The sequence below is a fragment of the Pimephales promelas genome, chromosome 16 (assembly GCF_988280905.1).
Source record: "Pimephales promelas chromosome 16, fPimPro1.hap1.1, whole genome shotgun sequence".
NCBI lineage: Eukaryota > Metazoa > Chordata > Actinopteri > Cypriniformes > Leuciscidae > Pimephales > Pimephales promelas.
The window spans coordinates 33,663,023-33,735,111 of NC_142784.1; the positions used below are offsets into that span (position 1 = coordinate 33,663,023).

At 37.0% G+C, this 72,089-nt stretch overlaps 3 protein-coding genes across 7 annotated transcripts in view; all 3 read right to left on the reverse strand.

Moving 5' to 3' along the window:
- Positions 1 to 15,091: 15,091 nt before the first annotated feature.
- Positions 15,092 to 20,191, reverse strand: hspb12 (heat shock protein, alpha-crystallin-related, b12). The gene is made up of 4 exons (XM_039660487.2): positions 19,711 to 20,191; positions 19,528 to 19,635; positions 17,556 to 17,689; positions 15,092 to 16,368 (listed from the first exon to the last, which is right to left on the reverse strand). The coding sequence occupies exons 1-4, from the start codon at positions 19,922 to 19,924 to the stop codon at positions 16,204 to 16,206; spliced, it is 621 nt and encodes a 206-aa protein (XP_039516421.1). The 5' UTR covers positions 19,925 to 20,191; the 3' UTR covers positions 15,092 to 16,203.
- A 1,145-nt stretch (positions 20,192 to 21,336) lies between these two features.
- On the reverse strand, positions 21,337 to 54,798 carry fam131ab (family with sequence similarity 131 member Ab). 5 transcript variants are annotated; one of them, XM_089121563.1, is made up of 6 exons: positions 54,621 to 54,798; positions 44,783 to 44,916; positions 38,103 to 38,196; positions 36,914 to 37,096; positions 29,559 to 29,690; positions 21,337 to 27,744 (listed from the first exon to the last, which is right to left on the reverse strand). In XM_089121563.1, the coding sequence occupies exons 1-6, from the start codon at positions 54,703 to 54,705 to the stop codon at positions 27,239 to 27,241; spliced, it is 1,134 nt and encodes a 377-aa protein (XP_088977689.1). In that variant the 5' UTR covers positions 54,706 to 54,798; the 3' UTR covers positions 21,337 to 27,238. The 5 variants fall into 5 exon arrangements, with proteins under 5 accessions (XP_088977689.1, XP_039516219.2, XP_039516222.2 ...); XM_039660285.2 differs by lacking the exon at positions 54,621 to 54,798 and adding an exon at positions 53,201 to 53,339; XM_039660288.2 differs by lacking the exon at positions 44,783 to 44,916 and having other exon boundaries at positions 54,621 to 54,796.
- A 4,293-nt stretch (positions 54,799 to 59,091) lies between these two features.
- The window catches only part of alp3 (alkaline phosphatase 3), a 13,184-nt gene continuing 186 nt past the window's right edge, over positions 59,092 to 72,089 (reverse strand). The window contains exons 2-11 of the mRNA XM_039660284.2: positions 70,433 to 70,549; positions 69,362 to 69,477; positions 68,153 to 68,327; positions 66,065 to 66,237; positions 65,817 to 65,957; positions 64,345 to 64,414; positions 63,940 to 64,074; positions 62,837 to 63,028; positions 60,786 to 60,902; positions 59,092 to 59,588 (exon numbers count right to left, since the gene is read on the reverse strand). Coding sequence (XP_039516218.2) covers positions 59,278 to 59,588; positions 60,786 to 60,902; positions 62,837 to 63,028; positions 63,940 to 64,074; positions 64,345 to 64,414; positions 65,817 to 65,957; positions 66,065 to 66,237; positions 68,153 to 68,327; positions 69,362 to 69,477; positions 70,433 to 70,549 — 1,547 coding nt within the window. The 3' untranslated portion in view covers positions 59,092 to 59,277. The remainder of the gene's footprint in view (positions 59,589 to 60,785; positions 60,903 to 62,836; positions 63,029 to 63,939; positions 64,075 to 64,344; positions 64,415 to 65,816; positions 65,958 to 66,064; positions 66,238 to 68,152; positions 68,328 to 69,361; positions 69,478 to 70,432; positions 70,550 to 72,089) is intronic.

A 72,089-nucleotide genomic window follows, 5' to 3' on the forward strand; every position in this document is an offset into this window, starting at 1 on the left:
GGCAAAAAAATTAAGTTTCTCCAATCTTCTCAAAACTTTGGATTCTGATAGAGGGCCACGAGACTTTGACCTGAGTGCAAAAATGGAGGTTCTAGACCCTTCCAGAGCTGAGATATCAAAATTCAAAATTTCGACCCGAAAAAAAAAACGACAGTGTTACCCCTTTCGTTTTTTTCCGTTTTTGGGCGAAAAATTAAGTTTCTCCAATCTTCTCAAAACTCTGGATTATGATAGAGGGCCACGAGACTTTGACCTGAGTGTAAAAATGGACGCTCTAGACCGTTCCAGAGCTGAGATATCAAAACTCAAAATTTTGACCCCAAAAAAAAACGACAGTGTTACCCCTTTCGTTTTTTTCAGTTTTTGGGCAAAAAATTATGTTTCTCCAATCTTCTCAAAACTCTGGATTATGATAGAGGGCCACGAGACTTTGACCTGAGTGTAAAAATGGAGGCTCTAGACCCTTCCAGAGCTGAGATATCAAAATTCAAAATTTCGACCCGAAAAAAAAACGACAGTGTTACCCCTTTCGTTTTTTTTTTCGTTTTTGGGCGAAAAATTAAGTTTCTCCAATCTTCTCAAAACTCTGGATTATGATAGAGGGCTGTGAGACTTTGACCTGAGTGCAAAAATGGAGGTTCTAGACCCTTCCAGAGCTGAGATATCAAAACTCAAAATTTCGACCCGAAAAAAAAAACGACAGTGTTACCCCTTTCGTTTTTTTCAGTTTTTGGGCAAAAATTAAGTTTCTCCAATCTTCTCAAAACTCTGGATTCTAATAGAGGGCCACGAGACTTTGACCTGAGTGCAAAAATGGAGGCTCTAGACCCTTCCAGAGCTGAGATATCAAAATTCAAAATTTCGACCCGAAAAAAAAACGACAGTGTTACCCCTTTCGTTTTTTTTCAGTTTTTGGGCAAAAAATTAAGTTTCTCCAATCTTCTCAAAACTCTGGATTCTGATAGAGGGCCACGAGACTTTGACCTGAGTGCAAAAATGGAGGCTCTAGACCCTTCCAGAGCTGAGATATCAAAATTCAAAATTTCGACCCGAAAAAAAAACGACAGTGTTACCCCTTTCGTTTTTTTCAGTTTTTGGGCAAAAAATTAAGTTTCTCCAATCTTCTCAAAACTCTGGATTCTGATAGAGGGCCAAGAGACTTTGACCTGAGTGCAAAAATGGAGGCTCTAGACCCTTCCAGAGCTGAGATATCAAAACTCAAAATTTCGACCCGAAAAAAAAACGACAGTGTTACCCCTTTTGTTTTTTTCCGTTTTTGGGCGAAAAATTAAGTTTCTCCAATCTTCTCAAAACTCTGGATTCTGATAGAGGGCCACGAGACTTTGACCTGAGTGCAAAAATGGAGGCTCTAGACCCTTCCAGAGCTGAGATATCAAAACTCAAAATTTCGACCCGAAAAAAAAAAAACGACAGTGTTACCCCTTTCGTTTTTTTCCGTTTTTGGGCGAAAAATTAAGTTTCTCCAATCTTCTCAAAACTCTGGATTCTGATAGAGGGCTGTGAGACTTTGACCTGAGTGCAAAAATGGAGGTTCTAGACCCTTCCAGAGCTGAGATATCAAAACTCAAAATTTCGACCCGAAAAAAAAACGACAGTGTTACCCCTTTCGTTTTTTTTCAGTTTTTGGGCAAAAAATTAAGTTTCTCCAATCTTCTCAAAACTCTGGATTCTGATAGAGGACCACGAGACTTTGACCTGAGTGCAAAAATGGAGGCTCTAGACCCTTCCAGAGCTGAGATATCAAAATTCAAAATTTCGACCCGGAAAAAAAACGACAGTGTTACCCCTTTCGTTTTTTTCAGTTTTTGGGCAAAAAATTAAGTTTCTCCAATCTTCTCAAAACTCTGGATTCTGATAGAGGGCCACGAGACTTTGACCTGAGTGCAAAAATGGAGGCTCTAGACCCTTCCAGAGCTGAGATATCAAAATTCAAAATTTCGACCCGGAAAAAAAACGACAGTGTTACCCCTTTCGTTTTTTTCAGTTTTTGGGCAAAAAATTAAGTTTCTCCAATCTTCTCAAAACTCTGGATTCTGATAGAGGGCCACGAGACTTTGACCTGAGTGCAAAAATGGAGGCTCTAGACCCTTCCAGAGCTGAGATTTCAAAATTCATAATTTCGACCCGAAAAAAAAAACAACAGTGTTACCCCTTTCGTTTTTTTCCGTTTTTGGGCGAAAAATTAAGTTTCTCCAATCTTCTCAAAACTCTGGATTCTGATAGAGCAGCCTTTCTCAAAGTGGGTGCCGCGGCACACTGGGGTGCCCCCTGACTGTGTCAGGGGTGCCGCCAAAAAATTACGTAGGCTAAAAAAAAAAAAAAAAAAAACAACTGACATTTCATATATAATTATATTTGAATTTACATATTTACATTCTTCTTTTTAAACATATGAACGTATTAATAAAATTGTAAATTCATTTTAGATAAATATATAAAATTAATCAGAAAAATCCGTCTCGCAAGACACGAAACGTGACGGAAGTGACGCAATCCATAGCAACGCGTTATAGCAACAACACCTCAGACTGACAGAAACGTAAAAATAAACGTAAATTTAGGTCACTTTAGTTACAGCATCATGGATCTTTTTTTTTTTTTTTTTTTTGAAAAGAAAATCCCCCCAAGAACCGGAAAGTTTTTCTGTGAAATGGAGCCTCAGCCTACTTCCTCAGTACTGGGGATGCAACATGCCCTCTCCCGTTGTGTCTAATATATGGGATGAAACTATCAAACCAAGGGATGATTCCGCAAACTTAAAAGACACCTGACCACCTCTCATCCAACCCTGCCAGGATAGGGCGGCTGTGTGCGTCGCACCAGGCTCACGTCTCGATTGTGGTCACCCCCACCCCCGGCTTGTGTGAGCGCGTATACGCGCTGCATGCACGCATGTAGATCTTTCTCCCTCTCTTGTTGTGGATTATTGTTTGTGTGTGTGGGTGTATGTGGGTGTGTGTGTGTGTGTGTGTGTGTGTGCATGTGCATGGCATGGATAAAAAAACAAGCACTATATGGAAAAACATTCCTGCTTATCTCTGGTGCATTTTTTAACGTGCATCTTTTTCTTATTGCATTGTGTATATATATATATATATATATATTAATGTCTTCCCCTTTTTATTTTATTTTAACTGCATCCTGCACTTCATTTGAGTTCTCCTGGTCTGGATTTGTTATTGGGTTCTTGTATTGGGCGGTCCATCTCTTACGGTTTTATGGCATTTGTGTCTCTGATTAATTATTTTGTGAATTACTTTGCAAACCTTTGTTTTTAAAGGTACTATACAGTTTTTATTATTATTGTTATTTACAGTTCATATTATGCTATGTTCATTACTGTTCTGTCTAACTAAACAAGACATTTGCATTTACATTTGGATTATGCAGTGTTTTTAAATTATATTTTACACTGGGGTGCCTTGAGATTTTATGCACTTTTGAAAGGTGCCCTGACTGAAAAAAGTTTGAGAAAGGCTGTGATAGAGGGCCACGAGACTTTGACCTGAGTGCAAAAATGGACGCTCTAGACCCTTCCAGAGCTGAGATATCAAAATTCAAAATTTCGACCCGAAAAAAAAACGACAGTGTTACCCCTTTCGGTTTTTTTTTTCGTTTTTGGGCGAAAAATTAAGTTTCTCCAATCTTCTCAAAACTCTGGATTCTGATAGAGGGCCACGAGACTTTGACCTGAGTGCAAAAATGGAGGCTCTAGACCCTTCCAGAGCTGAGATATCAAAATTCAAAATTTTGACCCGAAAAAAAAACGACAGTGTTACCCCTTTCGTTTTTTTCCGTTTTTGGGCGAAAAATCAAGTTTCTCCAATCTTCTCAAAAGTCTGGATTCTGATAGAGGGCCACGAGACGAGACTTTGACCTGAGTGCAAAAATGGAGGCTCTAGACCCTTCCAGAGCTGAGATATCAAAACTCAAAATTTCGACCCGAAAAAAAAAACGACAGTGTTACCCCTTTCGTTTTTTTCAGTTTTTGGGCAAAAAATTAAGTTTCTCCAATCTTCTCAAAACTCTGGATTCTGATAGAGGGCCACGAGACTTTGACCTGAGTGCAAAAATGGAGGCTCTAGACCCTTCCAGAGCTGAGATATCAAAATTCAAAATTTCGACCCGAAAAAAAAACGACAGTGTTACCCCTTTCGTTTTTTTCCGTTTTTGGGCAAAAAATTAAGTTTCTCCAATCTTCTCAAAACTCTGGATTCTGATAGAGGGCCACGAGACTTTGACCTGAGTGCAAAAATGGAGGTTCTAGACCCTTCCAGAGCTGAGATATCAAAACTCAAAATTTCGACCCGAAAAAAAAACGACAGTGTTACCCCTTTCGTTTTTTTCAGTTTTTGGGCAAAAAATTAAGTTTCTCCAATCTTCTCAAAACTCTGGATTCTAATAGAGGGCCACGAGACTTTGACCTGAGTGCAAAAATGGAGGCTCTAGACCCTTCCAGAGCTGAGATATCAAAATTCAAAATTTCGACCCGAAAAAAAAACGACAGTGTTACCCCTTTCGTTTTTTTCAGTTTTTGGGCAAAAAATTAAGTTTCTCCAATCTTCTCAAAACTCTGGATTCTGATAGAGGGCCACGAGACTTTGACCTGAGTGCAAAAATAGAGGCTCTAGACCCTTCCAGAGCTGAGATATCAAAATTCAAAATTTCGACCCGAAAAAAAAAACGACAGTGTTACCCCTTTCGTTTTTTTCAGTTTTTGGGCGAAAAATTAAGTTTCTCCAATCTTCTCAAAACTTTGGATTCTGATAGAGGGCCACGAGACTTTGACCTGAGTGCAAAAATGGAGGTTCTAGACCCTTCCAGAGCTGAGATATCAAAATTCAAAATTTCGACCCGAAAAAAAAACGACAGTGTTACCCCTTTCGTTTTTTTCCGTTTTTGGGCGAAAAATTAAGTTTCTCCAATCTTCTCAAAACTCTGGATTATGATAGAGGGCCACGAGACTTTGACCTGAGTGTAAAAATGGACGCTCTAGACCGTTCCAGAGCTGAGATATCAAAACTCAAAATTTTGACCCCAAAAAAAACGACAGTGTTACCCCTTTCGTTTTTTTCAGTTTTTGGGCAAAAAATTATGTTTCTCCAATCTTCTCAAAACTCTGGATTATGATAGAGGGCCACGAGACTTTGACCTGAGTGTAAAAATGGAGGCTCTAGACCCTTCCAGAGCTGAGATATCAAAATTCAAAATTTCGACCCGAAAAAAAAACGACAGTGTTACCCCCTTCGTTTTTTTTCGTTTTTGGGCGAAAAATTAAGTTTCTCCAATCTTCTCAAAACTCTGGATTATGATAGAGGGCTGTGAGACTTTGACCTGAGTGCAAAAATGGAGGTTCTAGACCCTTCCAGAGCTGAGATATCAAAACTCAAAATTTCGACCCGAAAAAAAAAACGACAGTGTTACCCCTTTCGTTTTTTTCAGTTTTTGGGCAAAAATTAAGTTTCTCCAATCTTCTCAAAACTCTGGATTCTAATAGAGGGCCACGAGACTTTGACCTGAGTGCAAAAATGGAGGCTCTAGACCCTTCCAGAGCTGAGATATCAAAATTCAAAATTTCGACCCGAAAAAAAACGACAGTGTTACCCCTTTCGTTTTTTTTCAGTTTTTGGGCAAAAAATTAAGTTTCTCCAATCTTCTCAAAACTCTGGATTCTGATAGAGGGCCACAAGACTTTGACCTGAGTGCAAAAATGGAGGCTCTAGACCCTTCCAGAGCTGAGATATCAAAATTCAAAATTTCGACCCGAAAAAAAAAACGACAGTGTTACCCCTTTCGTTTTTTTCAGTTTTTGGGCAAAAAATTAAGTTTCTCCAATCTTCTCAAAACTCTGGATTCTGATAGAGGGCCAAGAGACTTTGACCTGAGTGCAAAAATGGAGGCTCTAGACCCTTCCAGAGCTGAGATATCAAAACTCAAAATTTCGACCCGAAAAAAAAACGACAGTGTTACCCCTTTTGTTTTTTTCCGTTTTTGGGCGAAAAATTAAGTTTCTCCAATCTTCTCAAAACTCTGGATTCCGATAGAGGGCCACGAGACTTTGACCTGAGTGCAAAAATGGAGGCTCTAGACCCTTCCAGAGCTGAGATATCAAAACTCAAAATTTCGACCCGAAAAAAAAAAAACGACAGTGTTACCCCTTTCGTTTTTTTCCGTTTTTGGGCGAAAAATTAAGTTTCTCCAATCTTCTCAAAACTCTGGATTCTGATAGAGGGCTGTGAGACTTTGACCTGAGTGCAAAAATGGAGGTTCTAGACCCTTCCAGAGCTGAGATATCAAAACTCAAAATTTCGACCCGAAAAAAAAACGACAGTGTTACCCCTTTCGTTTTTTTCAGTTTTTGGGCAAAAAATTAAGTTTCTCCAATCTTCTCAAAACTCTGGATTCTGATAGAGGACCACGAGACTTTGACCTGAGTGCAAAAATGGAGGCTCTAGACCCTTCCAGAGCTGAGATATCAAAATTCAAAATTTCGACCCGGAAAAAAAACGACAGTGTTACCCCTTTCGTTTTTTTCAGTTTTTGGGCAAAAAATTAAGTTTCTCCAATCTTCTCAAAACTCTGGATTCTGATAGAGGGCCACGAGACTTTGACCTGAGTGCAAAAATGGAGGCTCTAGACCCTTCCAGAGCTGAGATATCAAAATTCAAAATTTCGACCCGGAAAAAAAACGACAGTGTTACCCCTTTCGTTTTTTTCAGTTTTTGGGCAAAAAATTAAGTTTCTCCAATCTTCTCAAAACTCTGGATTCTGATAGAGGGCCACGAGACTTTGACCTGAGTGCAAAAATGGAGGCTCTAGACCCTTCCAGAGCTGAGATTTCAAAATTCATAATTTCGACCCGAAAAAAAAAACAACAGTGTTACCCCTTTCGTTTTTTTCCGTTTTTGGGCGAAAAATTAAGTTTCTCCAATCTTCTCAAAACTCTGGATTCTGATAGAGCAGCCTTTCTCAAAGTGGGTGCCGCGGCACACTGGGGTGCCCCCTGACTGTGTCAGGGGTGCCGCCAAAAAATTACGTAGGCTAAAAAAAAAAAAATAAAAAAACAACTGACATTTCATATATAATTATATTTGAATTTACATATTTACATTCTTCTTTTTAAACATATGAACGTATTAATAAAATTGTAAATTCATTTTAGATAAATATATAAAATTAATCAGAAAAATCCGTCTCGCAAGACACGAAACGTGACGGAAGTGACGCAATCCATAGCAACGCGTTATAGCAACAACACCTCAGACTGACAGAAACGTAAAAATAAACGTAAATTTAGGTCACTTTAGTTACAGCATCATGGATCTTTTTTTTTTTTTTTTTTTTGAAAAGAAAATCCCCCCAAGAACCGGAAAGTTTTTCTGTGAAATGGAGCCTCAGCCTACTTCCTCAGTACTGGGGATGCAACATGCCCTCTCCCGTTGTGTCTAATATATGGGATGAAACTATCAAACCAAGGGATGATTCCGCAAACTTAAAAGACACCTGACCACCTCTCATCCAACCCTGCCAGGATAGGGCGGCTGTGTGCGTCGCACCAGGCTCACGTCTCGATTGTGGTCACCCCCACCCCCGGCTTGTGTGAGCGCGTATACGCGCTGCATGCACGCATGTAGATCTTTCTCCCTCTCTTGTTGTGGATTATTGTTTGTGTGTGTGGGTGTATGTGGGTGTGTGTGTGTGTGTGTGTGTGTGTGCATGTGCATGGCATGGATAAAAAAACAAGCACTATATGGAAAAACATTCCTGCTTATCTCTGGTGCATTTTTTAACGTGCGTCTTTTTCTTATTGCATTGTGTATATATATATATATATATATATATTAATGTCTTCCCCTTTTTATTTTATTTTAACTGCATCCTGCACTTCATTTGAGTTCTCCTGGTCTGGATTTGTTATTGGGTTCTTGTATTGGGCGGTCCATCTCTTACGGTTTTATGGCATTTGTGTCTCTGATTAATTATTTTGTGAATTACTTTGCAAACCTTTGTTTTTAAAGGTACTATACAGTTTTTATTATTATTGTTATTTACAGTTCATATTATGCTATGTTCATTACTGTTCTGTCTAACTAAACAAGACATTTGCATTTACATTTGGATTATGCAGTGTTTTTAAATTATATTTTACACTGGGGTGCCTTGAGATTTTATGCACTTTTGAAAGGTGCCCTGACTGAAAAAAGTTTGAGAAAGGCTGTGATAGAGGGCCACGAGACTTTGACCTGAGTGCAAAAATGGACGCTCTAGACCCTTCCAGAGCTGAGATATCAAAATTCAAAATTTCGACCCGAAAAAAAAACGACAGTGTTACCCCTTTCGGTTTTTTTTTCGTTTTTGGGCGAAAAATTAAGTTTCTCCAATCTTCTCAAAACTCTGGATTCTGATAGAGGGCCACGAGACTTTGACCTGAGTGCAAAAATGGAGGCTCTAGACCCTTCCAGAGCTGAGATATCAAAATTCAAAATTTTGACCCGAAAAAAAAACGACAGTGTTACCCCTTTCGTTTTTTTCCGTTTTTGGGCGAAAAATCAAGTTTCTCCAATCTTCTCAAAAGTCTGGATTCTGATAGAGGGCCACGAGACGAGACTTTGACCTGAGTGCAAAAATGGAGGCTCTAGACCCTTCCAGAGCTGAGATATCAACATTCAAAATTTCGACCCGAAAAAAAAAAACGACAGTGTTACCCCTTTCGTTTTTTTCCGTTTTTGGGCGAAAAAATAAGTTTCTCCAATCTTCTCAAAACTCTGGATTCTGATAGAGGGCTGTGAGACTTTGACCTGAGTGCAAAAATGGAGGTTCTAGACCCTTCCAGAGCTGAGATATCAAAACTCAAAATTTCGACCCGAAAAAAAAACGACAGTGTTACCCCTTTCGTTTTTTTTCATTTTCGGGTGAAAAATTAAGTTTCTCCAATCTTCTCAAAACTCTGGATTCTGATAAGAGGGCCACGAGACTTTGACCTGAGTGCAAAAATGGAGGCTCTAGACCCTTCCAGAGCTGAGATATCAAAATTAAAAATTTCGACCCGAAAAAAAAACGACAGTGTTACCCCTTTCGTTTTTTTCCGTTTTTGGGCAAAAAATTAAGTTTCTCCAATCTTCTCAAAACTCTGGATTCTGATAGAGGGCCACGAGACTTTGACCTGAGTGCAAAAATGGAGGTTCTAGACCCTTCCAGAGCTGAGATATCAAAACTCAAAATTTCGACCCGAAAAAAAAACGACAGTGTTACCCCTTTCGTTTTTTTCAGTTTTTGGGCAAAAAATTATGTTTCTCCAATCTTCTCAAAACTCTGGATTCTAATAGAGGGCCACGAGACTTTGACCTGAGTGCAAAAATGGAGGCTCTAGACCCTTCCAGAGCTGAGATATCAAAATTCAAAATTTCGACCCGAAAAAAAAACGACAGTGTTACCCCTTTCGTTTTTTTCAGTTTTTGGGCAAAAAATTAAGTTTCTCCAATCTTCTCAAAACTCTGGATTCTGATAGAGGGCCACGAGACTTTGACCTGAGTGCAAAAATAGAGGCTCTAGACCCTTCCAGAGCTGAGATATCAAAATTCAAAATTTCGACCCGAAAAAAAAACGACAGTGTTACCCCTTTCGTTTTTTTCAGTTTTTGGGCAAAAAATTAAGTTTCTCCAATCTTCTCAAAACTTTGGATTCTGATAGAGGGCCACGAGACTTTGACCTGAGTGCAAAAATGGAGGTTCTAGACCCTTCCAGAGCTGAGATATCAAAATTCAAAATTTCGACCCGAAAAAAAACCGACAGTGTTACCCCTTTCGTTTTTTTCCGTTTTTGGGCGAAAAATTAAGTTTCTCCAATCTTCTCAAAACTCTGGATTATGATAGAGGGCCACGAGACTTTGACCTGAGTGTAAAAATGGACGCTCTAGACCGTTCCAGAGCTGAGATATCAAAACTCAAAATTTTGACCCCAAAAAAAAACGACAGTGTTACCCCTTTCGTTTTTTTCAGTTTTTGGGCAAAAAATTATGTTTCTCCAATCTTCTCAAAACTCTGGATTATGATAGAGGGCCACGAGACTTTGACCTGAGTGTAAAAATGGAGGCTCTAGACCCTTCCAGAGCTGAGATATCAAAATTCAAAATTTCGACCCGAAAAAAAAACGACAGTGTTACCCCTTTCGTTTTTTTTTCGTTTTTGGGCGAAAAATTAAGTTTCTCCAATCTTCTCAAAACTCTGGATTGTGATAGAGGGCTGTGAGACTTTGACCTGAGTGCAAAAATGGAGGTTCTAGACCCTTCCAGAGCTGAGATATCAAAACTCAAAATTTCGACCCGAAAAAAAAAACGACAGTGTTACCCCTTTCGTTTTTTTCAGTTTTTGGGCAAAAATTAAGTTTCTCCAATCTTCTCAAAACTCTGGATTCTAATAGAGGGCCACGAGACTTTGACCTGAGTGCAAAAATGGAGGCTCTAGACCCTTCCAGAGCTGAGATATCAAAATTCAAAATTTCGACCCGAAAAAAAAACGACAGTGTTACCCCTTTCGTTTTTTTTTCAGTTTTTGGGCAAAAAATTAAGTTTCTCCAATCTTCTCAAAACTCTGGATTCTGATAGAGGGCCACGAGACTTTGACCTGAGTGCAAAAATGGAGGCTCTAGACCCTTCCAGAGCTGAGATATCAAAATTCAAAATTTCGACCCGAAAAAAAAACGACAGTGTTACCCCTTTCGTTTTTTTCAGTTTTTGGGCAAAAAATTAAGTTTCTCCAATCTTCTCAAAACTCTGGATTCTGATAGAGGGCCAAGAGACTTTGACCTGAGTGCAAAAATGGAGGCTCTAGACCCTTCCAGAGCTGAGATATCAAAACTCAAAATTTCGACCCGAAAAAAAAACGACAGTGTTACCCCTTTTGTTTTGTTCCGTTTTTGGGCGAAAAATTAAGTTTCTCCAATCTTCTCAAAACTCTGGATTCTGATAGAGGGCCACGAGACTTTGACCTGAGTGCAAAAATGGAGGTTCTAGACCCTTCCAGAGCTGAGATATCAAAACTCAAAATTTCGACCCGAAAAAAAAAACGACAGTGTTACCCCTTTCGTTTTTTTTCAGTTTTTGGGCAAAAATTAAGTTTCTCCAATCTTCTCAAAACTCTGGATTCTAATAGAGGGCCACGAGACTTTGACCTGAGTGCAAAAATGGAGGCTCTAGACCCTTCCAGAGCTGAGATATCAAAATTCAAAATTTCGACCCGAAAAAAAAACGACAGTGTTACCCCTTTCGTTTTTTTTCAGTTTTTGGGCAAAAAATTAAGTTTCTCCAATCTTCTCAAAACTCTGGATTCTGATAGAGGGCCACGAGACTTTGACCTGAGTGCAAAAATGGAGGCTCTAGACCCTTCCAGAGCTGAGATATCAAAATTCAAAATTTCGACCCGAAAAAAAAACGACAGTGTTACCCCTTTCGTTTTTTTCAGTTTTTGGGCAAAAAATTAAGTTTCTCCAATCTTCTCAAAACTCTGGATTCTGATAGAGGGCCAAGAGACTTTGACCTGAGTGCAAAAATGGAGGCTCTAGACCCTTCCAGAGCTGAGATATCAAAACTCAAAATTTCGACCCGAAAAAAAAACGACAGTGTTACCCCTTTTGTTTTTTTCCGTTTTTGGGCGAAAAATTAAGTTTCTCCAATCTTCTCAAAACTCTGGATTCTGATAGAGGGCCACGAGACTTTGACCTGAGTGCAAAAATGGAGGTTCTAGACCCTTCCAGAGCTGAGATATCAAAACTCAAAATTTCGACCCGAAAAAAAAACGACAGTGTTACCCCTTTCGTTTTTTTCAGTTTTTGGGCAAAAAATTAAGTTTCTCCAATCTTCTCAAAACTCTGGATTCTGATAGAGGACCACGAGACTTTGACCTGAGTGCAAAAATGGAGGCTCTAGACCCTTCCAGAGCTGAGATATCAAAATTCAAAATTTCGACCCGGAAAAAAAACGACAGTGTTACCCCTTTCGTTTTTTTCAGTTTTTGGGCAAAAAACTAAGTTTCTCCAATCTTCTCAAAACTCTGGATTCTGATAGAGGGCCACGAGACTTTGACCTGAGTGCAAAAATGGAGGCTCTAGACCCTTCCAGAGCTGAGATTTCAAAATTCATAATTTCGACCCGAAAAAAAAAACGACAGTGTTACCCCTTTCGTTTTTTTCCGTTTTTGGGCGAAAAATTAAGTTTCTCCAATCTTCTCAAAACTCTGGATTCTGATAGAGCAGCCTTTCTCAAAGTGGGTGCCGCGGCACACTGGGGTGCCCCCTGACTGTGTCAGGGGTGCCGCCAAAAAATTACGTAGGCTAAAAAAAAATAAATAAAAAAACAACTGACATTTCATATATAATTATATTTGAATTTACATATTTACATTCTTCTTTTTAAACATATGAACGTATTAATAAAATTGTAAATTCATTTTAGATAAATATATAAAATTAATCAGAAAAATCCGTCTCGCAAGACACGAAACGTGACGGAAGTGACGCAATCCATAGCAACGCGTTATAGCAACAACACCTCAGACTGACAGAAACGTAAAAATAAACGTAAATTTAGGTCACTTTAGTTACAGCATCATGGATCTTTTTTTTTTTTTTTTTTTGAAAAGAAAATCCCCCCAAGAACCGGAAAGTTTTTCTGTGAAATGGAGCCTCAGCCTACTTCCTCAGTACTGGGGATGCAACATGCCCTCTCCCGTTGTGTCTAATATATGGGATGAAACTATCAAACCAAGGGATGATTCCGCAAACTTAAAAGACACCTGACCACCTCTCATCCAACCCTGCCAGGATAGGGCGGCTGTGTGCGTCGCACCAGGCTCACGTCTCGATTGTGGTCACCCCCACCCCCGGCTTGTGTGAGCGCGTATACGCGCTGCATGCACGCATGTAGATCTTTCTCCCTCTCTTGTTGTGGATTATTGTTTGTGTGTGTGGGTGTATGTGGGTGTGTGTGTGTGTGTGTGTGTGCATGTGCATGGCATGGATAAAAAAACAAGCACTATATGGAAAAACATTCCTGCTTATCTCTGGTGCATTTTTTAACGTGCATCTTTTTCTTATTGCATTGTGTATATATATATATATATATATATATATATATATATATATATATATATATATATATATATATATTAATGTCTTCCCCTTTTTATTTTATTTTAACTGCATCCTGCACTTCATTTGAGTTCTCCTGGTCTGGATTTGTTATTGGGTTCTTGTATTGGGCGGTCCATCTCTTACGGTTTTATGGCATTTGTGTCTCTGATTAATTATTTTGTGAATTACTTTGCAAACCTTTGTTTTTAAAGGTACTATACAGTTTTTATTATTATTGTTATTTACAGTTCATATTATGCTATGTTCATTACTGTTCTGTCTAACTAAACAAGACATTTGCATTTACATTTGGATTATGCAGTGTTTTTAAATTATATTTTACACTGGGGTGCCTTGAGATTTTATGCACTTTTGAAAGGTGCCCTGACTGAAAAAAGTTTGAGAAAGGCTGTGATAGAGGGCCACGAGACTTTGACCTGAGTGCAAAAATGGACGCTCTAGACCCTTCCAGAGCTGAGATATCAAAATTCAAAATTTCGACCCGAAAAAAAAACGACAGTGTTACCCCTTTCGGTTTTTTTTTCGTTTTTGGGCGAAAAATTAAGTTTCTCCAATCTTCTCAAAACTCTGGATTCTGATAGAGGGCCACGAGACTTTGACCTGAGTGCAAAAATGGAGGCTCTAGACCCTTCCAGAGCTGAGATATCAAAATTCAAAATTTTGACCCGAAAAAAAAACGACAGTGTTACCCCTTTCGTTTTTTTCCGTTTTTGGGCGAAAAATCAAGTTTCTCCAATCTTCTCAAAAGTCTGGATTCTGATAAGAGGGCCACGAGACTTTGACCTGAGTGCAAAAATGGAGGCTCTAGACCCTTCCAGAGCTGAGATATCAAAATTCAAAATTTCGACCCGAAAAAAAAAACGACAGTGTTACCCCTTTCGTTTTTTGCCGTTTTTGGGCGAAAAATTAAGTTTCTCCAATCTTCTCAAAACTCTGGATTCTGATAGAGGGCCACGAAACTTTGACCTGAGTGCAAAAATGGAGGCTCTAGACCCTTCCAGAGCTGAGATATCAAAATTCTAAATTTCGACCCGAAAAAAAAAAACGACAGTGTTACCCCTTTCGTTTTTTTTCGTTTTTGGGTGAAAAATTAAGTTTCTCCAATCTTCTCAAAACTCTGGATTATGATAGAGGGCTATGAGACTTTGACCTGAGTGCAAAAATGGAGGTTCTAGACCCTTCCAGAGCTGAGATGTCAAAATTCAAAATTTCGACCCGAAAAAAAAACGACAGTGTTACCCCTTTCGTTTTTTTTCGTTTTTGGGCGACAAATTAAGTTTCTCCAATCTTCTCAAAACTCTGGATTATTATAGAGGGCCACGAGACTTTGACCTGAGTGCAAAGATGGAGGCTCTAGACCCTTCCAGAGCTGAGATATCGAAATTCAAAAATTCGACCCGAAAAAAACCCAAAAGGGGTACCACTGTCGTTTTTTTTTTTCGGGTCGAAATTTTGAGTTTCTCTGATCCTCTTGAAACTCTAGATTCTGATAGAGGGCCCTGAGAATTAGACCTGAGTGCAAAAATGGAGCCTCTAGACCCTTCCAGAGCTGAGATATCGAAACTCAAAATTTTGACCCGAAAAAAAAAAACGAAAGGAAAGGGGTACCACTGTCGTTTTTTTTTTTTTTTTTGGGTCGAAATTTTAAGTTTCTTTGATCTTCTTGAAACTCCGGATTCTGATAGAGGGCCCTGAGAATTAGACCTGAGTGCAAAAATGGAGTCTCTAGACCCTTCCAGAGCTGAGATATCAAAACTCAAAATTTCGACCCAAAAAAAACCCGAAAGGGGTACCACTGTCATTTTTTTTTCGGCTCAAAATTTTGAGTTTCTCTGATCTTCTTGAAACTCTGGATTCTGATACTTTAAACTTCTTCAAACTTTCTATTACAAACTTTCACAAGCCAACTTAAAGTTCTGTCTCGATGAACTTTTTCTATTTTTTTTTTTAAGCACATTATCACTAAACCCATACAGATTGTCCCTCTATATTCACATTTATCATAATCTTCTACATGGAGAGACTTCTTAATTGGCACAACTCTGAGCATTTAAAGAGTTGAAATATACAATACAGAAAATAGATGAATAAAAAATTGGAAATTGTAAAAACTAAAATACAAAGACAGTAAAAACAAACCAAAAAATGAATAAATCAAGCAAGAGGCTGATTAACATACAAGCTCACTTAGGAAAAGATGATTTATGATTTCATGTTAGAAAAAGAGAATGGTCTAAATATAGATTTTGCATTGACAAAGACACTGTATATGCAACTCACACTGAAAAGAAAAAGAAACGACAATGGAACATGGAATTATTAAACATTACATTTTGAAGTATGGTATTTTCTTGTAAAACAACACACTTTTCCAGTGTGTGTATCTCAAGGATTAGATTATAAAAGTGTTACTGTGACATTTTGACAACATCAAACTCAAGAGAGATCAAATTCACATCATCAATCCACTCATTCCAATGTTCATTTTCTGCAAACCAAAACAACATATTTCATTTTTTGGGTGCCAACTAAAGACTTGTTGAGATGATGTTTGTGATATGTGAATATACAGTAATGTCATCTGACTGATGAAATAGATCATAGCTTACTGAAACACTGAAGCTTAGTCCGAACAGAGGAATCAGAGTCGCTCTTAGAGAACTCTAGGGTTCTTGACTCAATTTTAAAGAACTCTTTATACCAAAACGGTTCTATACAAGGAGAAATGTGTTACATGATCACCTAACACTTTCATGTTTAATGAGTTATATTGATTTCTCTATAAAGTGATAAAGTATGTTTACAAGCTGCTTGATCATAAAATGTAATTAAAATTAATTAAATAAAACTAAATCCTGAAAATGATCCAGAACCCCTAAAGGTTCTAAATATGAAGCGTTTGAAGATTCTATATAGAACCTTGTCTATTTCTACTCATATCTGAGATTTGGTGTACATCCTCCCTGAGCTTGTGTTTTGTGGTTTCGGTGGAGTTTGAGTTTGACGGGTTCTCCTCTCTGAAGTGAAGGTCAGAGGTCAAAGGTGAGTTTGAGGCTGGACGACCGGGTCACGGATGCGTTCGATGCTGATAATCAACATCTTCTCGGCGGTCAGTTCACTGCTCACAGATAAAGGGTTCATGTCTGCTGGAAGCACGGACTTATGGGTAAACTTTCCTGCAACGCTCCCGTCTGCTCCGATCTGAAACCAGACGAGACAAGTTTAAGGTCGCTAAGATTTTAAAATATTTTTGAAAGTTTCTTCTGCTTACCGAGGATGCATTTATTGATCAAAAATACGGTAAATATTATCTAAATAGCTCTTTCTATGTGAATATATGTTAAAGTGTAATTTATTCAACATCATTACTCCAGTCTTCAGTGTCACATGATCCTTCAGAAATCAGTATAATATATTTCAAGAAATATTTTTTATGAAATATATCAATGTATCAGATTTAGTGGAAACTGCGATACATTTTATTTTTCAAATTCGATTAATAAAAAGTTGAAAAGAACAGCATTTATTTGAAATATGATTTTTTGTAACATTATAAATGTCTTCACTGTCACCGTTAATCAATTTAATGTGTCCTTGTTCAATAAAAGTATCAATTTTGCAAAATAAAAATCTTACAGTATTTAAAACTAATAAACTAGTATTCTACACTTATTCAGTGATCATTTGAGAAATAAATACAGCTACTTCATATTTTAATCTAATATTATGTAAAGAAAATCCTTAATTCAAGTCAGTCTGTTCAAATAATGAGTTAAAAAAGAAGTACACTGTGGCATACTTTTAAAAACACAACTTATTACAGAAGAAAAATAGGCCTTAAGATAGACCACACTTAAGATTTGAAGTGCACATTAAGCATACTTCGTTATCGCAAGGAGTGTGTTTCACACATATACTTGTATAATGTACACTGCATACTGTGAATATATACTGCATACTACAACAGGTGAAACCCAAAAAATATGAATATCGTGCAAAACTTCATTTATTTCAATAATTCTCAACAAAGTGAAACTAATATATTGTATAGACTCATTACATGCAAAGTGAGATATTTCAAGCCTTTATTTGTTATACTTTTGATGATTATGGATTACAGATATGAAAACCTTTTCACAATATTCTAATTTTGAATTTGGGGTTTTCATAAGCTGTAAGCCATAATCATCAAAATCATAACAAAAAAAGGCTTGAAATATCTCACTTTGCATGTAATGAGTCTATATAATATATTAGTTTCACCTTTTAAGTTGAATTACTGAAATTGTGCACAATATATAAATTTTTTTAGATTCACCTGTAAATTCCTGAGACAATCGTTAGCATGCTATTCTGAATATTTCCCATGAGATCACACACACACACACCTTCTCCGCATGAATAACCACATGCTGATTATACGCCACCACAACCACTTCATGAGGCTCGAACCCGCTGACGTCTGCAGACAGAAAGTAGCGGTTTCCCCGCGCTCGGACCGCGCTCACACCGGAGCCGCGCGCTGAAACCACAAACACTGATGAGAATAAAGGTGAGCAGTAGCCTATGGGGATGTTAACACGACAACGATATGCTTAAAACAGAGACGTTTGTTTTCCACGTACATACGACACCATTGTCAAAACGATCCCCATTCACACGGATCCGCGAGAACGACTAATAACGCTGTATTCTGCTGCCAGGCCACTAGATGGCGATGAAACACTGTAGACTGAACACGTGATACGCATGAGCATGACGTCATTATTTTCAGAGGTTCACGTTTTTGTTGTTCACACGGAGACCGTTTTCAAAATCTTGCATTTTCAGGCCCCCAAAACGCTTTTATTGTGTTCAATTAAACGAACGGCCAAAACGCATAAAAAGTTTTACGTTCATTTACACAACAACAGGTTTGCCTTTACCGTCTCCATGTAAACAACAAAAACGTGAATTTGTGAAAACGGTGACGTCAAGCTCATGTGTATTACGTATTCATGAGGTGTTTCTTGACAAAGTGACATCGCCATCTACGGGCCTGGCTGAATGAATGAGGCATTTATATAGCGCTTTCATATGTACTACGGATCTGTGAAAATGGCAATCTCGATTCAAAAACACGCGCGATCTTATTCCTAAATGACAGCGATTCTTCTCTATGAAACCTTTGACAAGTGCGATCACAGCGAACATTCAGATCTGTGTTCTGATCCAGAGAGAGTTGTAGCACAAAAAGCACCGCTTCAAATAAATGTTTTATCAATTGCATCGTTATACCAGTAGGTGGCGACAAGTGGTAAAATGTATCCCTCATCGAATCATTCACTCGTGAGATTAGGATGAAAAAACGCAGATTCATCCAGTCATGAAACATTTATGAGTAAGTCATTGAATCATTCACTCAAACCGATTTTTTAAATAGATAATTAAATTACATATGTTTTAAATAGACTGCAGCAATTACTAATTTGTTTTTTTTAGTTGGCTGTGCAGAATCATGATCTCTATTTGAAACAAAAAAAATGAAGAAATGAATAGTCATGAAAGTGCACTTGCTTTAAGTGTACTCAATTGGCCTTTTACACACACATACATACATATATATATATATATATATATATATATATATATATATATATTAGGGCTGTGCAAAGATTAATTGTGATTAATCGAAACCAAAATAAAAGTTTGTGTTTACATAATATATGTGGGTGCACTGTGTATAATTATTTTATATATATATATATATATATATATATGAAGAGTTCAGATGCATAAGTGCCATTTGAAATTTTCTTCTAAAATTATTATCAAATTTTTATCAAGCTTGTATATTTAAGTTCAGTAATTTCACTTAAATGGCAACGAAGATTATGGAAGTGATTAATCGTTGCACAGCCCTAACATCTATATATATACTTTTGAAGTCCAAAAGAAGGTAGATTTAAAACACAAAAGTTTGCAACAACAGTAAAAAGTGTTTTAAGTGTTCACAGGTGTAATTTGAACTATGCATTGTGATTTAGGGTTAAAGGAAATGTCTGTAAATGTCCTAGCCGAAAATGAGCTGCACCTTCTCTCCATTCTTCTACAGGTTTTGTTTCTGTGTTTAGTCAGTCTGCGGAGGTCTCGCAGCAGCTGTACATCACACTTTCACACCGGTTCTCTGGTTAGTGTGTGCTCTCTGGGGGGTTTTCTTACTCACTCCACTCCCAACCCATCGGCAAGAACATTAAAATGAAACATGAAGTACTTTTATGAAAGTACCTTCACAAAAATATCCACAAGCAAAGCGGAATAAATCTTGGACCTGCCTGGTGAACTTTACATTTTACATTAAAAGGTGTTCTCCTCACTCACCCTGTACTTCGTCTCCGAGGATCCAGTCGCCCTGGTTTCCTCCTTGGGGTGTGTGGTACTGTTGGTCCCCATGGTAACCTCCAAACGACTCCCGGTCACCTTGGTAACCTATAAAACACTTGTTTACCTTGGTAACCCATAAAAGACTCTTGATCACTGTGGTATTACGAACAGTCGATTAACCTCCAAAGGACTCGGCCCACGATGACTCATCCTGTACATCACCATGGCAACGGCTGAAGGACTCGGGTTCGAACCCGTTTGTGATGGAGCTGATGGATGTTTCTTCTCCAAACTCACTGTGAAGTCTCGGGTGGAGGCAGTCGGTGTTGAAGGACCGGACGGTGCTGGTGCTGTAACGTGACGAGCGCTGGAACGACGAGGCTGAAGAAGCCATGGCCTCACGGGTGGAGGAGAGAAGCGGCGTCTCTGCGGTGAACGGGTCTCATATAGCGAGCAGACGCAGTGCATTGTGGGTCAGCTGGACACCCTAACCACTCCATAAAAGGCCTTGGCTCTGGAATCCACTCCTGGAATAACGGTCAGCGAGATAAGACATGGAAAACTTCTCCAGACAGAGGGATCAGACAGACCCAACTGATCGAAAAACCGAAAATAAAATTTGAATAAAAGCAACAAACAAAAATTGATCAATTAAAAGTAAACCCAGTCAAAAAAAACATTAAATAAACGTTATTCTTAAACACAAGTGTGTGTTTATCAATTACAAGTAAACCTAATCAGTGTCAGGATGCTTGATGCATGTTTTGAACCCTTTCATGCATGAAATATGACAACCTGTTTAGTATTTTTCCCCCTGTTTTCTTTTATCTTAGGGCATGAATAACAAGATCTGAACTTTTTTTTTTCCTTTACGCATTTTACAAAGATTTTTTAGACGTCCATTTCAATGGACAGTGTGCGCTTTTGGTTTTATAATCAGATTACTTTTTAATGTTACGAGTAAAGTAATGTATTGCGAGTAACATGCATTACGTAATCAGATTACTTTTTTGATGTTACAAGTAACACATTACAAGTTACATGCATTACATAATCAGATTACTTTTTTATGTTACGAGTAAAGTAATGTATTGCGAGTAACATGCATTACGTAATCAGATTACTTTTTTGATGTTACAAGTAACACTTTACAAGTTACATGCATTACATAATCAGATTACTTTTTAACTACGAGTAAAGTAATGTATTGCGAGTAACATGCATTACGTAATCAGATTACTTTTTAAGTAAATAATCTTTAAATTAATCTTTAAATAATCTTATTTACTTAATAAGATTACTATTTTGATGTCACAAGTAAAGTGATGGATTACAAGAAACATGCAATACAGAATCGGATTACTATTTTAATATTACGACTTACGAGTAGAGTAACTCATAACAAGTTACATGTGTTACATAATTAGATTACTTTTTGATATTACAAATGATGCAGTACAAAAAATCATTATGTAATCAGATTACTTTTTTAAGTCACGAGTAAAGTAATGCATTATAAACATTAAACATACATTACACAATCAGATTACTTTTTGATGTTACGAGTAACGTATCGCATAACAAGTAACATGCATTACATAATCAATTACTTTTTTGACGTAACTGCAAATTACATTTTAATAACCCAAATACATTTAAAACCCCAAAAAAGTTACTGCAGATGAAGTATTTTCAAGTACAGCAGTTACGGTAATCTTATGAGTTGTAGCTAATAATATGTCTTTAATATACAGTTTCAGATGTGATGTTTTGTAAGATTATTTTTGAGCAGTAAATATACACAGAAACTTTAATAGATTTTATTTAGAACCCAAGCAAGATGCAAAAACAAACACTTTGATTTTAAAATAAGCAGCAGTCTGATTTTCATTTGATAGAAAGGCATACAAAAGAAAATGAAAGCGTAAGGTTAGACCTGTAATGTGTCTGTGCTGTGCGCCCACACACACACACTTCATTATCATGGGAATGAACAGTCTAATTAAACGCTGAATGACACTTCACGTCCCCAGCGAGTGTCATTTCCAGAACCGAACCCTTCGGAGCCCATGAACCTCTTTAATTAAGAGAGTAACAGCAGAGAGACAAATGCATGTTTAACACACTTCGACCCCAGAATAAACACGAACACACACACAGAGAGAGAGAGAGAGAGAGAGAGAGAGAGAGAGAGAGAGAGAGAGAGAGAGAGAATCTCGTGCGTAATGACGTGCTGACTGCTGGTTTCAGACAGGAGGTCAATGTCTATTTATATGGGCTACGCTCTCTCTCTTTCACACACTCACTCACTCACACACACACACTTCAAAGTCGTCTCTGACCGCGGGAAACGGGGAAAGTGACCGCAGAGAAGGTTAAACGAAGGCCTGAAACACAATGGGAAGCATCCGGCCAATCAGAGCGTGGTGTGTGTGACCGAAACTTAAGACGCGTTTTATAACATTTAACCTTAAAAAAGTTGCAGAGAGAGAGAGAGAGAGAGAGAGAGAGAGAGAGAGAGAGAGAGAGAGAGAGAGAGAGAGAGAGAGATAGAGAGAGAGAGAGAAGGACGACGAACAGTGAAACAGTGAGATTAAAGAGTTTGAAGTTGAAACGCTGAGGAGGAATTCAGCGAATGGAGGATGAAACAGAAAAACAGAGACACTTGTTGTGTTAATTTAAAATGGATTCATAATCAGACTGTAAGAGCCTGTACTGTAGGCTGAATGAGTGCGTTACATAACTGTAGTGAGAGGGAGATGTCGATCATCACATCGGTTTGGAAGCCATAGACTACATCATCCCATAAAAGACCAGAGCAAACCTCGTCAGTATAATCATAACAGTTTTGAGTCCGTTGCTATGCGGTTGCTGTGCCTGTCGCGCTGGTTCCAAGTATTTCAGATTTCAAAAATGTCTTCATTAAAGACTTATAAGCCATGGATCAAGCCAATCAGATATGAGGTGAATCATAAAAAGTAGGGGAGACCATGGACAGTTGTAACAAGGGACGGTTGTAACACTTTGAATTCCTCCAATCAGAAACAACCTAGAGTGATGAGACTCACTCTGCTCATGCTCAGGTAGTTTCCCACCATTTTTTTCCAAAAGGGAGCTACAATTGAAACTTTCTGGCAGAGTTATCAATAAAAGGTTGTTTTTGAGGTAAAAAAAAATACTTTTCTTTCTGATGTACTTTTTTGGATGCTGTTATAAAATAAAAATTTTATCAATTCAAACAAGTATTATTGGAATCACTGTTTTTTCAGCTAAAAATAGAAATGGCTAACAAGTGTCAAACTAGCAGTCAAGCTAGCTCACATGAGATGAAAACATGGTTGGTGATACTGGGACGGTTGTAACGCCCCGTTACAACTTTCCCTGTATCACCAACCAAGTTTCGTTTATATTTTAAAAACTAATTAAGTTTAAAAAAAACTGCATAGTTTCCATTTAATGTGCAAATTAAAAGTAAAATGTGCATTGTGCATAGCAAATTAAATGTAAAATGTCATCATATGGCATTTGCCATGTGACCCTGCACCGATTCCACAAGAAGAGGAGTCAGGGATCAAAGACACTTCCCAGAGTTGGATACTGGATAAATTAATAGTCACAATAACATGACTGATACATAATATTTTCCATTTTGAGTAGGTTATATCATTTAATTCATTATGTAGCCTATATTTTAGACATGTTACAACCGTCCCTGACATATGTTACAACCGTCCCTGTACACTGGGACGGTTGTAACAGTGGAGATACTATATTGAAATTAATTTTGCAACCTATACATATTTCATAAAACCACTTTAATACATTGTTTCAGCAGTAGACTGATTGAAGTTTATAATATAACAAATTGGATATTCCAGTATAAATGGTTTTTGATGTATTGCTAAAAATTGCAAAAAGTGTTACAACTGTCCCTGGTCTCCCCTATGTAAAAAATCAAGACAGAAATACAAAGGTAGGCCTACCCAACAATAATCCAGCGTTCAAGTCCTCCTGGGAAGTTAGTAACGTTACAGTCGTGTTTACGGCCTGAGCGTTCATGTCATCGGAGCAAAATGGCGGTGTACCTTCTTTTAATGGCGCAGTGCACTCTGGGTAGCGGCGGACATATTTAGGACACGGTTGTCGTAACTAAGGTAAACAAACACACATGGACCGTGCGAAGATCAAGCGCAAGGTTATCTACCGAGATAAACTAAACAAGGAAGCAAAGGAGCGCTACTCAGAGAAAATAAAGGCAATTAACGGGCTCGATCCGTACGAACACAAAGAGTGGTCGACTGATCTGAACAAGCTACCGCAACAACAACAATACTGCAAGTTAAACTCTGCGTCGTATATATATATATTTTTACTTAGGAAACATTTTAGTTAATTTGTTTACTTTTATTAAATGTAACTTCTAGGCAAAACGCTGTTGTTTTTGTTGTTTCTGCAATGTTCTAGATTAGTTTCTGTAATAAATCAGAATCCAGTTTATTTCCAGGTTTTCACATACGAGGAGTTTACCTTGGTATATTGGTACTTAACCGTACACATAAACATAAATAAAGAACTAGTAAATAGATCAAAAGTACATATCTACAAAAAAATATACTGCGGTGTCCTAAAATCCCACAATGCCTTGCGTTACTGGGATCCACTGACGGATCCCAGTTCCTATTCTCTATATACAGTATATATTGAGAGAGTGAGATCGACTTGCTCACGTCATCTGCTTCATGGCAGTGGGCGGGGCTAAAAAAGCTATTTTGGCGACTTTTGCTTGTTTCGACTCTGATTGGTGGGATCTTGTACAGCATTATGGGTAATGAAGTTTTTCACCACAAATTCCACTGATAAACGACAATTTTAAAACGAAGTTTAAATAAGCGAAATAAGGAGTTTTTACTTACGGAACCGACCGTTGCGCTCTATGTTGTTCTAACAACCCTTAGCAACCGCATAGCAACTTTGACGTTTTCTTGACATATCAATATTGAATAATAATAATTATTATTATTGTTTCAAAATATGAATTCAAACTATAGTGGAAACACTTTGTAGTAAGGTCCCATTAGTTAATGCATTAACATTAACATAATCATTGATCTTTGTTAATGTTAAGTAATGAAAACAACACAGCTGTTCATTGTCAGTTAATGTTAATTATCTGAGGAATCATCATTCATGTCTGGAGCACAAAAACACTGCACATGCTCAATTTAAGACTCTGAACTATCCGCTATAATCATTTCAAGCCACTGAAATGTGGTAAAATATTTCAGCATTAAAACAAACGTGCACGTCCGTCTTGCCCGGTACTATTCTTGTCTGCAAAATGAGCAGCTGTGTCCTCTGCTGTTGCTATGGAAACACTCCATGTGGCATTAGACAGGAAGTGGCTGGGCCGTGGGGTGGGGGGAAGTGATGTCATGAGTTTTAGATGGTGCATTTCATTTGAACATCACTTACAGCAACTGTAAAAGATATATTCAGTGAGAGAGGATTGATGCCAGATCTTTGATTGTCACTCGCCCATCTTTCTAAGAATGGATTTAAATCAAAGGAATAATTTCCCTCAAAAAAAAAAAAAAAAAAAAAAAAATTCTCACCCTTATGTCGTTGTAAACTTGCATGATCTTCTCTGTTCAGTGGATAATGCACATACACACACGCATGCACACAAACACATACAAGAGACATGCATCTTTGCTTTGATACTGTGTATGAGAGCGTGTATGTGTGTGTAAGAGAGTGTGTGTGTGTCTGTGTGTGTGACTGGGCTAATTAGATTGTCAGAATTGTCTGATTGACTATAGCCATAATTTCTTTGTGAATCATGCATCTCCATGGTAACAAGCGAACGTCTGAGAATAAAAGTGGCCCTTATAGAAAAAGAGAGCGTGCTTGACATTTACTGAACACAAAGAGGACGAACGACGGTAACAAAATTATAAAGCACACAAGCTCCCTCTCCAGAGACAAATAAAGAAAAAGGGCCATTTGTTTCTTTTTCACATTAGTATTATTTTTTTTTTCCTGATGTAGACAATATCACACAGTGATAATTCAGAGATGGAAAGAGAAAGAAAGAAAGTAAGAAAGAAAGCAATCAACAAGCATCTTGTGAACAAACCACAGCATTACTCACTTAGTCCAAATAGGCAATTCACCGCAAAAACCACAGTACAAAAATAGAGCAACTCTCAGAAAGTCCTTCAAACGGCCAAACTCAACAACACTGGATCGACTCCTAAACATTCATTGTGTTCGTTTTAAGATAATTAATGCTTTTAAAAATAAAACCAAACGGTGAAAAAGCAAACATTCCATTCAAGAATATGAATCAAATTTAATATAATAATAATAATAATAATAATAGATTGCACTTTATTTGAAGGTGTCCTTGTTACAGTTGATTAATTAAATTAAGTACTGATTATTAATTAATGACATGCACTTACTATAGGATTAGGGTTTGGTTGAGGATTAGTTGCATGTAATTATGCATAATTTACTGTTATTGCTATAGTAAGTACATGTAACAAGGATACTGTAAAATAAAGGGTTACACTTCATTTTAAGGTGTCATTGTTACAGGGTAATTATATATTTAAGTACTGAGTAATATTAATTAACTACATATACAGGGTTAGGTTTTAATTATGCATAATTTACTGTTATTACTATAGCAACTAGATGTAACATACATAACAATGACACTCTACAATAAAGTGTTACCAAATAATAATAATAATACAAAAAAAGTAGGGCTGTCAAACGATTAATCGCATCCAAAATAAGTTTGTGTTTACATGATATATGTGGGTGCACTGTGTATAATTATTTTGTATATATATATATATAAATACACACATGCTTGTATATATTTAAGAAATATTTCATGTATATACTGTATAGATTTATATATAATTTATATTATATATAAATATTTTATATATGAATCTTTTTTTTCTTAAATATACATGCATGCGTGTGTATTTATATATATATACAAAATAATTATACACAGTGCACTCACATATATTATGTAAACACAAACTTTTATTATGGATGCGATTAATCGCGATTAATTGTTTGACAGCCTTAAAAAAAAAGCATAACTTGATCGTCAATATTCGTACGCATTCTATGTTGTGAAATACATCTTTCTGTCACGGTATAAACATTCTGCATTCGTGCGTCGCTTCATAAGCGACAGTGACAGACCAGATAGTGAGTTTGACGTAATCAGCAAGCCATGCCCAAAAGATGCAACTGGGGACCAGGGAACAGGCGTCATGTGATCAAGACCCAGAATGCAATGGGGCCTGACGTCACATAAGGAGCAGGTTACACAACAGCCAAATCCACAAACCGTGCTAAACAACTGGACGTCCAGATCCAAACATTTACGATTTTAAGTTCAGTTCCGCACTTGCAATACATGCAGCGATAATTAGTTTGACGTCAGTCTTATGTTCCTCCTTTTTTTTTTTGCGAAACCTCGTAAGATTTTATTTTAAGTTCGTCAAGATGCATTTTTTTTTCCCGTGAGCCTGAGAACCAAAGATTCAGTCTCGCGTTCAAAGTCGATAACGAAGAAACACGAGTTCAAACAACGAGAGCAAGTGACGCCCGGAGCAAAATGCAAATTAGTGGGCGGAGTCCGAATATAAACATGCACGTCACGTCAGGCCGAGAGACGTCACTGTTCCTCTCGCTCTTCTTCCTCCACGTCTTCCTCGTCGAGAGACACGATGCCAGACGAAACCACGTCTGACGGTTTTCTGCGAACGGAATATTCCGGCGGAAGACAGACTCCGCCTCCACAGTCCTTACAAGGCGTGTCTTCGAACGTCTCGGAATCTGTTTCCAAGCAACAGGGGGAGTGGCCTAATCGATGCCCCGCCCTGTGTAGGCGGGCCAACAGTAGCTCCTCCCCTCCCTGAAGAACGCTGAGGATCTTGGCGGTGAGTTCTGCGGCGGGCGAGTCCACGTGACGCCCGAGGTCCCGAAGCAACGGGTGTCTCTCGTCCAAGCTGTACGTGCTGGAGCAGAGCGTGTCTGACGGTGACCCCGGTGACCCCACAGGAGGTGAAAGGTCAGCTCCCACCCCGCTCTCGGCCTCACACAGACCTCGACCCCGCAGGTGAGCCTGACACACCTGAGTGTGTAAGAGATCCCGCAGGTAATGAGGGTACGAGGACAGATCTGAGGAGACAACAGGTGTGTTAGAATCAAACCACTGCGCGTATTTTAAACAGTATTTTTGTTTTAAAGAATGTTTTAATTGGGAAGCAACACATGTCTCTGTCCTGCTTATTTGGTTACAGACGGATGGATGGATGGATGGATGGATGGATGGATGGATGGATGGATGGATGGATGGATGGATGGATGGATGGATGGATGGATGGATGGATGGATGGATGGATGGATGGATGGATGGATGGATGGATGGATGGATGGATGGATGGATGGATGGATGGATGGATGGATGGATGGATGGATGGATGGATGGATGGATGGATGGATAGATAGATAGATAGATACTTTATTCATCCGTTAAGGAAATTCAAGTTTCCAGTAGCAACAATTAATTAAAAATAAATAAACAGGACAAAAAACAACAACTTTTTTTACACTTTATTTTAAGGTGTCATTGTTAGTGCATGTTAGTGTACAGATTTCATTCAAAATATCTTCATTTGTGTTTCGAAGATGAACGGGTTTATGGGTTTGGAACGACGCGAGGAAGAGTAATTGATGACAGATTTTTCATTTCTGGGTGAATTAACACTTTAATTGGCAGTGGAAACGTGTCGTACAGCGAGCAAGGTATAAACCTGCAAGCTGTAGCCGAATAAAGAGACAAGCTGCACTGTAAAAAATAACCGTGATTTTAACGGTAAAATACTGTAAAAATGCTACAGTGCAAAACTGTTAATTGGTAAACAGAACGTTTCCGTACTATACACAGTAAATAACTGTGATTAAATTTAACGGTATTTTACTGTAAAATTATCAGTTTTTGAAAGTGAAAAAGAACAAATCATTGTATAATTTACAGTGAAAAAACGTAAATTGACATTCCCACAATTCCCTGTGTGACACTTCACATTTTTTGTATTTTTGTTGAAATAACTATGGTTCCTCATAGTTTTATTGTTTTTTTTTTCTAATCAGTTATGTACATTAGGGTTATATGTTACATTTAATGTTGTTAAATTAATGTTTATTGCATTTTTTTAATTTCATGTGTGTTACCATGATGTTTGTGTGAATGACATTGTGCCGCTTCTTGAATTAAGTATTGCTTTATACAAGTATTCACTTGTGATGAGCTCATGTAACTGCTGTGATGATTGTTGGTTGTCAGCGTATTACAATGGTCTAAAACAGATATCAATACATCAATAAGTTGGTAAATCCACATTTTATCAGAAAATAAATTACGGTTTATTACTGTAAATTTTAAGTTAAGTCTGTAAAACCATTAACGTTCCTACCGTATTTTTAACGGTAAAGTTCTGGCAACCACAGCTGCCGTTTTTTTACCGTAAAATGTATGGTTTATTTTGTACAGTGTGGATGTGGTACAACTTTATCTCTCTCTCTCTCTCTCTCTCTCTCTCTCTCTCTCTCTCTCTCTCTCTCTCTCTCTCTACGGTCTGCTGTAGCAGAACACATTCAACTTGCAGGAGACATGAATGCTGGGATATCAAATAGCACCAGAGAGCAAAACTAATGAGAGGGGGAGAATGGGGAATAGATGTTTTCTGAATGAAAGTAGGGCACTAGGACAATAATGTCTGCGCTTCGTTTCAGCGTTTAGTTTGAGGGGGAGAGAAAAAGAAAAACAGAGAAAATTGGTCATCATTAGCCTTAATAATAAAAAAAAACCTCAAGATGATATTATTAGATGCTATAAACAATCAATAGATCATTATTGAAATAGCAACTTGGTGCGCATGTGTTTTGCACTGACTCTGATTTGTGTGTGTTTTATGATTGTGTGTGTGTACCTGTGCTCTGTGTAACGGGCTCGTTTGCAGGTAGAAAATCTTCATCGTAAGAATCATCGTTAGACTCGTCACCGTCCACTGAAGACCAGGCCCGAAGCTTTGCCTCCGCGATGGCAAACTGCTCTGCCACCCCTGATAAAAAAAAACACACACAATTCATAAAATTACATGCATCATTACGTAATCATGTCAGTTACAATTGCCTGAAGATTACTGGAATACATAGAGACAGAGATACTTTATTAATCCCGAAGGAAATTAAGGTGTCCAATAGCTTATACACAGAGACATCTGCAAGAAAAAAACAAAATAAATAAATTAAATAAGAAAAAAGTGCAAAAAAAAGAATACTTAATTAAAGTAATTAGTGAAAGATTTATTCACCAAATAGTTCAATTAAACATGTATATTGCGTCGCACCCACCATCTGCCCCACTTCCTCCTATAAACCTTGTTTTTTTTCCCCAGTAAACTGTATGCCATTCCTTCATAATACACACACCATATTTAAAATAGATCCCACATATCGGTTGCTAGGCACTGCAGTCACTTTAACAAATGTAGCAGAGAGTGTGATGTGTCGCCGTGGAGACGGGCTGATAGATTCTTCTTTGATTGCCACATAGAACCCATATTTGATTGACAGGCCATTCTAAATGGAACACTGCCTATATTTGAAATTCTTATGACATCATAGCAGTGTCCTCAGGGAGACGGTTCATATCACACACAGCTCTGTCCAGACATGCTCACACATATGTGCAGTGCTTGGGTTATAAAAGCAATTAGCTAATTAACGCTCTCGCTGTGTCTCTGGTTTAATCGACAGGGCAAAGAATATATTTGACCACAGAAGTACTTGCGGCATATCTGCATAGAACTTACAAAATAAGAATAATACAGTAAAATAACAAGAGAGTGCAAGCAAATGAAGTCTCAATTAAAAAGCTAAATAATTAAAATGTCAATAGGTATAAAATAAAAGCTAAATATAATAATAGTATATATATATATATATATATATATTTAATTTCAATAGGCATAATATGCACAAAAATAAAGCAAAATAAATATTATCGTAATGGATGCCAAATAAAATGAAAATAAAAAAAGCAAAATAAATCTACATGCGCGAAACAATAAAATACATTTCAATAAAAGTTAAATAAAATAAAACAAAATAACTAGGGCTGTCAAACGATTAATCGTGACTAATCACATCTAAAATAAAAGTTTGTGTTTACATAAAACATGTGGGTCCACTGTGTATAATTATTTTGTATATATAAATACACACACATGCATGTATATTTAAGAAAAAATATATAATTTACTTGTATATAAAATATTTATATATAATATACATTATATGTAAATCTATATACAGTATATACATGAAAATATTTCTCAAATATATACAAGCATGTGTGTGTATTTATATATAATAATTATACACAGTGCACCCACACATTTTATGTAAACACAAACTTTTATTTTAGATGCGATTAATCGTTTTACAGCCCTAAAAATAACAATTATAATTCCAAAAGGTGCTATATAAAATAAAATAAACCAGCACTAACAAGCATTAACAAGTATGGATAATGCCATCAAGTCAGAAGTCTCTCTCTCTCTCTCTCTCTCTCTCTCTCTCTCTCTCTCCTTAGCTTGTGTTAATTCAGAGATTCATCCTTCCATTCATCTTTCACCCTTCGTCAGCAAACACTCACACAGCAAGTTTTGTTGAGGTTTGGCAATTTTCCTAGAGTTCAATTTGACCCACCGTGTCACTATGTGTGTGTGTGTGTGTGTGTGTGCAGTGATGGGCAGTAAATGCGTGTGGGCAAAAAACACACATGTTGACGAGGACATATAGCGCATGCACAAACAAAATTACATTAATAATTTTTCCATTTATGAAAAGGGAAATCCCACGACACTGACAGAGAGAGAGAGAGAGAGAGAGAGAGAGAGAGAGAGAGAGAGAGAGAGAGAGAGAGAGAGAGCTGTGAATGACTCTCTCAAGTTCAGCCCATAAATCGTCCTGCCGTCGCTGAGGAAAAAGCTTTGTCACACCAGCCTCATCCTGGGAAAGTTCGGATGGGAAATGTGAGGATATTAATGAATTGTTAAGGAAGCAGAATTAAGCGCACATAAACTGATAACTCGATTGGCTCGTCTGATTACTTCATTATCCTGTTAACAGTCACCGTCCCAGCAGCAGAAGCCGTGGCTCGCTTGACGTATTGCCTTTCTTCCCGTTCTGCAATAATCTAAAGAGTCCTCTTTAAAAAGGCATCAAAGAGATCAAGAGTGATTTCTCCATTAATCAGATGCTTTGCATGCAACGAATGAGTTCAGTGGTGTCCAGTCCTTCTCTCCCATCATGCATTTGGCAGATGTTTTTATGCATTTGCATTTGATCAGTGCATGCATTGATCCCTGGGAAATCAAACCGATGACACGCTGTGGTGTTTGAAAAAGCATTAGCAGACCTAATCGACATCAACATCAATTCAAATAGACATGTGGTGATGCATTATATTACATGCACTGCACTATTATAGCGAGCACTTTCAAATCATTATAGATACTTTTCTATCAATTTAGATTTTTAGAAAGCTTTTTTCCAGTCAACCGGTTAAATTGAACAACTTTGCATCTGTGCTGCATGAAAGAGGCATGTAAAACACACACAAACACACACACACACATGCTGGAGGTGGAAATCTCCTTCCTCTCTACACAATCTCAGGATTGGATGAACACGATATTTCGCCTATTTTTAAGAAGAGAGCGGACAACAGAAACATCATCAGTGCTTGAAGACTCAATTTTGTATTGTTTAGCAGATTTTTCCGCTACAGATTGATACGCATCGGACTGGAAGTTTTTTTGACGAATACGAAAAAACTAACGCATATGTAAATTTCGTACTTAAAAGGGATAGTTCACCCCAAAAAAAGTTACATTTTGAAGCTTATTTAAAGTTTTAAAAAAAAAACACAAGCAGGTTATAACTGTGTGTTCTATGTCATAGATCAAAACGTGAAAATATTTAGAGGATTTGTTCACCACAGACCTTATTTCAGGTGATTTAGCAAAAACCCATTCAAAAACCCATTGACTTTAGAGCAAGGGAACCGTAATGCTAAAATGCTAACTCACTTCCCCGATTTGGCCTACAGAGTGACGTCGTAACTTCGGCACTCTATAGACTGAGCCATTGATCAACTGAACCCTGGTCTGAAGTCAGTGATGCAGTATTAGTCGTTAGTAATGTGCGGGTTCACAACGCTTATTACACACAGGGACACAAAAATAAAAGGATTACAATGTAAAATATTAATATTGTGTACACAAAGATATGGTGGAATCCGGCTTGTCCCGTAGATGGTCTGCTAGCGCTTTAACCTCGAGCGCTCACAAACAGACACAGCTTTAACCTCGCGCACGAGCAGATCGGGTTCCTCGCTAGAGAAGCGTTCAGTCTTTCCACTTGCAAATCCCGTCTGGTTAAAGGAGTAGTTCACTTTTCAAAAAGCTTTTGCTGATAATTTACTCGCCCCCGTGTCATCCAAGATGTCCATGTCTTTCTTTCTTCAGTCGAAAAGAAATTAAGGTTTTTAATGAAAACGTTCCAGGATTTTTCTCCATATAATGGACTTCAATGGGGTCCAAACGGTCCAAAAATGAAACTTTCAGTACAAACTGCAAACTTGTTCAAAGGGCTTTAAACAATTCCAGACGATGAATAAGGGTCTTATCAAGCGAAACGATCGCTCATTTAATAAATAAATAACAAAGTTTCTTTCGCCGAATGAACCAAATGACTCAGAAAAAGATTTGTTCATTTTGATGAACGAGTTCGAACAGGAGTGCGTTACAGAACAGAGCAAGGCGAGCGTTTGAGCTTATAAAACTTAAACTTTGTTATTTATTTATAAAACGAGTGATCGTTTGGCTTGATAAGACCCTTATTTATCGCCTGGAATCATTTAAAGCACTTTGAAGCTTCACTGAAACTCTCATTTGGACCTTGAACCGTTTGGACCCCATTGAAGTCCATTATATGGAGAAAATCCTGGAATGTTTTCATCAAAAACCTTAATTTCTTTTCGACTGAAGAAAGAAAGACATGGACATCTTGGATGACATGGGGGTGAGTAAATTATCAGCAAAAGTGTTTTCAAAAGTGAACTACTCCTTTAATAGCGAATCCGCCACGGCTCGAGCACAACTGGCTTTTGAAGGCAACGGGAGATGCAGGGGCGGCTCGCCCATAGAGGGCGCTGGGGCGCCGCCCTCCCTCCGACCTGTTTGTCTGTTTTTTTAATATATATTAAAATTTATCATTTTGAAAAATAATCTGTGTTAATTATATGCTAATAATGGTTTTACTTTTAAAAGTGTTTTGAACTCACCAGAATGATATTTGCATTCACTTTCGTTACTTTTATCATGTTGGTGTAGTAGTATAGCCAATAGGCTGTCTTCTCAGGGCGCCAGTTCGCTCAGCCCCACAGTGCTGGAATTTAAGCCAATGGTTCCCCGGTTGCTATGCAAAAAAGTTTATATTTCGCCAATCAGCGCCGTCAAATTTTATGGTTTGGGGGCGCTGAAAATATCGCCCACAGTATCAGATTAGGCGGGGAGTGCACTGTGCACGCGCACCACGGGACATTTTTTTACCTCAGATGAGAGCAGAATGGCAGCGCCAGTGACGTCGAGTGGAAATAATGTAAAGTTAGCCGTGGGAATTGACCTGTCTGTCTCTGTCACTCACTCACTCACACACACATAAACACTGTTTCACACACATTTGATAAATAGTTATAGGAATATTAATACCTGTGTGTTTGCTTTGTTTTTGATGTTTTTAAGTTCTGAGCTAGATTACGGTGTTTAATACTAGTTAAAATCAACTTTCTTCTCATACTTGGGTGTTACAATCAAGAACGTTGTCCCACCCTCTTTTTCAGAGCCTTTTCTCTCTCTCTTTCTCTAGTATCAACACATTGTTATCCATTATCCAATTGTCAAAAATATATAGTCTACAGCTGGGGATTGATTAAACTAGATTGTTGTATTACCTATTATTTTTTGTATTACCTATATTATAATTTATCAATATTATGCATTTGCACTTTTTCTGTCAGCACACAGAGCATAATAAACATTCAACTTGTTCATTATCATTAACTGTCAAACTGTTATTATTATGTATTATTTGACCATTGGTATTGACTGGTTTAAGTTATTTTATTGGTATAGGTAAGGGCATGGCCTAAGGTCTAAAATGCACCAGAATGCAGGAAATCACATCTACTAAATTCAAAATTTTATGGGGGGGAACCCCAGACCCCCCTCTTATTCAGCCCCCCCTACTATAATTTTCACCAGCCGCCACTGGGGAGATGAGACTCTGATTGGTCGCTACGCCACATTTTAGACCAGCGCCGGGAGCGCCGAGCATTTTTCCCGTCATTAAACAAGCAGAAGTGGATTCAGGCACGCAGAAACTAAGGTTGCACCGTGAGCTTTAGACCAGCACTTAAGGCGGGCATACACTGTGCGATGTCTGTGCGATTTCAGCAAGGTACCTACTCACACTCAACGAGTAAATCGCATGCGATGCAAAGCCAAAGTTCAGGATTTATGTGCTCACACTGTACGGTCCGATCGTCGAGCTGCGACTTCACTGTTCACACTATACGTGTAATATCTGCGATAACCCCCTGGATTGCGCCTATCCACAAGTTTCCGAGGGGCGCTCCTGTAAAAAATAAAGTGGGTGAAACTTCCGGTGACGCGGCGGAAGTAGCATTCCAATGGTATTTTGTGTGTTAGTTAGCGAAGAGGCTAGCTGTGTTTCGGAGAATTATTTTACTATTTAAAGACGCAAATCTTTATGAGAGATGTCGTTACCGAGGCCAGGGACAACATGCGCTGTTCGCGGTTGTATGTATAACCGGACTAAACTAATTCAGTGGCTTAACGTGATTGTTTTGAACATAAGCTGAAAACTAAATGATCCTGCCAACGACTGAAGTTTCCATCAACCTCCCAAAAGACAACGAATCATCCTGTGTACATTTGTTTAAAATCTTAATATTCTATAAACTCTATCAGCATGTGTTTGGCTGTTCGCTACTGATGTTACACCTAAACTCAGGATCAAAGCCTGAGGTGACAGAATACCAAATGTGCCAGTTAATGTATTCAAGCAGCACATTCATTTATAATTTTGAATAAACTCCAAAGCACAATGACTAAGTGTGTATTTTTTATTTTAATTGTTTGTCAGCTCGCACAACTGTCTGTCACCATGCCTTGATGAGTATTGATTATTAATAATGTTATTATAATACTCCCAACCAACTACTGCGGAGGGTAAAGGTACTGTTATTTCACCCTTTTTAATTTCGCTGAGGTTGTGTTCCCACATCGTTAGCTAGTTTGGATCGCTATAACTTGAATGACTGTCAACTGTTGAATGAACGAGTGTCAAGCATGTCAAGTAGCGCTTTGTTTACTTCAAACCGGAAGTCGCGCCCACTTTTGACGCAAGGCCTCATGGGGCGTAGGAAACTTGTGGATAGACGTGTAGATATTGTCAAAACAAGCATCTGCTATCCATATCAAGATGATTTAGCATTTTCAGTTTATGCATTTAATTATTATTAGTATTATTGTATTAATTATTAGGGGAGGCCTATAGGCTAATTTTATTATTAAATTGATCCGCTATTATAATTAATTTGCCACGCAATATTTTCACAGCAGGATAATAAAATATTACACAATCTTACTCCTCATTAAAAATTGTCTAAAACATTTAGGTCGATTACAATTAATTATAGGCATATTAAATAACTATTAGCAGTCTATAATATGTCCGAACATTGCCATAATTAATCATCAATGAAAATTAAAAACAGGTTTATTTAAAAAAAAAATTGTTTAACAAATTAATAAAAGAAGTGTTACATCGCATGTGGCTTGGAAGACGAAGACGTGGGTAATATTATCCATTTTGCAACACGAACTGGAGGTAAGCGACAGTAATTTGTAGCTAGTTTGAACTACAGAACTTAAAGATCTCCCTCTTTTCGTTTTTATTTTAATTTTATTTTTGCTGCAGATGAAATGGTTAAACTTCTGTTTTCACGCAGGTGCAGTGAGGGAAAAAACACTGAGTTTAGGGCAATCGGTTCGTAGCGTTGCTTCAACTGTGCGAAAAGTCGCACGAGTCAGAATTCGGCTCAAAATCGGATGAAAATCGCGCAGTGTATGCCCGCCTTTAGCTGGTTAAAAGAGGGCCCAGTGTGTGTGTGTGTGTGTACGTCACTGACCGGCAGCGAAGCGCGCCTCCTGCTCTCCCTCGGACAGATGCGAGTATGACGTGAGGTGGGACTCCAGAGCGCTGGGAGCGTCCGTGGGCTTACACCAGCCCTTCCACTCGATCAGGTGCGCCACGCGCCCCTGCGCCATCGCCGTGGGCTTCGTCACATGATCTTTGACCACCTGCGAGATTCCTGCACACACACACACAGAGACTCAGGGGTCAGCGACACCAACGCGGTATAATACATAATACATGAGGAATAATGCAGGTCACTGTGTCAGTCGGTGCCACACAAAGGACTCATCAAGTACGTTTACCGTGAAGATATCTTGTGTCGAAAGTTGTGCGTGTGTGTTTGGTTGTGTGATTTTTAAGGATAAACATTTGTATAATGACATGAGTATTATACTGGTATTGATTTATGAGGATATTTCCTATGTATTTTATACTGGACAAAATACAGTTTTTCCAGTATAAAAAAACATTACACCATATGGAATGTCCTCACATGTATAGCAAAACAAACCTGTGTGTGTGTGTGTGTGTGTGTGTGTGTGAGAGTCAGGTTTGGTGATCTTTGTGGAGACCACATGACCTACATTATGAGAACAATACAGCATCTCAATGTGTCTGAACCGAGACGCTTCATTATCAAATCTATTGTTATTGTCCTTTATTGGAGGGACTTTTGTTACACTTCCATTAATCAGCTTTAAATTACTCTGTTAACTATTGACAAGGTTTTAAATAGGGTGCATCACATACATCAACAGCCCAAAAAACAAAAACAAAAAACAGGTATTTGCCTTTTGGTTAACATTAACCAGCATTAAAATACTAACTATTGTTTATTTTTAATAACATTAAAATACTAACTATTAATACTAAGTTTTAACTCTAAACTAAACTAAAATTTAATGCATTTGACCAATAGTCAAATGCCCATATGCATTTAAAACCTTGTCAGCCCATATATCTGACAAAGTTTTAATAAGGTGCAGCTTAAACTAAACAGATATTTGACTATTGGTTAACATCAACAGTGTGATGTCTGCGACTCAAATAAAGAAAGATGTTTTTATAAGCAGAGCAAATGAATCATTACATTTCATTGACAGATTGTGAAAAAGACAAGGATTTATTGGTAAATGGACTGCATTGTGTGTGTGTGTGTGTGTGTGTGTGTGTGTGTGTACCGTGAAGAGAAGATCTAGCCAGCGCTGCGATCTCGTGAATGGTGAGAGCTCGTCTGGATTTAGGTAACATGTCGTTGCTGTCCTCAACATTTACCTGAGAGAAGACAACAAAACACTGAGTTAAACACTTTAACCAACAGCTGCATTTCAGAAAAACAATACAAACATTTCTCATCTGCATTTCAAAGATAGAATAGAATAGGATAGAATAGAATAGAATAGAATAGAATAGAATAGAATAGAATAGAATAGAATAGAATAGAATTCGGTGTCTCAGAACAGAAAGTAATTGTCTTGCTTAGATGGAGAAAACAGAAATAAAATAAAATAGAACAGAATAGAATATAATAAACTATGACTTGACTAAAATAGAACAGAATAGAACTTCAGTCCAGTAGAAAACAAAAATCTAGAACAGATGAAAAGAAAGGACAGCTGAACAGAAAAGACAAAAATATGAAACAATAGAAATACAGAATAGAATAGAATAGAATAGAATACTGTGTATCAGAACAGAAAGTAAGTGTCTTGCTTAGATGGAGAAAACAGGAATAAAATAAAATAGAACAGAATAGAATATAATATAATAAACTAGATGACTTGACTAAAATAGAACTTCAGTCCAGTACAAAAGAAAAATCTAGAACAGATGAAAAGAAAGGACAGCTGAACAGAAAAGACAAGAATATGAAACAATAGAAATACAGAATAGAATAGAATAGAATAGAATTCGGTGTATCAGAACAAAAAGTAAGTGTCTTGCTTAGATGGAGAAAACAGGAATAAAATAAAATAGAACAGAATAGAATTTAATAAACTAGATGACTTGACCAAAATAGACCAGAATAGAACTTCAGTTCAGTAGAAAAGAAAAATCTAGAACAGATGAAAAGAAAGGACAGCTGAACAGAAATGACAAGAATATGAAACAATAGAAATACATAACAGAATAGAATAGCTTTAATGCAGCAAAACAGAAAATAACTGTCCTGACTAGATGGAGGGAATCGGAGTAGAATAAAATAGAACAGAATAGAAAATGATAAACTAGATGACTTGACTTGAATAGAACGAAATAGAATAGAAGAACGGAATAGAATATAAGAACTTCAGTCCAGTAGGACAGAAAAAAAAATCTAGAACACATTAAAAGAATGAGGACAGCTGAATAGAAAAGAACAGAATATGAAACAATAGTGATAATTCATAACAGAATAGAATAGAATAGGCTAACTTTAATGCAGCAGAACAGAAACCAACAGTCCTGACTAGATGGAGGGAATCTGAGTAGAACAGAAAATAAGAAACTAGATGATTTGACCAAAATGGAATGGAATAGAATAGAAAAGATGAAGAATGTGTACAGCTGAATACAAAAGAACAGAATATAAAATAATAGAATTGAATAAAAACAATCCAGACATTTCTTCTCTGCACTTCCTGTCTAATAAAGACGAGCTACTGTATGTAAACTGAACTACAGGAATGTTTGAGTGTGTGGATCGCTCCCATGAGACTGTTCAGGTCACGGTGTGTGTGTGTGTGTGTGTAAGGTCACATGTGTATCTGTGTTGAGTCGTTCGTGTCTTCATCATCCGCAGGGACTCGCGGTCGACACGTGCACCTGGTGTGTGTGTGAGCGAGTGTGAGGGTAAACGTATTAGCGGAAACGTCATGGCAAAGTTAATGGAGCGGGTGGCAAAATAACACCAGATACATATTGAAATAAAAAAACGTGCGCTGATACACACTGAATATTCCCTACACAAGCTGGAGGTAATAACACCATTACAGTCTGCTGCCGTTCACACACACACACACTCGCCTACTGCCCTACTGAACGGTGAGCTGAGATTCAGTCCCTGAGGAGCTCAAGCTCAGAAAAACAGCACAAACTCAATGAACAGCAGATCTGCCATTTACAGACGCTTCCATAATCTGCAACTGGCGACCTCTGACCTCAGTAGAACAACCACATCACACACAGGATAGAACAGATGAAGAGAGAATGGAATAGACGAAGAATAGAACAGAATAGACAAAGATAGAATTGAATAGATGAAGAATTGAATAGACAAGACAAAGATAGAATAGAATAGACAAAGATAGAATAGAATAAATGAAGAATTGAATAGAATAGACAAAGATAGAATAGATGAAGAATTGAATAGAATAGACAAAGATAGAATAGAATAGATGAAGAATTGAATAGAATAGACAAAGATAGAATAGAATAGATGAAGAATTGAATAGAATAGACAAAGATAGAATAGAATAGATGAAGAATTGAATAGAATAGACAAAGATAGAATAGAATAGATGAAGAATTGAATAGAATAGACAAAGATAGAAAAGAATAGATGAAGAATTGAATAGAATAGACAAAGATAGAATATAATAGATGAAGAATTGAATAGAATAGACAAAGATAGAATAGATGAAGAATTGAATAGAATAGACAAAGATAGAATAGAAGAATAGAACAGAATAGACAAAGTTAGAATAGAATAGATGAAGAATAGAATAGAATAGATCAAGAATAGAATAGAATAGATAAAGAATAGAATAAAATAAAATAGAATAGAATAGGTCAAGTCAAGTCACTTTTGTTTATATAGCGCTTTTTACAAAACGGATTGTTTCAAAGCAGTTTTACAGAGATAACAGGAAAATAATGTTGTAATAATATTGTTAAATATCAAATTAAATGTCCTCAACTAAACAAGGCAAAAAACAATGGCGACAAAGCGAAGAAAGGGGAAAAAGTGGCGACAGTGGCAAGGATCCAGACTCAGACGCTCAGTTCTCCTCTGGCCATTGAACGGACAGTGTGTGATTATGATTCAGGCGGCATTACAGGTCAGAGGTCAGATTGGATCAGAACATTAACTATATTTATCCAGTTCCATCTGGTTGGAGGTCGGAGTCATCACGCCAGTATGGAGACGAGTCAGAACAGAACAGACAAAGATAGAGTAGAATAGAAGAAGAATAGAATAGACAAAGATTTAATAGAATTGAAGAATAGAATAGACAAAGATAGAACAGAATAGACAAGACAAAGGTAGAATAGAATAGACAAGACACATTTAGAATAGACCAAGATATAATAGAAGAATAGAATAGACAAATATAGAATAGAATAGACAAAGATAGAATAGAATAGACAAGCAAAGACAAATTTAGAATAGACCAAGATATAATTGAAGAATAGAATAGACAAATATAGAATAGAATAGACAAAGATAGAATAGAATAGACAAGCAAAGACAAATTTAGAATAGACCAAGATATAATTGAAGAATAGAATAGACAAATATAGAATAGAATAGACAAAGATAGAATAGAATAGACAAGCAAAGACAAATTTAGAATAGACAAAGACAGAATAGAAGAATAGAATAGAAAAGGATAGAATAGACAAGACAAATAAAGAATAGACAAAGATAGAACTGAATAGACAAGGCCATATAGAATAGACAAAGATAGAACTGAATAGACAAGGCCATATAGAATAGACAAAGATAGAATAGATGAAGAATAGAATAGAATAAGATAGAATAGACAGGCAGATTAGAATAGGCAAAGATAGAATTATAACAAAACAGACAAAGACATAATTGAATAGACAAAGGTAGAATAGAATTCAGTGTATCAACACAGGAAATATCAGACTTGACTAGAATGGAATAGAACAGAATATAAAATAATACAAAACAGAATAGAACAGAATAGAGTAGAATAGAATAAAGATGACTTAACAGTCTAGACTATATGGATGGGTGTACAGTAGAGTAGAACAAAATAGAAAATGCAGAATACAATAGAAGGATTTCAGTGCAGTAAAACTAAGTAACTGTCTAGACATGGGTTATGCGTACAGTAGAATAGAATGAAATGGAACAGAATTGTACAGAACAGAAGAGATAAAAGGAGACTAATAGACTTTTCTACTCTAATCTAGAGTCAGACTGAATCTCCGCTTCTCAATTTGCATGCAAAGCAACCCTCTGTGCAGAGAGACGGACACACACACACACACACACACACACACACACACACACACACAGAGAGATCCACAGGTTATAACAGCAAACACAGTAATAATTACAGCACACGCTCGACATCAGGAACCTCATCCGTCTGTCTGTGAGGCGGGAATACACATGTATATCCTCAGATATATACATAGCCTATATAATGTAATATATATACAAACACACGAACCCGCGACGCACTAGCACGGAAAACGACCAAAGACCCGCTTCAGAACATCCCCAAATATTATCTGCCTCTCAAAAGCGCGCGCGCGCGCGCACACACACACACACACACACACACACACACACACACGAACAGTGAGCATTGATACCGGCTCTCCGCTCGCTCCACACAGGAACAAAAGCTTCTCCATGGAGTCCGTGCTCACCGACACGCCGCGCTATTCCGCGGGAACTCGGAGAGAAACGAGCATTTCTATAGCAACCAGTCAGTCGCCATGGAACGAGTTCTCCAAGGATACGGAGGAATGATGCTCGATGACGTCACATGCAGCACGTTTGATCATCTGTCTCTCTCTCTCAAGCTTGTACAGTATTTCCATTACATAAGCAAAGAACAAATAATCATAAAGTCAATAAATAAATCAGTAAAAATAATTAAGCTTATATTTTTATATTAATTATTTTATATTACTTTATTTCTATGGTTCTCTATTGGTGGGTCATGACTCAAAATGGGTCATAGATCTGATAAGAAAAAAATATGTATAGTATATTAATGAAATATTAGAAATGTACACATTTTATACTTGCACTTATACTGTATAAAATACACATTTATGTCATATTTTATTAGCTAATTTGATGCAATACATTTGAAATTAATTTCTTTGTTTAGGTCTGATAAGCAAGAAATATTTTATTAATACATATCAGTATAAGATATTATTAGATATTTACACATTAAATTTTTATTTTATACTTACATTTGTACTAAAGTATTGAAAAGCTATAGTTTTATTACATATAAATATGAGCATTCATTTATTTATGCAGATTTATAGGTCTACATAAAACTAAATACATATACTCAAATATAGATTAAATTATGATAAATATAATTATAAATATAATATATATATATATATATATATATATATATATATATATATATATATATATATATATATATATATATATATATATATATATATATATATATATATAAAGTAACAATATTTCTCAACTAATAGCCTATTCATTTTTTTGTATAAATTAAACATTTTAATTTTAATTAGAGGAATGTGCATTGTATAAAATTAAATATTAAATAAGTATAAATGTATGCATGGTAGCCTATAAATAAACAGAGAAAAGTGTTTGCACGCAGAAATCCTGTGGGTTATTCCCTGCTGTCGCGCGACTGTTAAATGACTTTTAGTCAAAGGCAAAACGCATTAGTGCAGCGACGCTGTGTATTCGGTTAGGGCAAAAACACATTAAAGAATTAATTGCTAATTACTCAGAGAGTGACTCGTGAATGATTAGACGACTAACTAGTGAATGTCTAAATGAAAGTCAGAGTGAGGAACGCAAGTGGCCCGGGTTAATTAGGTCATTATCCATCCGAGACAAGCTGAGAAAACAGTTTTCTGCCCCGGACGTCGAGTCTTAATCAGCTCACATCTGAAAGAACAACGCGCGCGTCAGTGAGGGCGTTGTATGAACGCGCGACGCGATTGCTAACCATGTATAGCTAATGATGACAGGAATAGCTGGTGAACGCCAGGCCTCGGAGCGCGATGGCAGAAGCGTTGAATAATAAGATCGTATTTTCGAGATGAACGAACATGAACAATGTCGTAAATACGAGTGGGAAACTCGGGAAGCCTCGATCTTTGCAAGTTGTGGGCGTGTCACACTGTAAAAATATAATTTCAAGATTTGTTATCACTACATTTTTTCTTTTGTCAAAACAACTTAAATAATTTATTTAGCTGAGACAACTTATTATTTTGAGTTTCTGATGATAAAATCAATCTCCTTCAATGTATTAACTCACTTTTTCCAGTTCAATCAACTTAAAATTTTAAGGCAACCAGGTTACTTACTTTTTTTTTAGTAAAACCAACATTTTTTTTTTTTACAGTGTGACAATCATGATGAAATACCACAATACTTAAAGGTATTTATCAGTGATATTGTCAGGCTTTTCTATTTACAGCGAAGAGTAAGCTGCACAGAATATGATGGCATTATAACAACGATTCAGTGGTTTCGTAAATTAATTAAAACACAAAAAAGCCAAGCACACCTGATCTTTATTCTTCGTTTTAGTGTATGTGTTAAGAGAAAGGACACCGCCATCTTTGACTTTGCAGCATTAATCAGCTCCCATTTGACAGAGTGACGCGCGCGTCAGTGAGGGCGTTTGGGAGGCGTTGTGTGAAAGCGCGACTGCCAACCATGTATGATGATGACAGAAATAGCTGGTGAACGCCAAGCCTTGGAGCGCGATGGCAGAAGCGTTGAATAAGTGTCCCACTTTCAGCTTTCTAATACCCGCCAACGCGCGACGCGGGGCGAATGACAGGAGAGGAAGGGAAAGGGGCGAGTGCCGGTTCCGGACGCTGTGAAGTATAAATGGAAATGGAACAGATTGAGAGGAAACTTTGGCACCTTGAGGTAACGGTCCGAGTGCCCAAATGTCCCGCCCAGGCCGCGCGCCAAACTGGTCCGCGTGTTTCCCAGCAGCACGAGGTCTGAGGAGGAGCTCCTCGCGCTCCAGTCCACGCGCAACCCTTCGCCCGCCACTGTGGGGAGAGAGGATCGAGCTCAGCCAATCAGCACTGACCTCAAGGGCCGAAGAGCACTGCCATGGCAACCACACCATCACCATCCCTCTGATACTGGGCTGATAGATAGATGGATACCTAAAATATCTGTGCTGAGTAACGATTAATCGCGATTCATCATATACGAAATAAAAGTTTGTGTTATTATACATGTGTGTGTACACAAGATTTGTTATCACAACATATTTTCTTTTGTCAAATCAACTTTATAATAATTTATTTAGTTGAGATAACTTATTATTTTGAGTTTCTGATGATTAAATTAATCTCCTTCATTGTATTAACTCACTTTTTCCAGTTCAATCAACTTAAAAATTTAAGGCAACCCAGGTTACTTACTTTTTTAAGTTTAACCAACAATATTTTTTTACAGTAGTAATCACAACATTTTTTCTTTTGTCAAATCAACTTAAATAATTTATTTAGTTCAGATAACATATAATTTTGAGTTTCTTATGATTAAATTAATCTCCTTCATTGTATTAACTCACATTTTCCAGTTCAATAAACTTAAAATTTTAAGGCAACCCAGGTTACTTACTTTAAGTTTAACCAACAATATTTTTTACAGTGTTAGTAATCACAACATTTTTTCTTTTGTCAAATCAACTTAAATAATTTATTTAGTTCAGATAACATAACATTTTGAGTTTCTGATGAATCTCCTTCATTGTATTAACTCACTTTTTCCTGTTCAATGAACTTAAAATTGTAAGGCAACCAGGTTTCTTACTTTTTTTAAGTTAAACCAACAATATTTTTTTACAGTGTAGTATATATAAATACACCCACATGCATTAAGAAATATTTTCATGTTTGTACATAATTTATAGCCTATTATACATCAATAAAATCATATACATACATAAGTGTTTATACAAAATAATTATACACGGTATGACACAAACTTTTATTTTGGATGCGATTAATCGCGATTAATCATTGCCCAGCACTATATGGATGGCAATTAAAGACAGACAGATATATATATATATTATAATCTTCACATTTATATAGCTAGCTACATTTCTACTGGGATATTATATAAACTAATAATTTTAATATGGTTATATTAATATATTTAATATTATAATAATATTATGTTATTATTATTGCATTTACATGTACTAAAGTATAAGAAATAGATCTAAATAGACAAGGTGACGAGACGTCCTTTTCCCTTTTTTAAATAAATAAATTAATATAGTTCAAAAAGTTCAAAATACAAATCTGTTGCTTCCTCATACTCACATTTATCCTGAAATGCACAAATGATGGAACAACAGTATATTTTACAAGTATAAGCTGATGCTTTATTGGCTGTAGATCATAAACAATGAACGGTCTTGCTTTTGGAAATCAAGACAGTCGTCAAATCTAAATCTGACTTCAGGTGTTCGATTCTATTTCTCAAGTTGTTTTTTTTTTAACGTAAGATTCACGTGATAAAACGAGTTTCAGAGGAATAAAGTGCGTCAGGTTAGTGTGGAGGAAAGACCAGCAGATCATTCAAGCTGATGCACCAGCATCTCGATCGACTGACACACAGATCAACACCACAGGCCTCCTCACATCTAATGTCACACACCACACTCCCTCAGCGAGACGTCGTCACACACCACGGATGACATCATTTCCTGTGTGCATGTGCTCCCAGTTCATTAACACTTACATGTTGACTAGGAGAAACATTCCCATGGGAAACGCCAACTACTGTATATAGAGTTCAGTTCTGCATCATCTTATGTGCACCATGTTGAGAACTTGGACGATTACAATAGCGCTCAATATTTAAATTGTTCTAAATGTCAAAGTATGTCCATACCACAATTATAACGATAATGACACAAAGTAATGATATTGTTGAACCTATTTTTTATTATCCGAGCTGATAAACCATAAAATCATTGACAAGCAATGCATTCAATATTTATAGTTTTCATCCTTGGTGTCATATTTCATCACAAAATCATTAGAACATAAATTACATTTAACAAAGGAAAAGAAGCCTAACAATATTTGTTAACAATATTTATAATGTATGTATTTATAAATATAGGCTAACAATATTTAAAATCTTTATCATTTATGAGTTTGTATAAGATCATGACAATTCTTCATTGCCCTCACCAATTCACATTATTTTAATGCAAACAGCTAAACAATTATCATTACTGCAATGGCAAAAAAAAAAAAAAAAAAAAAAATTGTATAAAAAGACTAGATTTATACCATCCGTGACAATAATTAAAATGACAAATTTACAAGTAAAATATCCCGTCACATTATAATTATGATAATTTGGACATTAATGCAAATGTCATGTCACAATGCAAACAATCGTAAAATAGGTTTCAATTTCCTTTTGCAAAATACAGTCAAATCAATAATTATTCAGACACCATATATAATTGTGTATATTTTTTTCTACAAGTGGGTGCAGGACACTATAGTTCATTAATGAAAGTGTCTGAATACATGTGGGTTTGACTGTATCATTTCTCAGTTCTTTCTTTTGATTTCAGGGACGAAATTTGAACCAGCTACCCTATCTCACGACCAATTCGTACGAGTGATTCAAAAGTGGCTAATTCATACGACCTCACTCGTACGATTTTGTACGATTTGTCTAAACCCACGTGACGGTTATGTTTAGGGGCGGGGTCAGGGGTAGGTCATTCGTACGAATTCATACGAATTGGTTAATTCGTAAAATATGTAGTGAGGTCGTACGAATTGTTACGAATTAGCCACCTCGTAAAATTTGTACGAATTCCCGTGAGATCGGGTTGGAACCAGACATATGCACTCCAGATGATCCTTTAGAAACATTAGTGACAACCTCTGTGAGCTTAAACCAGTGTGTGAGATAAAGGTCAGAGGTTAAAGCCCTACCGTCCCGTTAAAGGAGTAGTTCACTTTTAAAAAAACTTTTGCTACTAATTTACTCACCCCCATGTCATCCAAGATCTCCACGTCTTTCTTTCTTCAGTCGAAAAGAAATTAAGGTTTTTGATGAAAACATTCCAGGATTTTTCTCCATTGGGAACCAAACAGTTCAAGATCCAAAAGACAGTTTCAGTGCAAACTGCAAACTGTTCAAAGGGCTTTAAATGACACCACACGATGAATAAGGGTCTTATCAAGCGAAATGATCACTCAGAAAGTTTAAGTTTTATAAGCTCAAATGCTCGCCTTGCTCTGCTCTGTGATGCGCGTTCGTGACTCTTCTGTTCGAACTCGTTTATCAAAATGAACGAATCTTTTTTCGTGTCATTTGGTTCATTCAACGAATGAAACGAACGAATTGACTCGGGAAAAGATTCGTTCATTTTGATGACTGTCACGAACGCGCATCACAGAGCAGAGCAAGGCGACCATTTGAGCTTATAAAACTTAAACTTTATTTTTTTTTTTAAATGAGCGATCGTTTCGCTTGATAAGACCCTTATTCATCATCTGGTGTCATTTAAAGCCCTTTGAACAGTTTACAGTTTGCACTGAAACTGTCTTTTGGACCTTGAACCGTTTGGTTCCCATTGAAGTCCATTATATGGAGAAAAATCCTGGAATTTCTTTTCGACTGAAGAAAGAAAGACGTGGACATCTTGGATGACATGGGGGTGAGTAAATTATCAGCAAAAGTTTTTTTAAAAGTGAACTACTCCTTTAACACCCCGGGCTCCAATCGTGTTGGGTTTCCTCTGCTCTCAAACCTCTTTCCTAATGAGGGTCAATAAAACCCAATCCATGCAGACAATAGAGACAGCGAGGGACGTGGACGACCGCGGAGGTCCACCAGTCAGTCTGGACTCCAGCAGGGGTGTTCGTTTCTCTCAATGACACCATTTAACTTTTAACTTAATCTCATGGAAACATGCCAAGAACTCATCCACTCACCGGCCACTTTATTAGGTACAGTAGCGAGTCAGATCTGCTTCCGGAGATTCAACAAGCTGCTGGAAACATTCCTCAGAGATTCTGGTCCACATGACATGATGATGAGCCTTGTAGCCAAAGGAATATGGTCACTGTGGTCATGAAGGGAAGGACGAATCCCCAGCACCATTAAACCCCCTGATACAAGGCAGGATGATCCATGCATTCATGTTGTTTATCTGATTATTGCAGCTGAAATCCAGAGCCAATGTTTCTCCAATCGTCTGTTGTCCAGTTTTGTTGAGCCTGCGTGAATTCTGTTCTCATCTGACAGAAACTTCTGCTGCTTCAAGGTTTGACGTGTTCAGAGATGCTCTTCTGAAGACCTCAGGTGTATCGATTGCTCATTTGAGGTAATGTTGACTTCCTATCAGCTGGAACAGTCATTCTTCTCTAACCTCTGACATCAACAAGGCCTTTCGTCTGTTTACATTCACTCAAAGCGAGAAATCCAGCTTTTAATGTTGTTTATATGTAGGGTTGGGTATCGTTTGAATTTGAACGATTCTGATTCCGATTCCTTGTTTCGATTCCGGTTCCTAACGATTCTCGATTCCGATTCTTTTAAGAGGCAGGGTCAAAAAAGTTTAGCTAACCTTGCTAACCAACGGCTTTTCTGAAGGAAATACTCCTTTTGTCACAAATTTAGCATTTTGCCGAGATTTCGTTATTTTTAGAAAAGTGAAGCCACACTTTGGATCGCCGACGTAAGCTACTCATGTTCAACTCGCGCGGTTATGCCAACATTTTTTGGTAGACGCTTCTTCGTTGGTGTTGTTCAGCGGTTTCTTCTTCTGCTCGGCGGACTGTGAATATCGAAACTAGGAATCGAAATTTTAACTTTTGAACGATTCCGGGAAAAACGAAAAGTTAGTCCCGGTTCCAATCGATACTCGATTCTCGATACCCAACCCTATTTATATGTCTACGTGGTGTTTTTCATATGCTTCAAGACAAACCATGTGTAAATTCATAAGTTGACTCAACAATACCGTCGATAACTTATAAATAGGCCCTACTTATGAATTTAATTTACACATGGTAAAGTCTTAAAGCATCGTCAACTAGTGGATCCCTGAGTTGAGTGAGTGGGGGCGGGGCTCATTTGCATATTCATATAACCGCGCATACTAAATGAGACAAGGTTACATTCGAGATATTTTAAGACATATTCACACACAATTGCTGAGGTGAAACGTAACCTACACCCATTTTAGTGAGATTCTCTCTGGATTAATGTCAGATTGATTGCCAGACCTGTTGCTGAAAACAGAAAGGCCGATATTATCTCCAATAACATCAGTATGAAATCCACAGGGCGCTTCGCTGACTCACCGGCACGATTTTACAGACGCTTAGCTCTAGCGGAGTGACCCACAAACAAATCAAACAGAAGAACCACCTGATGAGAGCCAGACTGAGAGCTGAAAAATAATTCTTGTGTCCAAAATCCCTGGTCCTCCAACACATAAACCTCTCTAGCAAACCGTATCGCATCCATCTGGTCGTCGCCCCGCGCCGGGACACGGAAAGACTCCAGGCCACCGGCGGCCCGGGCCATCTGGGGCCGGAGAGATGACCTCACTCAGTCTGGATGTACACGTTCACAGTGAAGCGCTTTCGTGAGCGTACACGTCGTCCTTGTCCTGATAACCGTTCCGAGACGAATCTCCCGTCCTTGTCCTTTCCAGGGTGACAGCAAAACTTATAATGCGTGGCTGTTTCAGGTCAAAGCTGATGCAATCTGACTCCGCTGATACTTTTACACACTCCTTTGGAGGTCATTATTCCTGCAATTCATTCGTTGCAATCTGAATTGAATTGGTTTTAGAATTGATTCATTTAGTAACAGACACTGTTGACCGACTCAAGCTGAACAACAACACTATTATCTTATTTAGAGCTGCTTTACAGCAATATTTGGATTTGCATCAAACTTGACCAAACCAACATACTGACATCATTTTTCTTTGACTAAAAATGAGTCAGTATCTCCTCCAAGAGCTAGCTATTTTTTACTACGCAAAAAATCCCATAGACGTACATTGACTCACAAAACCTTTAAACAACAACTCTAACAGAGTATTTAATTTCCATCCACCAATTATCTAATCACTAGCAAAGCCTATAAAGTAGCTTAGGACATGCTATCAATGTGCTAGCAACATGCTAATTCATGTAGTGCTAAAACACGCTAATTCATGATAACAATGTGTTTAAACTTGCTAACAACACGCTAACAATGCATTAAACACACCAGCAACAAACTATTTCATTATAGCAATGTGTTAAAACTTGCTACAACATGCAAATTCATGCTCGCAATGTAAAACATGCTAGCGACAGGTTAACTTGCTTTAAACCATGTTAAATCAGGCTATCAATGTGCTAATTCATACTAGCAACAATGGTGATTCGTGCTAATCGTGGAGTTAAAACATGCTAGCAATATGATTGACCGTCTAAATGTCACATTTAATTGTGTGTTGCAATGACATTTCAAACATTGTTTTAAAAATGAGAGTATCTTATTCTAGTGATGAAAGTAAAATTTGTATGGACATTTATCCGGGCGTGTTTATGGATTACAGTACATTAACTATAAGAACAAATTCATGAGCAAAAGTTGGTGTTGTGTGAATTAGTTCTTCTGTGTTTTTATCACTTTAAAATATAAACAAATTTAGTCTGAAGAACAATGTAATAATCTAAAGAACGTTTTTCTATTATTAAGAACCTTTTGTGGATGTTAAATGTTCTTCACTGAACCACAAATGCCGATGAAGAACCTTTATTGTATGAAGAACCTTTACTGTAAGTGTAGTATAACTTTTCACAGATAAAGGAACAGTTATCGCTCTGTTTCAGCGAGGATGTCATGCCACACCGGCACGTTTATCAGCAATTAACGGGACACTCTCACGCTACAGGAGTAATGGCGCGTGCAGGGTTATATGGCCCCGGTATCCTGATACGTCATTAATAATTACAACACGAGATTAAGAAACGATTTGCGTGGTGAAAATAAATCTGAGGTTATTTGTTCGAGACTCTCGGAGTGGAAAGGCGTTGGATTTAGTTTTTCCGTACTCGCTTCTTGGATCGTGGGGAAAGACCTGGACATTAGGCTAATGATGGACACAATTAAATTAACATTACCGTCAAGCACTATTTGCATGTATCTTTCTTCAAATATGGACACTTTTGACCCTGTGCATTTTTTTTTAAATACACGTTTCAAATTCAGTACATCCTGCAATTCAATTGCAATGGCATTTCAAATATTTTTTTTTAATAATCACCAGAAGATTAACATAAATTGTATATGTTTGAAAACTGAATGCATTAATCTGGGTCAAAAGATAAAAATCTATATATAAAATAAATAATCGAAAAGTAACAATGAATAAACGGATTGGACAGAATTAAATTAACATCAGCGTCAAGCACTAATTGCATGTAGGCTATTATTTCTTCAAATGTAGTCAAAAGTGTCCAAATTTGAAGAAATAATACATGCAACTAGTGCTTGACGCTGATGTTAACTTAATTCTGTCCAATTCTGACTGTTTCCAATTCACTTATAATGAGACCAGTTTGGTAACACTTTATTTTACAGTGTCCTTGTTAGTATACATGTGGCCTACTTACAATAGTAGCCTAATTAAATTATGCATAAATACATGCAACTAACCCTCAACCAAATCCTAATCCTACACTAACCCTATATTACATAGTTAATGTTACTCAATACTTAAATACAATAACGGTAATGACGTAGTTACATACATGTAGGCTAGCTGCTAGTAATAACAACTTATATGCATAAGTAACTAACACTAAACCAAAACATAACCCTAAAGTACTCAGTCTTAGAGTAAGTACAATACCTACGTCACCTTAAAATAAAGTGTAACCAGTTTGAATATAAATCAGCCTCTAGGACATAAAAGTGCTGTAGTTGAAGAAACACACTGACACTAATTGTCGTCGACATGCTGTAAACGCTGCTGGTTCACTGCATACTGTACATGCATCATGACTGCACAATGAAGTCATGTAACCCGAGTCGAGGATCCAGCATGTGATGAACGAGCACTGATGCAGGTTTAATGCAGATTCATACACACCCTCCGTGATCTGTGCGATCGCCTCACACACATGCACTCGCAAGCACTATAAGAGAAAAGCCTGCAGTGTGTGTGTGCACATCTCTGTTCTGCATCTGAAGTGTGTGTGAGCTGCAGTCGAGCTCAGGTTTCACACGCCCGCTTTTCATGCTCAGAGGAAAACAGATTCTCACCCACTGGCGTTCTGGACGCGACACAGCCCATGCTCCGTTATAACGAGGCGACACACACAACATCGACCGGTTTAAGACGCATTATGCTGAGAAGCGCTCGCGTTTAGCCTTCCTTCCTTCTCTCCATCTCTCTCTCTCTCTCTCTCGAACATCCCATCTGCACTAGTTTCTGAACTCCTGCGCTTCTTCTGGAGGATGAAGGAAAGCCAAACACACACACACACACACACACACACACACACGCACGCACGCACGCACGCACTAAACAGCGTTCCTCACAAATGCAAAGACTGAACTGTTGTTCTCCACACACACACACTATAAAAAATATACGTACATACATTATATATATAGCCTATATATTTATGATTTATTTTATTTTTTGCTGCAATGCAATATAACAATTTTTGGAACCTTCAGGTCTCAAGAGAACCGTTCTTTCCGCATTAGTTTGAACAACATTCTAAAAATTCTAAGAACGTTTTGTGGATTTGAAAGGTTATGCTAAAAACACTAAAACCCTGTTCAGCACACATTTTATAGACTAAAGCTGTCCTCCAGAAAATGAACAAAAGCAGCATGTCTCACAATGCAAAGATTAAACGATAATTTTCCACATTTATTTATTTATTTAATTTATTTGTTTCAAGGATAGCCCCTTGAGATGAACCATCTCATTTTCGAGGGGGTCCCTTCTTTACAACAAACAATATCATAATAGAAATTCATAAATAAAGTAAATACAACACAGGACTATTACAAACATTTAGATACATTTACATTCTCATTCAAACACACACACTTTTAAACAATGCTCCCATAATACTCCATTTCCCTTTTGTCCCCTACCTACATAGGCTAAACTGCAGATTTTCAAACAGATTAAATGAATGTTTTCATGTACAGCCACTGTGTTCTTCACACACATTCAGACTAAAATAACATTTCTCACAAATGCAAACAGACTTTCAAACTACTGACAACACTGCTATTCACCTGCCTTATAAAGAAACAAGCTGTTCTTCTACACGCACACACACACACACACACACTGAACCTGTGTTTCTCTCAGATGCAGAACTGTTGTTCTTCTGACCCAGACTCGCTAAACTGATGAATGCAACATGTTCTGATACAGCAGAGGAAGAAAACTGCAGTTCTTCAAACACACACATGCGCGTTCCCCTGAAAACACACTAAACTGTCATAACCAACACACACACACAAACACGCACGTGTACAGAATAGTTATTTCGGTTCTGTCACACACACCAGATCAATCGCCCTTGACAGAGACGAAACAGCCGTTTTGCTCATTATTAATATCACAAAGGCTATTTTAAGACATGTGACATTACATTGACACGTTTTATGTGTGTGTGTGTTTATAAACACTGTAGTGTTGTATAGTGAATCTCACCTCTAGATGACGCGGGGTGGATGGACAGTGTTTCTCTCCTCGAGCTCTCACGCATTTGGGTCTCCCACGGCTCGGTTCCGTTCATATACACACACACGCTCAGACACACACACACACACACACCGAGCGAACAGCTTCTCTCACCCGCGCGCGAGTAAGCATGAAAGGATGAAATGCACATGCGGAAACGAGCTTTATAAACGAGCCACCGGGTGCGCAACGAGCTCTGATTGGACAGATCCAGTTCTGACCCCGCCCACAACGCTTGAGATGTACCGTGAGGTGCTTCAGAACTAAACAAGTGTAGCTATGTGTGTGTGTGTAGCCTACTTGAATATTGTTTCCGCACAAAAATGTCTTCATAATCGTAAAAAACGTAAAAAACACAATTGCTAAATGTAAAAAAAAAACTACGTTATTAAACTGAAAATGTCTCCAGAAATTAGGCTGAATGTCAATTAAAATAAATTAAAGTAAAACCTCCTTCAAGACATCATGCATGCATAGATAGATAGATAGATAGATAGATAGATAGATAGATAGATAGATAGATAGATAGATAGATAGATAGATAGATAGATAGATAGATAGATAGATAGATAGATAGATAGATAGATAGATAGATAGATAGATAGATAGATAGATAGAATAAATATAGGCCTATTTTCTATAATCTGACCAACCAAAACCTCATTAAAGGGACGTAAATAAAAAAATCCTAAGTTCTATTAGTCCATCATTTTTCCTCATTAGATGTCTAATAAAAGCAAAACAAAAAAGCTGCAAAAGTCTCTATTCATATTTACACTATAAATCTGTGTGTGAGTCACATTTTGCTCTCAAGTCAGCAAGTTTAACCTCAATCCAACACACACACACACACACACACACACACAATTTCTCTCTCACCCACACAAACACATCTCTCTTTCTCTCTCTCTCTCTCTCCCTCACACACACACACACACACACACACACACACACACACACCGGAGGAAAGTGTAATACGTCTCTTATCATCTTCATCTTGAAGACTCTGGTCTCTGGAGTGATCACTGATGCACGGCTTGTTTACAGCGTGTGTTCATCTCTTCTTTTGATATGATGTGTGTGTCCTGAGTGGATTGAGCCTCACCGCAGTGTTTCTGCAGGCGTATACACACACATACACACACTTCCCTCAGAGGTGTTGATGCTGGAGGAGATCTTTCATATAGCGCTGATTAAAACGATGTTTATCATATTTTACTTTTATGTAGGCCTAGATGATAGCCTACTGGAACATTGAAAAAAAAAACAAGATGTTTAATGTTTTTTTGTTTTGTTTTTTTTGCGCTGGTTTGCATCTTGATTAAATTTATTTTTGTTTTTTTTAAATTGTAAATCAGGTCAGGCCTGATAATGCTAAATGGTCAATTTAGACAAGCAACAAACCATGTAAACAAGACATTTCAGCTTCATTTTCCAGCAGGTCAATAAAAAGTGGCCTACAGAGGGTTATTAGTTTACCTAAATTATTATTATTATTATATTTTTTTAATACGAGTAAGTGTTTGTTAGTATCTGACGTCATCGTGACGTCAGTCAGGTAAAGTTTGGCTGTAAGTCCGACACGGAGAAGAAACCAATCCAGAAATCTGAGAGCTGAAGACCAGGCCGGTGACAGAGGGAAAGTTTCTCAGTTACACACACACACACACACACACACACACACACACACACACACACACACACACTCGTGTGTCTGAGAGGACGGTAACAGAATGAACTTTCACGTGTAGTGGACGCGTCACCGAGGACGCTTTCAGGAGGTATTAGGCCAGAAAAGCTCAAAGACTGGACAAACAAAAACACCACGACACACCGAAATCAGAAGAAATGGGAACACTTTACATTAGTGGGCTAAATGCGATCGCTAAATCTACGTATTTCCTTTAGACGAGCTTTTCTGAAGATGTAAATCAGCATCTGACGGGTCACGTGAGCCATGTAGGCTACTGTATATAAAGTAGTACAAATAGCCTACAGCAGAGAAAATCTGCCGCAACATGTTCCCTCTGTAGACCAGTACCATTTCAATGATTACAGGCTTTTATTCTCTTTGATACTTTCTGCGTGTTCTCTCTCTCTCTGCAGTGCAACAGTGTGCTGTGTTACAGCGCCCCCTGTAGGTCAGCTCAGTCTCTGCATGCAGCTCAATGCCACAGAGAGAATAGAGTTAGCAAAGCTGTCTAATAAGCATCATGTTAACTGCAATGGAACTTACACCTATTTTAAACACTAGACTAATAAGCATAAAAATACACAGCACACACAAATATTGTGTAAAAATAGTCACAATTTCACTGAGTCCATCAGATTCACTACAAAGAACAGAAGGTAGCTAATGTCAGATTTGGCTATATTATGCAAGTTCGCAAACACGTGCACAAGTACAAGCACGCAGTTTCGCTGTATAGTAACTGTAACGATTAACGAAGGAGCCTACAAGGCAATAAAGCTTTTTTTTTTTCAAATGCGACATGAAAATCGATGCTGCGTATTCTTTTCATTTCTACCTCCATCACACAGGCCTACTACTGTTAATTATTTGCACTAACCATCTGCATCATAAATGCACCATACATTTATGATGCAGCGCTCTTCTTATGCATTTATATTTATAATTTATTGCCATCTGCATAAACACCGCAGGAGAGTATGCATGTGATGTCGTCTATTTAGGCAGTTCACTACCTAGTTAGCACAGTTATGTAAAGGTTGAGGCAAAACGTCCTTTAAAATAACTTTAATGGAACGTTCTTGTTTGATGACGTTGAGAGCAAACGTTCGGAGAACCACGTGTTTTGGAACGTTCATTCGTGTAATGTTATTATGAACGTTTTAAACAACGCTCCGGTAACGTTTTATAAACATTGCACATGTTTGAGCATATTTGTTAGCTGGGAAAAGAGATGTTTTCTGCCTCAGGAAAACCATGAGGGTGTGTATGTGTATGTGTATGTGTGTGTGTGTTTCTGGAAAGCAGCGCTTCATCTGCTGTTGTTTCTCTCTTAACAAATGCGTGCAAATGCACCGTAACACTTTTAACCAAGACAGACACACTCAGTCTCAGGTTTGATGAGAAGTACAGCAGATGTTCTCCTAACTGTTACATTAATGACTCACGGTCTGCTAAAAATAACCAGTCTTTGGCTGTGATTTATTATTTATAAGCGTGTGTGTGTGTGTGTGTGTGTGTGATAATGACATCAAATCTTAATTATCCACACCGATCAGAGAGACTCTACCTGAGATGACGTCATCAAATGTGTTCATCAAAAACACTCAAGTTCCGATTCAACATAAATCAATAAAATGCTCTCTGATTATTCATTTAATGATTCGTCAGTGCAAAAGCCAACAAACTTAGCCTAGAGGTGGAGAAATAATATTAAAGCCACAATATGTATTTTTTCTGCTTTAAAAATAGCAAAAATAACTGTATCTATGTTATATATTTCTATTAGATGTGTACTTACATAATCCCGACAGTTTCCACCAACTTTCAAATACGGAGAAATTTATAGTTTAATTCGAAGGATCAACCAAGTCCCATCCTATTTATCCCTCACTCAAAATTCTGTTTAATTCAGGAATACATAACTTTTAATAATACATACATCCCAACTAACAAAAACATGTTTCTAAGAATATTTTTTGAACATTGAAAATGTCAACATTCCATTTTAGAATTTTGCAAACATGATAATAATGATATTTCTGAATGCATTCTGAAAAATTGAACATTTTAAAAAAATGTATGTCCAATATTAATGATGTTTTAGTTCTAATGTTTTGAAAGCATTTTAAAGAATCTGTAAACTTTACTGGAATAACGTTTCTTTGTAACTTTGCCAGAATGTTTGAAGAACCTTCCCTGTCAGCTAGGATGCGTTATTAATATCTTTAATGATTAAATACAACATTTTATTTATTAAATTTAAAGTCAGAATAGAGCAAAACTCCTGATTAGCTAATAACACTTAACATCAAAATTACGTTTTTTAGCTTTTAGTACAAAGGTCAAATATGGACAAACTCAAACATTGAGTTAAAAATTGAAATGTAACCCAATGGCTGGGTTTGCCCATATTTGACCCAAAATTGGGTTAAAACAACACAGCATTTTTTAGAGTGTATGAATATGTTCGCCTTAAGGTTATGAATACGCTGGTGTGCTCTAAAACAATGACAAAACTCACATTTATGAGATTTCAGCATTCAAAACTTACGCTAAAAGGGATCAGGAATTTTTATGACATCACAGACTTCAGCTTCTCATCTTCCAATCAAATGCTCTCTAGAATCTAAAGCTCCGCCTCCTATGCTATGAACACCAGCGTGGAGCAATACGTATTGGCTGTTTAAAAAAAGGGGGAGGAGCCATTTAATATTTAATAGCTAATCAACACACGCATCAAACAAAGTGGGTGTTTAAAAGAGTGTTTTGAATGTTTTATTTCCAATCATCTAACAAGGTATGGAAGCAAAATAAAGCTCAAAACTCACCAGTGCATAAGAAAAACAGGTGTTTCCGTGTAGTGTTTTGCCTTACGGGTTTATTTCACATTCTGTAATTATGATTGCTGGGTGAGTATCTGCTGCTGTGTCTCTCTCAGTGCAGTAACACACTCATTAACACGCTCAGGATCACCGTCGTCATGGCGCAGAGGGGCGTGTCGGGGGCGGAGCTTCCCGGGTCGGTGGATGTTTTGGGAATCCCCTCAGGCACAGCGGTCACAGCGCAGTGTTGCTGATTGGCCCCGACGCAGGCCGCGTAAGCCATGGCGTGAGCGATGTAGTTCTGCTCATAAACGCCCTGGAAGAGATGAGCCATGGGGCCGCGGGCCAACAGCGCCACATCCTCCCCGCCGTGGGTCTCAGTGTCCAGCGGGACGGCCGACTGCTGAACGTAATCCTTATCGGCTGAGAGAAAGAACCAGAATAAATTCTAGGGCTGGGACAAATTTCACAATTCGATTCGATTTCAATTCACAAGCTTGAAATTCGATTTCGATTCGATTCAATATTGATTATTTTGGATATCAGTTACAATAAATGGCCATTTTTCTCAAGGAAATCAAATCTCTTAACTAATGCTGTAAACTATGGGAGTCTAGTTGGGCTTCATTAGCCTAATATGAAGCTAATAATGAACTGTTTTGTAGCTATACAAACACTTAAATTACACTTTTATTCATTTTTATAATAAGAAGATTATATGAAATATAAACATTTAAATGGTGGCTGTCATAAAAATTTGATTTATTCAAATATGCATTAAATATTGAAGAACGTTAAAATTATAATGCATATGTAATATGGTGTATATATTTAGCAAAATGCTCCTCTCTGGAGTTATTTTTTCTAGCTGACTAACGAGTTTATGTGGGTTTTCTGAGGTAAATATGACGACACATTGATTACAAGCTGTTTAACTGACGTCTTTCCACGGTTGAAACGCTGATTGAGCGAATCAATGTGACATGATACGGATTTCGATGAGTTGAACTCTATCTTTAACACACTTTCAGATGCTCATTCATGTTTAACTGGTATTATTAAGCCAGAAGAGAGATCAGCGCTGCTGCTTCTCCAGAGCGATCTCACGCCACAGCGCCAAAACCTTATATGTTTTTGAGTTTCTAAAGAAAATGGACGTAATTTGAAAATTGAGACTTTGTTTCATATCAATAGTAACAAAGGACAAAGATTATTGCGATTTTTTTAGATGCGCGCAGCCGCGATACAATATCCCATTCATTCAAATGAAACAGGATGACTAATCGATTCTTGAGATTTAAGAATCGATATCGGTTCGTAAAAATGAGAATCGATTAATATCGAGAAATCGATATTTATTACCCAGCCCTAATAAATACTCACACAACAGCAGTGTTTTCAGCACGCTAAGATCAATTCACATTCATATTAATTTGTATAGTGTTTTTCACAATACACATCACTTCAAAGCCACATTACAATTTAGATCAAAGGAAACTGTCTTGTTATTTTTTTCAGAAATCTACAGTTAGCGATTTTTAAAAAATAAATTTAACTATGTAATACAGAAATAATGACCTCATTGAAGTAATGAACACTTGTTTGTGCTGATTTTCTTACCGGTGTCGACACCGCGGAGGTCCGGACGCTTGTTGTTGACGATTTTGTGTCCGGGTCCGTTTCCGTACATTAGAGTCGTGTAGGGTAAAAAGTCTGAGGCAAAGATTGGGGATTTACCTAAGAAACAACAGATGATTGACAAGTGAGGATAACTGGAACCACACCAGGCCGCGTCAAATTCGTTTTTTCGTTTCGTTTTTATTTATTTAATATGGACATAACAATAACATTGGACGAACCCGATGCATTGTTTAAAGTGTAATAGCACATGTGCTAATTTTCAACACCGGTCCATAGGGGCTTTTAGTACAGATAAAAACACATTATTAAACAAAACAAAAATCAATTAGACATGGGAACAACTTTGACCCGATTTCAGCCACTGTTTAAGGTCTCTGGTAAAGATATTAACATTCTTCTGCAGTTTGAGTCCAATTGGGAGAGAATTCGCGCCTACGGGTTATATAGTTATACTCTTGAACACTTTGAATCCATTCGCGTGTCAAGAGCGAAACTGAGAGTGAATTATGTCATATATGCAGGACAGTGTGTGAAGTTACATATATTTTAGCAACTGTGTGAAAGTGAACAGCACATACACGTCACATGACTAAACGTTTTTCAGTCCCTCCAGGATTTCACGATTTTTTTTTTTGTGATTTTTGTGATCAAAATGACTGATTTTGTGGTGGTAATTTCCAAAAATTTGTGAAAAAATTAGCGATTTATATATAACATTTACCATAATAGTATTCAGTCCTTCCAGAAAAACGCGGAGTATTTTTTGTGATTGTTGCGGGCAAAAATTGATTGATTATGCGGCCCGTTTTCTTTAAAAATGCGAGGGAATATGCGGGATATTTATGCAATTTTATGCGATGAAATTGCAGGAATTTGCAAAAATTGAGGGAACTTGATGAAAAATAGTGATTCCCCTAACATCCTGTTAATGTAAGAGTCATTTCTTATTACTTCCTTTGATAAGCAAGCATACTACATCATAGAAAGTGCTGTGAATATTTAATTTCTCATCTTGTTTTATTTCAGACTGTAACGAGTGTAAATAAAATGTGGCCCCTTTAAGAGCTCTCTGCAGTGTTATATGTGCGCCTCGAACACCCCATGTCTGTTTGATGCTACTTCTTTTATCTTATGTTGTTTATTAAGTAACGATGTGACGGTAGAACGTGTGACAGACAGTTATACGAGTTCGATTTGTGAGATGTCAATCGCCTCCGTGAGTCTGTCTGGCGTCGCGTAATTGCGTCACTTCATAACGTTCCCATGGAAACGGGGAAATGGCTGCTCTTGTGTGAAGCAAACGCAACATTTTTCAACTTTCTGCTAAGATACATATGACTTTTTTTTTTTGAACTATGTTTTTATTGAACTTTTCTTACACAGAAAAAAAAGAAAAGGATAAAAGAAAAAAAAAAGAAAAGAAAAAGAATCAATAAAAAACTAAAAACAAAAAAAACAAAAAAAAAAAACCCACAAGCCCTTGACAGCACTTCAAAAAATACACCGCACACCAGTACACTCTCCGCATTATTCATAAATTAACATATATCAAGTCTATTTATTTCCAGCAGATTTTTAATTAATGCCCACTTCTGTTGAAAAATGTCAGATTTAAACTGCAAATCCGCAGTCATCTTCTCAAATATGTATATCTGTTTCATGTGACTTTTTTTGCAACGAAAATGCGAGGATTATGAAATTATGCAAACCCCGCATATTTTGCACGGAAATCGTCAATTTATGCGGTGAAAGTGCGGCGTATTTGAAAAAATGCGGCCCTCGCATAAATATGCGGACTTTGGTTGATTTTGCATTGAATTCAGCGATCGCATAATCGCGTTTTTCTGGAGGGACTGGTTTTTAAATGCCTCTGTTTTGACAGTCCACACAAGTTTCAAATTTATCCACTTTGGAGAGCGTTTTCGTTAATAAAAACGCCGTGTCAGTGTGGACAGGGAGAAAACGGAGAGGAAAAGATAACCGTATTGATGTGGACAAGGCCTCAGATGCGCACACGAACAGAAACATACCCAGAATGCTGTTCCCTCTGAACGGGTAGCCGTTAAAGGTAAACGCGTGGGAGTGGTCGGCCGTGACGACTGTTAAAGTCTCCTCCTCATTGGTCAGCTCCAGTCCGCGAGCTACAGCCTCATCGAGAGCCACCGCCTCATGCAGAGCCATGGAGGCGCGACTGTCGTGGTGTCCCTGATCAATACGGCCACCTGTGGAACCACACGAAGACCAAACCCGACTGATCAATGACAAATTACAGGGATTACAACTGGGGCCAGTTGCTCAAAAAGTTTCCTACTTTTATTTTGAACACCCCATTTTTAAGATTTGATTAAAATCCATTCAGATTATTTTACTTGCTGGATAAGGATGGATATGGATGGATGAATGAATATGGATGCATAGATGAATATGCATGGATGGATGGATGGATGAATATGGATAGATGGATGAATATGCATGGATGGACGTGGAAGATCGATAAAAATGGATGGGTGGATATGGATTGAGGGTGGATGGATGTGAAAGGATGGATGGATAAATATGGATGTATGAATATGGAAGGATGAATATGGATATGGATGGATGGATGAATATGTATGGATGGATGGATGTGGAAGGATGGATGGATAGATGAATATGGATGGATGGATGAATGCATGAATATGGTTGGATGGATGAATATGGATGGATGGATGGATGGATGGATGAATATGGATGGATGAATGCATGAATATGGATGGATGGATGAATGCATGAATATGGATGGATGGATGAATATGGATGGATGAATATGGTTGGATGGATGAATATGTATGTATGGATGTGGATGGATGGATGAATATGGATGGATGGATGAATATGGATGGATGAATATGGTTGGATGGATGAATATGTATGTATGGATGTGGATGGATGGATGAATATGGATGGATGGATGAATATGGATGGATGAATATGGTTGGATGGATGAATATGTATGTATGGATGTGGATGGATGGATGAATATGGATGGATGGATATATGAATATGGTTGGATGGATGAATATGGATGATTGGTTTGTTTTGCTTTCACTGATTGGTTCTCGTTTGATGGATTGGTTGTTTGTCAGTTAATGACCTTCTACCAGCAGGAAGAATCCGTTGGGATTTTTCTTCAGGATCTGAATGGCTTTCTCTGTGGTCTCCGAGATGGAGGGATCCATGCTGGGGTCTCTCTCCACATCAAACCTCAGATCACCAGGCTCAAACAGGGCTAGAGAGACAGAGAGGGGACTTTTATTAATCATTTATATTTTTGATGGATCTTAAGACCTTGAAATTCTCGGCAACATGAACCCTTTACCGTTAGGGTTAATTTAATTTAAATAAAGCTATAATCAAATAAACAAAGCACAAAAAAGCTATAATAATTTCAAATATTTGTATCTATAATAGTGTATAAATAATACTAAATAATCTCAGTTCCTTGGGTTCAGAAACTCATGAAACTCATGTGTCTGTGGTCTGAATGAAGGACTCGTACCCATCAGATAATCTGTCTTTTCAGGATCCACGGCGTCAAAGTCTCTTTTATTCCACACGTATCTCGCAACCTGCACAAACATGCCAAGGCAAAGTCGCATTAAAGGCCATCTTTGAAATGCCTCTCTCTCTAAATGGGGAAACATTACATTCTCCAAAGCTGTTTACCAAGTCTGACAAAACCGTCTAGAGCCAGACTGATATTATCGGCCGATATTAGGCATTTTCCAAACTATCGGTATCTGCAGTTATAATGGCCGATAAATGAATATTTCAAAAATAAAATAAAAACGGACGAAACACGCTTGAACCATGTCATGAGTGTTGGAGTTGTATAGTTTGTCCACCAGAGGGCACTCTACACCGTTCCTGTCGGCAACACTCGTTGAGTTGGTTACGAGACATACATTGCTTGAATAACAATTAAAAGATCATCTCCATCAGTTCTCTTAACTCAAATAATCATGACAAAATTTGTGACTATCACGTCCAGTTTTGCTGAGAGTGAAGTGTAATTAGCTAGTAATAGTTACGTTACGTTGTTACAGTGTAGTTGACTGCCTGTCCTTTTAACTTTTGACAATGTGACTGAAGTATTTCTTTAATAGCGCGTGACCGTTACAGCAATGAGACGCATCATCTCTCCTCGGCCTGTTATATTGAAAATGTATGTTTTACAATTTGCAGTATGACGTTATCCATTGCTAAATTATGGCTAATCATAGACTAGCTAACCACAAAGCTAGCTAATTCCACTACCATCAATCTGTTCTGACAATAAAAGAAACAAGTTTCTTTCTAAAATGCATTATCATGTTATTTTAGTTAAAACACATAAATAACTACAAATAACTAATGTTAGGGAAATCTGTTAATGTTTTGTTGCGCGTTTCTAAAAAAAAAAAAAAAAAAAAAAAAAATATCGGCCGATATATCGGATTTTAAAACCCAAAAATATTTGTATCGTATCGGCCTTCAAAATGCTTTATCGGTCGGGCTCTACTACCGTCTCATAAATATTGTTTCTAAATGCTCAAATCATGCCAAAAACTGTCCTTTTCAGGCTGGCGATTGGCTCTTTTATTTGGAAGAGCTTGGCGATTTTTGGCGATTGGCTCTTTTATTGGCGATTGGCTCTTTTATTTAGAAGGCAGGACTTATTCCCCAATTGGCGATTGGCTCTTTTATTTAGAAGGCGGGACTTATTCCCCAATTGGCGATTGGCTCTTTTATTTAGAAGGCGGGACTTATTCCCCAATTGGCGATTGGCTCTTTTATTTAGAAGGCAGGACTTATTCCCCAATTGGCGATTGGCTCTTTTATTTAGAAGGCGGGACTTATTCCCCCATATTGCGCATTGCACTTCTAAAATCCATCCAATCAAGTCCTCCCTTCTGAGTTTCTCACTTGCTAAATGTAAGATATTTCACAAAATGAAGTCAAATGTGTTGTGAACGCTCTCTCTCTCTTTACCTTTCCCTCCTTCATGCTCAGCCACTCATCGATGAGGCTTCTGTTGTCGTTTCTCTGTCCCTGTGCGCTCAGGTCTTCGGGATACTCCGGGTCGGGAAACCCTTTAGGCGTCATGTACTTCCGACCTCCTCCGATGATCACCTGCACACACAGACATCGGTTTACTCATATTAATTACTCATACTTATATATGGATGGATGGCTGAATTAATATGAATGGATGATATGGCTGAATGGATCAGACTCACATCTATATCAGTGTTTTTGAGCATCTGTGAGGCGATGTCCACACACCCTTCGGTGACGGCAGAAGACGGCAGGTCGGCGTCGCTGTACCAGGTTCTGCTAGCGCTGTGAGCGTATGAGGCAGCAGGAGTGGCGTGCTGAACACGGGTGGTCGTCACTATACCCACAGACTTCCCTTAACACACACACACACACCGCTCAGATCAGATTTAAGGCTCGTTCACACCAAGGACGACAACTATATTGGTAAATATAGCTGCAAGCAGCAATTAATGGGCCAAACACACAAAAAACACATGATGAGTTACGCAAACATGGCTTGGAGCTTCAGGTTGACATTTGTAGATTTTTTTAGGCAAAATGGCTGAGAAAACAAATACAATCACCACTAATATGATTGAATTGCTATGTTTTGGTGCCGCTGTTTGTGTGGTCAGTGTGAAGTGACAATGATTCATACAAAGTGTCAATACGCCAAGCAGAGTTAGAATCGCCTTAGTTTGTTGGCGAGTTATTCAAAAACGGTTTGGTCAGTCAAATAAAGCTTCAAATCTTTTTGCCAGCATGATCTGAAGACGATCTGTGCCAATTTTGGTAAAAGTCGGACAAACGGTCTAGGAGGTGTTTGAAAAAGTAGGTTTTCAAAGAAATTCAAAATGGCGGACAGTGATTTTGTCAAAATACGCCAACATTTACATCACTGTTCTCTTCATGACTCAAACAATCTATTAAGTTTCATTAGAATAGGCAAAATTAATCAAATGTTATTAGCATTTTGGGTAACACTTTATTTTACAGTGTCATTGTTACATATGTTACATGTAAATTTGAAAAATCTCGTCGTTTTACTGCACATCATTAGTTCTGTTCATTTACAGCAGCATTCGGGCGTAAACACTGTAAAGAATTGCTAATATTTGAAAAAAAAATTAATAAAAATGGCATGCATAAATAAATCGCGGAAATGTTTCGTCTCTAAATGAGTTAGAGCCCGAAAATACGCATGTTACTCATCTCGTATGGATTGAAGAAATGTTTTATTTTCACAACAAAAATAACTCTTAATGTGCGAACATTTCTTCATTTTTTTAAATTATATATATATATTTTCTTATTTGGGGAAATTTTTGTGCAATTTCAAGGTTCTTATTAATTAATTAAACGATGCACTTTATTCGTCATACATTCATCCGGTTCTGCATGGTTACAACAGACTAAAAAAGGCTGAAATAATAATACATTTTAAATGTTCTCATACCCAAAGCGAGCGCTAGAGTCAATTAAAATGAAATATTAAATATTGTCTAAATTATTAGTCTCAAATTAGAGCGCATGATCCCAGTGATTTCTTTGTTGCAAACGCCACTAATGATCTGATATGTAGATTATTAGAGCATTGTGTAACACAACGTCCTTCATGAAAACCAGCCAACGATGAATGACGTTTATTTTTAATATCTGGAATTATTCAGTGTGATCATGAATGAAATGACAAAGAAGATAAATGAATTAATTTATCAGAGTAGATTTAATGGATGATTGATGAGCTTGACAGTTGAAGCATTTTCAGATAGAAATACACACTTCTGCTGCAGAACACACACTATATACACAACAGAAACACTCGCTCTGCTGATAATAATGTTATGATAATGTATGATAAGATTAAGTTAATATTTGCTTTTTATTGCGCTTTATATAATAGAAATGGTTTAAAAACAGCTTCACTGTGATAAACAGGAAAATAACATATTATGATGCAAACTTGATCAAATATGAGAGACTCAAATGCTGCTGTTTTCATTTTGGGGTTTTGTACATTTTTGTGATTCAATTGTTAGTTTTACATCAACTCACAAACATTAGTTTGGGAAATAATACACAAACACACACTCAAACACAGACAGACAGACACACACACACACACACACACACGTTCTGTGTTTATGGTCTTAATAAAACCTGAAGATAATATGTGGAAGGAAAGAAGATAAGCTCACCGCTGTAAACACTCCGATAAACTTTGAGGTAAACAGAAACCTGTGTGTTTGCGTGACAGTTTGCTATTCTAAGAGTGTGTGTTGCTGTACCTGCGTCTTTAGCCCATTTGAGGATAGACGTGACTTCGTTGCCCTTCTGCGAGCGACACACACCGTTACGAGCGGCTGCGCTCACGCCGAGTGTGTTCAGGTTAGCTTTCACTCCACACAGATAGGCTGTAGCCGTCGCTGCACTGTCAGGAATCTGGAAATCCACTGAATAAACCTACAAACACACACTTGCAGAGTTACTAAAACTATATAAAAAACATTGTTACAATCCAAACATTGAAAAAAATTATGAAATATTACAAAATATCTGTTAGATAAACTTAAACTAAACGAAAATGCAGCTATGGCACTGAACTGAAAGCTAATAAAAATAAAGTATCAAAAAAAAAAATAAAATGACAATTTCATTGATTTATTTGACAATTTCCAGCTGATTCAAAATATAATACAAATTCTAATGGTTTATAAATAACACTAAAATGATCATTTCCTAAAACAAACTAGTAAAACATTTTTTTAATTGAAATTAAGCTGAAATATAACAGAGAAATTGAAGTATTACATGAAGTAAACAAAATGCTGCCTTGAACTGAAATAAGTTAAAGCACTAAAATTATTAACTGAAAATAAACAAACAAAAGCAAATAAAATTACTTAAACATTTATTCAAAATATGAATAAAAAAATAATACTAAAATGAGTAAATTTTTTGTAAAAGAATAGCTGGAATAAAATAAAATAATCATTTGACAAAATATGTCAACAATTTTTTTTATTAGTTTAAATTAAAGCACTAATTACAAACTAAACACTTGTAAAAATAACTTAAAATTCTATAAAAACGGAAATAGTAAAAACTATAATAGTATATAAATAATACTGAAACAACATTTGTTTGAAGACAGTATTACCTCAGCAATTAATTTTATTTTGCTTTTCGAAAATGTAATTTTTGCATATTTAAAGTATGCGAATAAGGAAGCTTTTGTAATTAATTTGTTAATTTTATTAGTCAAAATTCACATTCCAAAGTGTAAGTTTGCCCCTTTTCTTAGTAGTCCTTAAAGAATTAGAAATTACTTTTCAATTATTGAATCTAGTACTAGTGGAAAAGCTATTAAGAGTGTTCATGAGTACCGTTTTCAAACGCTTTGATTGATACAAACGTCTTACATTTATGTGAATGTTTATTTTTTGTGTTCTCCCTGGCTCCAAAATTTATAATAATAGTTCTTTAAAAAGTGTTACCTTAGCAAGACCCACATACGGAAAGGTGTCCATGTTCATGACGGTCTCCTCTCCCGAGCGATTCTGTAACTGGCCCTTTAAGATACGGGCCGCAGTGATGGTGGTCACACCCATTCCTGCTTAAAACACACACTCCATCAGATCCATAGGCCACTCACACACCCTCACACCATTTTTATTTATTTTGCTTCTATTTAAAATTTAGAAATACACTATTAAGTGTTCATTTTATCTATGTGCGTCTGTTGATTTCAATTACAATACATTTCTTTAAAAAGGTTTTCCTCCACTTCAGCAGCAGTTATATATGCAAATACTTACAGATTTATTCCTAGCAATATTCTAAAGGTTTTTACTGAGGGGTTTGTTCATATTACATTCGCCTGATAAATATTTAACATTTCATTCCTTAAAAACGTGCTAAAAATGCTTTTCCCCCTTTTATCTGTTGAGAACTATGAATACATGAATTATAATAGTATATAAATAATATTTATAAATAATATTATATTATATATAAATAATATAAAATAATTGTTAACTAAAAGTATAAAAACATGTTTTGTTATTTGAAAAAAAGATGAAAAACTTATTCTAAACAAAAATCTGAAATGTTGCTAACTGAAATCAGCTTAACTTAAAAGACTAAAACTACTAATGGGAAATAAATGAAAAATGTACTAAAACTGACAGAAAAATAAAATAACTAAAAATCCTTATCTATTCTATGATGTTTTTACAAAAACATTTTAAAAATATATGAATACAAATAATACTAAAATATAATTAACCTAGAGCATTAAAACATAGATTTTTCTAATTCATGGAGTGCTAAAAATATCCCAAATCCCCTTTGTAAAAACTTTTAACTTTAATATATCAACATATATTATACATTACCACATATTTCTGCTCTGGAAAGGTATGCAAATTTATTTAAATAAAGCATTGTTTGCATGGTTAATATTTGAGAAAACTTTGTCGTAATGAACTGCGATTGATAAATTGAGAAGTATGATGAGATTTAATCACCTGTATGTGTCTTGAGTTTTTAATAAAGCCTCTGCTTACCGTCTCCCAGAAACAGTATGGTGTTTTTGGCCACATTAGTGTTGATTTTCCTGGCCAGAGCCGAATGCAGTGTGTTCTGAGCCTGACTCCTCCAGAACTCTGGGTTCTCCTCTTCAACTGAGAGAAAAACACATTAGTTAACACAGTTTTGTGGAAGAAACATAAAAACACATTTGCCCAAATAAACTCTCTCTTGTATAAAGGTTCTTCAGCGGTTCTCTGGTTTCACCAAGAGTCTTGTTCTCCTTCTTCAGTTGCTTTTTGGATTTTGGGAGATTACGAAGTTCTTGAGGTTCTTCAGATCAGTGTTTTGGTTCGGTTAAAGCACCTGATATACGCTTACAAAAGGTGCCATGACTGAAACACAAAGGGTTTGTTTGTTTTGCTGGGAGGTTTTAACACAAAATTGGGTTAAATATTGACAAAACCAAATGTTGGGTTAAAAACGTAATTTCAAATTTTAACTTTCAAATGTAATTTTTTTTAATTGCATTTTTTAACCTAATATTTGGGTTAATCCTAATATTTAATACTTGGCCTAATATTTAATCTTTGTGTCACACACACACACACACACACACACACACACACACACCACATGCGTGTCTTTTACACGTGTTAGCAGTGTTGTGTTCACTTGCAGAGATGAAGATAATTTCCCCCAGACAGCAGAGATCAAATGGACAAAAACTTGCTTCTCCTCAGATGTTCCTTGTGGGAAAGCGAGTGTGTGAATCAAAGGCAGCAGATGTTGAAGACACCCTTCAGAAACACTCGTGATGCTTTCATGTGGAGTGGACCCATCACACACACACACACACACGCTCTCCAACTGGAGATGCTTACACAACTACTAGTCTCTTTCTTGCACTCTGTCAGAATATTATGATCATAAAGCAGCTTCAGTATGACCATACACTATTAAAAACTCCAATCATAATGTTATTGTGTGTTGGTCCCACAAAAATACATTTGATATATGCGAAGTTTAAAAGAAAAATATTAACTTGAAATAAAAATCTTTTGGGTTACACCAGCCTAATTATATATTTAAGTGCTATCAGACCCCAGATAATAACACTTAATTTTGTAATAGAATAATATATATGTATATATATATATATATATATATTTTTTTTTTTAACAAATATAATTTTACTCTGTTTATTAATGTTTTTACTCAACATTTGTGTAGTTTTTGGAGGACTTATGATTTTTTTTATTTATTTCTATAAATAAATAAATAAATAAATATTTATTTAAATAAATTTTTTTCAAAAAAACAGCATTTTATGTTAAATAAACTTATGTTAAAAAAAGACCCAGATTTCTAACTTTCATTCCTGAGGATACCATGGATAATTTTACAAGGTTGAATGTAAGATTTTTGCCCAATTTTTGGAAAAAACAGGTTAAAATTTGTAATAAGTCACTTTAAGTAACTACATGTACTTATCCTAGGATTAGGATTTGGTCGAGGATTAGTTGCATGTAATTATGCATAATTTACTGTTATTACTATGATGAGTACATGCACTGAAAAATCCTGTAAATTACTGTGGCTTTTGATCACTTTAATGCATCCCTGCTGAATAAAATCATTTGGTATTCAAAACATAAAGTCTGTACAGAAAACATGTCCAAAAACCACGGATTA

Bases quoted from the DNA above. Each gene is read 5' to 3' on its own strand.
- hspb12 (XM_039660487.2), bottom strand. From the start codon at position 19,924: ATGGCTTCTTCAGCCTCGTCGTTCCAGCGCTCGTCACGTTACAGCACC. The intron at 19,636-19,710 runs GTTAATCGACTG...AGTGTTTTATAG, and splicing joins GTGGGCCGAGTCCTTTGGAG to GTTACCAAGGTGACCGGGAG. The intron at 17,690-19,527 runs GTGAGTGAGGAG...TTGTGGTTTCAG, and splicing joins CCTCGGAGACGAAGTACAGG to CGCGCGGCTCCGGTGTGAGC.
- fam131ab (XM_089121563.1), bottom strand. From the start codon at position 54,705: ATGAACGGAACCGAGCCGTGGGAGACCCAAATGCGTGAGAGCTCGAGG. The intron at 29,691-36,913 runs GTCAGTGACGTA...TTTTTTTATCAG, and splicing joins GGAGGCGCGCTTCGCTGCCG to GGGTGGCAGAGCAGTTTGCC. The intron at 27,745-29,558 runs GTACACACACAC...TTGTCTCCTCAG, and splicing joins GCCCGTTACACAGAGCACAG to ATCTGTCCTCGTACCCTCAT.